At 37.6% G+C, this 72,089-nt stretch overlaps 3 protein-coding genes across 8 annotated transcripts in view; all 3 read right to left on the reverse strand.

Moving 5' to 3' along the window:
- Positions 1-8,037, reverse strand: part of reep2 (receptor accessory protein 2) — a 21,214-nt gene extending 13,177 nt beyond the window's left edge. Inside the window, exons 1-6 of the mRNA XM_048176414.1 lie at positions 7,839-8,037; positions 5,466-5,538; positions 2,212-2,288; positions 1,899-2,019; positions 1,655-1,768; positions 1,166-1,313 (exon numbers count right to left, since the gene is read on the reverse strand). Of these exons, the coding sequence (XP_048032371.1) occupies positions 1,166-1,313; positions 1,655-1,768; positions 1,899-2,019; positions 2,212-2,288; positions 5,466-5,538; positions 7,839-7,870 (565 nt within the window). The 5' untranslated portion in view covers positions 7,871-8,037. The remainder of the gene's footprint in view (positions 1-1,165; positions 1,314-1,654; positions 1,769-1,898; positions 2,020-2,211; positions 2,289-5,465; positions 5,539-7,838) is intronic.
- Positions 8,038-9,393: 1,356 nt separating this feature from the next.
- On the reverse strand, positions 9,394-41,163 carry kdm3b (lysine (K)-specific demethylase 3B). Of its 6 annotated transcripts, none has more exons than XM_048175623.1 (26): positions 40,708-41,162; positions 38,934-39,101; positions 38,217-38,330; positions 37,993-38,098; positions 37,660-37,784; positions 37,466-37,534; positions 35,396-35,569; positions 34,856-35,254; positions 32,562-33,804; positions 30,966-31,173; positions 30,664-30,878; positions 29,736-29,888; positions 29,502-29,606; positions 27,149-27,276; positions 26,777-27,044; positions 25,548-25,795; positions 24,447-24,722; positions 24,193-24,364; positions 23,419-23,509; positions 23,168-23,298; positions 22,961-23,080; positions 21,730-21,753; positions 12,535-12,674; positions 12,181-12,357; positions 10,428-10,562; positions 9,394-10,309 (listed from the first exon to the last, which is right to left on the reverse strand). In XM_048175623.1, the coding sequence occupies exons 1-26, from the start codon at positions 40,867-40,869 to the stop codon at positions 10,229-10,231; spliced, it is 5,232 nt and encodes a 1,743-aa protein (XP_048031580.1). In that variant the 5' UTR covers positions 40,870-41,162; the 3' UTR covers positions 9,394-10,228. The 6 variants fall into 6 exon arrangements, with proteins under 6 accessions (XP_048031580.1, XP_048031579.1, XP_048031577.1 ...); XM_048175622.1 differs by having other exon boundaries at positions 34,856-35,257; XM_048175620.1 differs by having other exon boundaries at positions 29,502-29,603; positions 34,856-35,569; positions 40,708-41,163.
- An 8,432-nt stretch (positions 41,164-49,595) lies between these two features.
- Positions 49,596-72,089, reverse strand: part of spon2a (spondin 2a, extracellular matrix protein) — a 28,794-nt gene continuing 6,300 nt past the window's right edge. Inside the window, exons 2-6 of the mRNA XM_048176842.1 lie at positions 70,627-70,855; positions 63,297-63,517; positions 53,723-53,914; positions 53,268-53,442; positions 49,596-50,501 (exon numbers count right to left, since the gene is read on the reverse strand). Coding sequence (XP_048032799.1) covers positions 50,314-50,501; positions 53,268-53,442; positions 53,723-53,914; positions 63,297-63,517; positions 70,627-70,855 — 1,005 coding nt within the window. The 3' untranslated portion in view covers positions 49,596-50,313. The remainder of the gene's footprint in view (positions 50,502-53,267; positions 53,443-53,722; positions 53,915-63,296; positions 63,518-70,626; positions 70,856-72,089) is intronic.

Here is a 72,089-nt window from a genome sequence, read left to right on the forward strand (position 1 = left end):
TATTTACATATTTATCTAAATGCAGCTCTCAGCAGTGTGGGTGGCGTCGCAATGTTTTTCTACTGTTATGAAAGAAATGCCGAACTTCTTTTTACCCCTAAGTGAAGAATGAAAAAGAACTTCACTGCGAGTACATCAGGGCCTTTCAATTCTGTGCGCATGTATTGTTAGGAGTAGGGATGACGATTTACATAAATTCCCATAATCAATCGTTGTTTAAGTTAACGATCAATTAATGGATAAATCGTTAACCTTAAGCTCTTAAATCTGAAGGGGGGGGGGGGGGGGGTCTACTAAGTTATCATGTTAGTATAGTTAGTATTAGTATAGTTCCTAGCCATATCGGCCTAGAAAATCACAACTTTTCATTTTCCTCTTTGGTCATTTTTGAGCGAGATGCTAACGGTCTAATCAGATTCAATGATTTATGCTAAGTTGCTACTAAAGTTGCACCACGTTTTTGTTTGTAGTAAATCACATATCTTTATTTAGACCAGGTGTCAGGAACGAGCCCAAACACAACATTAGACAATGCGTAGTGTATTAAGTGACATGACACGCTGCTTGACTAAAGCTATAGGACTTCTGGAACGCAGCGTTTTCCAACGTCATTTGAAATTTCAAACAATAGAAACTGCATCTTGGGTGTGGTGGGTGGATATAGTGGGTAGGGACGATGTGTAGAGACCAATCGAACACTGTTTTACAGCTGGAGCGTTGGATTGGTTTGATCACACACTGATTTACCATGCGCCACAGAATAGGAGCACACATCTAAAACAATGCTGGATGATCATCACTCATCCACCAGGATCTTATTACTTGTTGTTTATTCTCTGTACTTTTTATTTACTTTATAAGTAGCTCTTATGTTCAGTAAAATCACTTGTTTGGACCCTTGGTTAATTATGTTTCGTGATAAAGGCTAGCCTACCAAATCCATTGCATGGCTTGAAGACATTTATACATTTAGAGTGCGTAACTACGGCGCTCGCGCTTCATTTTTCCTCGTGTCTGCTGCACGTGTTTTGAGCAACTACACTCTCTAATGATGACCTTGCTTAATCGACCATCGTTTTAACGATTAAATTATGATCAACAATTAATAGATGGCAGATTAATCCTTAGCATCCCTAGTTAGGAGGATGGTAGCCGTGTGTGTTACCTGTGCGTGTGACTGTTTTAGCACGAGGTAGCGTGGATGCGGTGTGCGTGTCGTCTGTGCCGTCCAGGTGCAGTGCGACTTCGTTCTGAATCAGAGTCAGATCCTGCATGCTGAAGCTACGCAGCTTCTCTGATAACACACCCTGACCCTGCAGTTCAATAACACAACAGACAAACATTACAATTGCATATTCTTATTCTAGATGCACAATAATACTGTACTTTTACTGTAACTTTTCACAATATGCAACAAACATCTGCACCTCCATATAGCACCTACAGGTCACAACAATAAGAATTTTTATATGCTGTACCAGTATTTCAGACCAGTATTTTTACTTGCATTGCCTATATTTTCCACCAAAAAAGTATTTTTTACTTTTAGCAATTCTTATTTCAGAAAGAAATATTATTATAAATTACTGATCAAAAGTTTGAGGTCACTAAGATTTCTTTTAAAGAAATTAATACATTTATTCAGTGATTTCACCTTTGTGGCAGCTGTGACGGCTGCAGTAGCTGCAATGTTGAGCCCTCTCTTCCCAAACCGCATCATGGTCTCATAACTGCGGTCTTTAGCCTGGGTTATGTACTCATCAATTTCCTGTAACACACACATATGTCATGCAACACAAATCCATTACTCTGCCTTAACTCTGATTGGTCAGGAAACCTGTTTGAAAACAACCACCTCTAACAATAGTTTGATTTTATTAATGATTATATTAATGTACCTTTTCTTTATTGGAGAGAGTGGGGTGCACAAACTTGCGGTACAGCACACTGGAGCCCTTGGTGTACGGGGACAACAGCCAGACAACAAAGGCGATCTTAAGCTCAAAATAAAATGGAAACCTGGCAAAATGGGGGGGGTCAACATATAAATAATTAATACAACAAATCTTAAGATAAATTAATAATTATTAATAACAATGATAGGGATGAAGATGACCCTAATATAACATTATAAAACAAGTTGTGTAGTTTAAAAATAAACTGTAAATTTCTCTAAAATAATCTAAAATTCAGTATTGACAGTTAACTGACCAAGAGAGAAGCATATCTGTGATCGTCTCTGCTGTCGTAAATATCGCAAACACTATCCAGTACATCATCCATTTCACCTGAGGAAGGAAAAACACACACAGATGTTTTAATCAAGCACGTGTGCACGACATCAGCATGCATCAGGTCACATGCTCTTGCTGAATACAGCCTTGTGCCTTATGCATGACTACTTGCTTATAAAAAAAAACAGTCGCCATTGCCATTGGATTTGCCAGTTATGTCTTCATCTGTACTGCCAATAAGATATTCAGTTAAGCAATTATCAAATGACACATCACTGTGGTTGTCTTAAACAGTTTGTACATGTATAAATCCAGGTCCACAAAAAAAAACAGAAGAATAAAAGGTTATGAAATGTCCAAACTGTTTACTAAACATGTCTAAATGAATGGAAGCAGTCCTGTTTGCAATACAGATGAGACTAAAAATGGTGTCTGGGAGCAAACTGCTGCCCTAGTGGTTTCCATAGCAACCAGTAACCTGAGATAATAAGATGCATATATATATATATATATATATATATATATATATATATATATATATATATATAGTCCAGTCCAAAAGTCTGGAACCACTAAGATTTTTAATGTTTTTAAAAGAAGTTTCGTCTGCTCACCAAGGCTACATTTATTTAATTAAAAATACAGTAAAAAAACAGTAATATTGTGAAATATTATTACAATTTAAAATAACTGTGTACTATTTAAATATATTTGACAAAGTAATTTATTCCTGTGATGCAAAGTTGAATTTTCAGCATCGTTACTCCAGTCTTCAGTGTCACATGATCCTTCAGAAATCATTCTAATATGCTGATTTGCTGCTCAATAAACATTTATGATTATTTTCAATGTTGAAAACAGTTGTGTACTTTTTTTTTTTTTCAGGATTCCTTGATGAATAGAAAGTTCAAAAGAACAGCATTTATCTGAAATACAAAGCTTCTGTAGCATTATACACTACCGTTCAAAAGTTTGGGGTCAGTAAGAATTTTTATTTTTATTTTTTTGAAAAGAAATTAAAGAAATGAATACTTTTAATGCATCCTTGCTGAATAAATCAATCAAAAGTGGCAGTAAAGACATTTATAATGTTACAAAAGATTAGATTTCAGATAAACACTGTTCTTTTGAACTTTCTATTCATCAAATATTCCTGAAAAAAAAAATATCGTACACAAATATTTTGTACAATTGTACACATTAAATGTTTCTTGAGCAGCAGATCAGCATATTAGAATGATTTCTGAAGGATCATGTGACACTGAAGACTGGAGTAATGATGCTGAAAATTCAGCTTTGCCATCACAGGAATAAGTTACTTTGTGAAATATATTCAAATAGAAAACAGTTATTTTAAATTGTAATAATATTTCACAATATTACTGTTTTTTACTGTATAATGATCTCATATCATTATTTATTCCCTTTTAAAAGTTATCTTATGGCACTTTACATGAATAGGGTACAAACTGATGTCAGTATTTTTTGAAGCAATTAATACATTTAGTTTAATAAATGCAAATAGGATCCTCAAGAAAAATACAACCCGAATTCCAGAAATGTTAGGACATTTTTTAAATTTGAATAAAACAAAAACTAAAAGACTTTCAAAATCACATGAGCCAATATTTTATTCACAATAGAACATAGACAACACAAATGTTTAAACTGAGAAATTTTACAATTTTATGCACTAAATGAGCTCATTTCAAATTTGATGCCTGCTACAGGTCTCAAAATAGTTGGGACAGGGACATGTTTACCATGGTGTAGCATCTCCTCTTCTTTTCAAAACAGTTTGAAGACGTCTGGGCATCGAGGTTATGAGTATCTGGAGTTTTGGTATTGGAATTTGGTCCCATTCTTGCCTGATATAGGTTTCCAGCTGTTGAAGAGTTTGTGGTCATCTTTGACATTTTTCATTTAATTATGTGCCAAGTGTTCTCTACAGGTGAAAGATCTGGACTGCAGGCAGGCCAATTCAGCACCCGGATTCTTCTACGACGAAGCCATGCTGTTGTAATAGCTGCAGTATGTGGTTTTGCATTGTCCTGCTGAAATACACAAGGCCTTCCCTGAAATAGACATCATCCATGTTGCTCTAAAACCTTTATATACCTTTTAGCATTCATAGTGCCTTCTAAAACATGCAAGCTGTCCATACCATGTGCACTTATGCACCCCCATACCATCAGAGATGCTGGCTTTTGAACTGAATGCTGATAACACACTGAAGGTCTCCCTCCTCTTTAGCCCGAAGGACACCGCGTCCGTGATTTCCAACAAGAATGTCAAATTTGGACTCGCCTGACCACAGAACACTTTTCCAATTTCAAACAGTCCAATTTAAATGAGCCTTGGCCCACAGGACACAACGGCGCTTCTGGACCATGTTCACATATGGCTTCCTTTTTGCATGATAGAGCTTTAGTTGGCATCTGCAGATGGCACGGCGGACTGTTTACCGACAGTGGTTTCTGTAATTATTCCTGGGCCCATTTAGTAATGTCATTGACACAATCATGCAGATGAGTGATGCAGTGTCTTCTGAGGGCCCGAAGACCACGAGCATCCAATAAAGGTCTTCGGCCTTGTCCCTTACGCACAGAGATTTCTCCAGTTTGTCTGAATCTTTTGATGATGTTATGCACTGTAGATGATGAGATTTCAGATGATCTCATTTAGTGGATAAAAGTGTAAAATTTCTCCTTTAAACATTTGTAATGTTATCTATGTTGTATTGTGAATAAAATATTGGCTCATGTGATTTGAAAGTCTTTTAGTTTTCATTTAAAAAAAAAAAATTTTTAAAAATGTCCCAACATTTCCAGAATTTGGGTTGTAAATATTCAATTTACTCAATATTTTTACACAAATTGTATTGTTTAGTACATTCATCAGGCTCAACCATTCAACCTCATCACCATATTGTATAAATAACTAACAACCAACATTTGGTGCCAAAATAGCTATCAAGACAGTTTACACTAAATCTGCAATAAATATATATAGCATAGTATATAAAATATTATAATATACACAAATAATATACAATATACTAGGATCTTCATCATTTTCTGCTAAAGTTACCCACGTAAAATAAAATCTTGTCCACTTAATGGCAATATAATTGAATATAACTGAACATGACTATAAGATAAGAGTAAAAAAAAAAAAAAAAAAATCCGGTCAGGATAAATATCCTAATTGAAGCAGTACTGAAATACTCACATACTCCTTGACGTTTTTCGTCTTCACAGCCTTATAAGAGGAATAGGCAGGGTAGAGGGTCCCAAAGGCTAGGCTGCAGAGAGAAAAGACCCTTAGTGAACACACTCCCAGCAGACACAGACAAGCTCAACTTACCATTACACTAACTCACTTCAGCAGCTAAAATTTCACTTGCACCATTACCTCAAGTTACAGGACACAATTATGATACTTAAGAAGCTGCCTATGCATTTAAGTGTTAGAGGATGGATATCTCTGGCTCATTCAAATCTAACCAGAAGAGAAATAAACAAGTTTATATTGGTGTGGGGACTGAGCAAAATATTCAGAGGCTCTGTATTTCAGTGAAAAGCAAGCTCATAAAACTTTTCCCAGTCAATACCAACCCTACTGTACACACACCAGCATGTTTCATGACGCTATTGGAAAGCAAACACTGTGAATCTGAGAGCCATTAAAAGTGAATCATTTATGAGCGCATGAAGACGGATCTACACACAAAAAGACCAGATTTCATACAGATGCACTCAGACACATGCCCTCACACACTCGCGCTCCTACACACACAAACATGCCATTTTGTGCTGAGGCGACAAAATCTGAACATTCTGCACTGGCAGATCCAGTAGAGGATGTCAGGATACAGGACAGACCACACCTACCCACTGCATGGACTGCCGACAGCATTCTGATCACTGTGTGTTCTGTGGCTTAAAGTCACCATGAAACCAAAACTGACAATTCTTAATTTTTAATATTGCAGTTTATTATGAATGATTTATCTGTGCACATTATTTTATTTTTTAAGTCACATCCCCTCGAAATCTTTAATAAAAATAATTTCCGACATCTCTTCTCTTTGATGATGTGTTTACTGGGGCTAAGGCGGGACAACCCGTCACTCACATGAGATCGACCAATAGCAAACCACAACCATCCAACTATCCAATCAATTTCCCAAGGACAAAATCAAGTCCTGCCCTACATTTTTTTTCTTGTTCGAGAAGCTGTTCGAGAAGCACGCGGATATAAGTCATAATCAGTGTTGCCAAGTCTGCGGTTTTCCCGTGGAATTGTGCTACTTTAACACTGTTGCCGTGGGTTGTTTTTCATGTCCGCGGGTTGAAGCGACCCCAAATAACATGACATTTAGCCCTTGGAATGCGAATTTTACCAGGGGAACCCCACCAAAAATGTGTATTTTACCCCCTGGAACGTGACTGGGCTAGTTTTGAGTAGCAATTTGGTGGGCTTTGATGTGAAAACCTAGCAACCCTAGTCACAATAGAGAAGAAAATTATCACAACTTGTGTTTCATGCCGACTTCAAAAACATGCTTGAATTTATGGTTGTGCATATGATGCATTATACTCTGTAAATGTGTATGTTCATATAGACTGTGCACCATGTGTAATGCATAATGAAGCATGAGGACAGCCAGGCAGTCTGGCGCATGGCAGACCGCATGCCCTCTGTCCCATTACAACTAGCCCGACTCCCATAATGCATCTGCTTGTCACAGTTAAAGCCACAGAAAAGAGCATTCCATGAGATTCAGCAAAACCACAATAATGATGCCTGATGTTTGTTTCTAATGGCCTAGATCCAGACCATCAAAGTCAAAACAATCAAATCAACCACTGCCATTTGTGCCCAAGCATAATTTGTTCAGCACATGCATGGCCTAAGTGTTTGATGTAATCGATTCATCAGGGAGTTAGTAATCGGAGTATGATCCAATGAAAATCAAAATCACCTAACTGTAAATCCCTCTAAGGAACCCACCTGAGACCCAAACATCACAAATGTGAGTCATATGGAACAGATTGGCCTCCTTCACATTACATAACATTACCAGCCAGGACAAATCAGCTGGGCAGGTAGGCCTTCTTAAAGAAAAACCCTCTGAAACCCATCTTAGAAGTCTTTGATTACAGTTTGTGATTTAAAAATTAGCATTTGAAAGTATGATGACATCAGCATAGAGAGGAGATGATGTGGGTGTAATATAAACAGATGGGATGCCTGAAATCTGGCCATATGTTTTTTAACATTTCTATATTTCACATTCTCTATTGAAGTGTTTGGTACATTAAGTCACAATATCATACATATGGCATATTGCTCCAGGTGAAAATCACACAACAAGCAAACACAAATGGTGAACCCTAGCCGTCTGGATGAAGTCATCGCTTTGTTTTATCAATTTAACCCTTAATGCAATTTAAATGAGTAGATAAATATCTTTAATCCCTCTAAATGTTAATATTAATGCATTTAACTGAAAAAATAAGCTGAAATATTCTCTATTTCTGTCCTGTATCCGCAGCAACACACAACACAAAAACACGCGCGCGCCGCATATACACTCACACCACCATCCGCGAAATGATCCACGACACCATCTTGATCTTTGCGAGGACTTTTCCTTATTTTAGTCGATTATTCTGCATCTCCATTCCGACCACACCAGTGATGCTGAATATCACGAGGAACCTCAGCGGATCTTGTGTGTCTGTGTAGCAGTATAGCCGTTATGATGACGGGGAGCCGCTGCATATGCGCTCACTCAGCCCGTGTCTCTTAAAGGGACAGTGACATCTTTACACCTGCTACGTTTATTAAAAAACAAACATTCATTTATCGGTTTCATTGCTGCCCTGACAAATATTTGACATGGTATCCATAGTTTCGGCGAGAAAGGTACTATAGTACATAGCTATTGTCAGGGCTTCAAACAGAAGAAAAAAACACTGTGAATTTTACTGTCATATAGCCTATGGTAGCCTATGTATATGTGGACTGTATGTGTGTGTAGAATGTCATAGGTCAGTTTCAAAAGTCATAATTTGCAGCTCAACATTTTGTTAGTCCATCTTAATTCATATTCTTTTTTCATTTTTATTTATTTATATAATATGTGTGGCTTTCTGACCTTTAAAATTGTGCATGGGTGTGCCGTGAACTGTTGTTTAAACTCAAATATTCAATGTTTTTAGGACAGAAACTACAACCAGGTAAACACTTTTAAATAAATATATAAAATGCATGTTTTATTAGCTGAAAGCAACTTGCACTGATATAGGCCTATGTTAAAATATGCCAGTGCTATTGTTTTGTCTCAAGACTTACACCAGTAATGTTTCTGTGAAACTAGGCCTGATGTATTGAACATGATAACACACAAAACTACATTCTGGTGTACAAAAACAAGTAGATATTGGTTGGTTCATATTATTATAGCCTGCAAAATCCAAGACCTTTGGTGCTTGGACCCCTATAATTCCAAAGAATCACTTAAAATATTTTATTAGGTACAAATTTACTTTACTGCTGAAGGTTAAACGTATAAATATAACCATTTACCAATGAACTATTATCTGACAATGATGCCTAATGTGTGTCGGTGTTCGTATATAACACAAAGTCCTATTCAGCTATGATTAGGCCTATATGATTTATGTTATATGACTTATATTAATGGTTGCTTTATCCTATATGATGATCTCTAGAATCACACAAACACAATAATAAAGGAATATATAATTTTAATATAAGCTGCAACTATATAATGAATCAAGATTTTGTTTTAATACCCCCCTCATAAAAAAATACTGATGCTGGAATTCATATTTACATGCATTGTGGTTTAAGTCCATGGTAATACCATGTTATTCTCACAGAGCTGTCAGTCAATAGACTAAATGTGAAAAAGTAACTTGCTTTACTTATTTGAAAAAATAACTTAAATATTTTGTTGTAAATTGAAAAAGTAATGCGGTACTCTACTAGTTACTTGAAAAAAGTCATCCGAATACGTAACTCAAGTTACTTGTAATGCGTTACCCCCAGAACTGATAAACACTAAGGCTTTCTTGAAACTTTGGAAGTGGAAACTTTGGCTGTTATTCAAAGTAAACAGACAATATTTCAAAAGCTTTAGTTTATTGCAGTGCCATCCATGAACCACAAAAATGTTTTATAAAATAAAATAGTAAGCATTTAACAAATAGATAGCTAAGAAATTCATTGTGTGATTTCCAAACAACAGGGCCAAATCCTTTCTTGTAAATCTTTATTGTGGAAAAAAAAAAATCATACACACTGCTAAGATCAATATATATATTGGTACATATTAATGAGCAGTAGTTCTGCAGAACTGGAATTGTTGATTTTTGAATGACTGTTCATCAAAGCCATTCTAACCTCATGTTATCAGTGAAATATTACCTAAATGACATCTTACAAAAAAAGCAAAGGACATGTTTTCATCAAAAAGACAAAAAAAAAAAAAAAAAAAACCTTAAAACTAAAAAATAAAAAACTTTGGTCTAGTTCCCTTCCATGTTCTTCTCCACCTCTCCAGGAAAAGGTGGCGGGAAATCTTTTAATCATTTTAATTTCTGTTGACCCCCATCTTAACTAAAAGCTCTACTTCATTGAAGAGCACAAAATGAATGTTCTCTAAGAAGGAAACCCAGTGCTCACTTTTCACAGAAGTCATAGAAAAACCTTATTGAAGGCCTTTTAAAAGATTCATGTCAGCTTATAATCACCAGCTCTCTGAACAGTCCAACAAACTTTAAACGCCAAGCAAAAAACATTTTTTTTTAAATACAGAGAAAAGGATTGTAAAACTAAACAATGCTTTTGTAACACTGATGAAGCAGCACCTTCATCCTACCAAAACGCTGAGAGACTTTCCATTATAAACAGCTTGTTTTGCGAGCACACTGGCCTCATCTGAACCCAAATCTCTCTAACTAAGAGCGGCCTAGCTTGGGCTCATGGGCTTTTAGTGTTCCCACAGCATCCTTCACAGCATGGTAGATTATGTTCTTCACCTGTGAACAACAGAAATACAACATTAAATCAACAAAGTGCTTGGCAGAAAATACTGACAATTTTATATTGTGCTCCACAGGAGAAAGTCATATCAGGTTTGGAACGACATAGAAATACCTGTAGCTTGTCCTCGTGGTTAGTGTGAGTGTTGGAAAGGTGCCGGAACTCTTGCGTCAGTCTAAAACAGTGCTTCACGTGTTCAGGAGAAACAAAGTCCTCTGCAACCTTGATACAGCTGTACAGATTGTGCACCTGGCAAAACCATAATGAGGAAATTAGTATTTGTGTGGCAAGTAGGGGTGTGTGATATGTATCATCTATGATTATATCGTAATAAAGCAATACACCCTTTGAAGCAGAGGTTTACACTGAATTTAGAACAGCTAAGGGGTGTTTTTAGGCGTGACAGAGCAGCCAGGTATGTGGAATAACCATTATAAAATTCAGTAGGATTCAGCTAGAATGACCACACAGTTCCATATGAGTTTGTCTTTTATTTCTATATGATAATGTACAGCAATATCACACAAGCTGAATGTCAGCATGATTGTAACTGTTGTAAAAAAAATCTGTAACTTCATATTGTTGATTAATTTTTAGAAAGAATATTGTCTGTTTTTGCTCTGTTTTGCCCATGAAAATAGTTCCAAACTAATCCCAACACAACCGTCTGAGCAACACAGTGGTGTTTCGTTCCATTTTTGAATGAACCAATAATTCATTCATAATGACAGTCACTGCATCCAAAATCAAATACTTCCCTACTTTATAGTATGCAAAAAACAGTACGCCAAAAGAATGTCCGAATACACAATATTTGAAAAACAGTAGGTGAAACCTACTGTTACCTGGATGACCTTCTACTTCTGCAGAGATTCTGATTTTCTGCATTTGATGGACACTTTTCTATCCCGTGAGGCCACGGGAGTAGATTTATGAATGGAACTGAAGCGATGCAACTGACGCTATGTCACGTTACAGTAACATCACGGCGGAAGTAGTACTTCCGGATTTCATTCACATTACCCATATTCATACTATATAGAAGCGTACTTTTGACGGTCATGAATTCAATTTCAAATTCAAATGTTGTGCCTACTCAGTACACAATTTCGGACACAGCAAGTACCTTTCTTTGTTCCTGAATGAATCCGTTTGAACAAAATCGGTTGAATGAATGACTCGGTTACTAATTCAATAAGGCAGTGGCTTGGCACCATCTACTGGCGGTTTTAGTTTCATATTTAAAGTATCATTTCATTTTTTAAATAATTTTATATTTGAAATTCCCGCTGTAATCAATAATGTTATGCCTTAAAACTAATATTTGATCACCGAAATGACATTTAAATGTTTTTTTCCTTAAAATAGCTTGAATGTAACTCTACACCCTTGCCTTATTTAGTATACGCTGTTCTATGAATATGCAAATTAGCCCCGCCTCCACACAGCAGCTCAGTTGACGATCACACTTTGTTGTGATTGGTTACAAGGTAGTTTGTGATATCAGAAAAGCCAGCGATTTCAAACCGTGTTTTTACGACAGTCTTTAGATTGCTGTAGTTAAACAAAATACTTAGCAATGGTGTTGACATGAATTTGCACATGGTTTGTCTTAAAGCATATTAAAAACACCACATAGACATCATTAAAAACTTGATTTTCACCATAGCGGGACTTTAATATTCAAAATATGTTTAAAACAATATCATAGCATTATATATGCAACTGTAATTGCAGTGTAAATGCTGCACAGATTTTACATAACACAAATTCAGCAAGTTATCTAATTATCGTTATCAACAAATCCCAGAAAATACTTGTGAAAATAATAATGCATGTTTTTGAACTGAACATCTCAGTAACTAACCTGATGTGGCGCTCCAGCTGGGATGAACACAGCATCTCCCAAAAACTGCACAATGGACCAGCCCTGGACTCCATACTCCTCGAACAGCCTGCGGCGTAGGTTCTGGTCCAGGTACCAACTCTGGTCATGGATTGGATCGTGATCTGGTGGGTTCTCTTGACCTTGTTCTTCTCCAACCTACAATAAATAGGTGAAATTAACTTAAGTTATTCATACCGTATTAAAAACATAAAAAGTAGAGAGCGATGCCCAAATGTGACATTAAAAATGTCCTCAAGGCATATGGGTTTGGAACCACGAGGGTCTTCATTTTTTCAAACTAATACTTTAAAAGCAATAACGTCATCCTTTCACCTTTCGCAGGAGCTCACGGATCTTTTCAGCGTCTTTGGCGGCGTAGATGTGCCAGAGAGCTCCAGGTTTCTCCTTGACCTCGTAAACTCTTTTCTTAGTCATGTCATCCACATCACCCTCTTCAATGGTCATCATCACCTCTGCAGTAATAACAGGTCGGTCAGTATACAAACACACAATCATAACTTGTTTAAAAGATTTTATCCTTTCAATAAGACAGCTAACTACAGCTGTACTATTCATACTGAATAGAGCCTCTTTTGTGTCTACACCATGGCTTTAAATGGACAAAACAGTGCAAACATAAAGCGTGCAAGTGAATTACAACAGTGTTAGCACAGTGACAACGCTCGCACACAAAATGTAAACCTGCAGAAATCGCAAATCCCAAACTCGAGCACATAAAAATATGATTGTGCACAGAAATCAACACAGTGCGAGGATAAGTAACAAAACTGCGAGTCCTGAAATGTCTCATGCGCAGAACTGACTACAAACACAGGTTCTGTTCTGCACGCATGCCGGATCCGAACAAACGCAAGCTGAAATCTTCACGCAAATAAGTCAGTTTTGTTAACCAATGCTATTGGTTGCTGGCCTTTTCTGAAACTCTTATTTTGATTGGCTGCTTTTATTACAATGTTTAAGGCTTAAAGATCATTAAATCTTAAAGGTGCCCTAGAATTGAAAATTTAATTTACCTCGGCATAGTTAAATAATTAGAGCTCTGTACATGGAAATGACATACAGTGAGTCTCAAAAACCATTGTTTCCTCCTTCTTATGTAAATTAGATTTTTGCAAAAGACCTCTGAAGAACAGGCAAATCTCAACAAAACACCGACTGTGACTCAACAGTCGGGATCATTAATATGTACGCCCCCAATATTTGCATATGCCAGCCCATGTTCAAGGCATTAGACAAGGGCAGCCAGTATTAACGTCTGGATCTGTGCACAGCTGAATCATCAGACTTTATGCAGGTAAGCAAGCAAGGACAATAGTGAAAGGAAAAATGGCAGATGGAGCAATAATAACTCCAATAATAATCCACGATCCATGATATCATGATATTTTTAGTGATATTTGTAAATTGTCTTTCTAAATGTTCCATTAGCATGTTGCTAATGTACTGTTAAATGTGGTTAAAGTTACCATTGTTTCTTACTGTATTCACAGAGACAAAAGCCATGTCGTTATTTTCATTATTAAACACTTGCAGTCTGTATAATGCATAAACATCTTCATTCTTTATAAATCTCTCCAACAGTGTGTAATGTTAGCTTTAGCCACGGAGCACTATCAAACTCATTCAGAATCAAATGTAAATATCCAAATAAATACTATACTTACATGAGCCGATATGCTGCATGAAGAACACTTTGTAAAGATCCATTTTGAGGGTTATATTAGTTGTATGAACTTTGTTTATGCAATGTATTATAGAGATGCGAGTTTGGGGGTGGGGAGCGCGAGCATTTAAAGGGTACACGCATAGAATCGGCGCATTTCTAATTATGCCCCAAAATAGGCAGCTAAAAAATTGAATAATAACAAAAATCTATGGGGTATTTTGAGCTGAAACTTCACAGACACATTCAGGGGACACCTCAGACTTATATTACATCTTGTGAAAAAGGGTTCTAGGGCACCTTTAAACTTTTATAGACCCCAATAAAACTTTTTTCAAATTGCCAGACATGATTAAATATATTGCTGTCCATTTAAAAAGATACAATTTTATTTGCCTTTTGTAGAAAATACATATTTTAAGATTTCTGTAAAGACACTCTTATATACGGTTGTGGTATGAATAAACCGCCACTATTTTGAGGTTACACACTGTTTAATGTTGAACAAAAGATTGAATGTTTAATGAATGTCCAATATCAACGGTTTTTTATGTCTAGATCTAGATCAACTTATGTCAAGATCATGAGGAAATTAAGTAGAGATCATGAGAATACAACTTACACCGAGATTACAAGAAAAAAATAATAATGCATGGCCTCCTAGGGCTTCCATAGTATGGTGCTGCTCCAATTTTAACTACTAAAACGTATGAACTCAGAAAGAAAACTTTACTTTCTGCCATCTCATTCCCAACATGGCCCATTTTGAGTGTCATTTGGAGAGGGCCAACAACAGCCAATCACAAGAGGAGGACATTGTTAACGTAATACAACCAGCCAATCAAAATAAGTGTTACAGAGAAGGCCAGCAGCCGATGGCATTTGTTAACATAGGTTTGGACTTGCACAAGATTTCAGCTTGTGGTCAGTTCTGTGCGTGCAAGACCTGTCAGAACTCACGGTTTTATTTCTCCTCACTACGTTGATTTCTGTGCACAATCATATTTTTTGCACTCAAGTTTGGGATTTGCAATTTCTGCAGGTTTTTCATTTTAAGTGCGAGCTTTGTCACTGTGCTCACACTGCTGTAATTCACTTGCACGCTGTTTATGCGCTTGTACCGTTTTGTCCATCATTTAACATTATACTACACAAGGTCTCTAAGCATTAGTTGGGCAAGTAGATTTAATATTTTTAAAGTTTAAGAGTGATTACAATTGCCTAACAATAGGGCTGTCAAAATTGTTAACACATAAAAATTCATTCAAAATGTTTAACACTTATGTTATGCTGTTAACACTATCACTTAATCTGACAGCATAACAGTTTCATTCTACTATTTTCAACCACATGCTCTCTTATCCCTGCCCTCCAAAAACATCACCAAAACAAACACGCAACCTGATTGACAGGCAGAAAGAGTTTATGATTTGTTTAACTGATTGGTATCGGCTATCCTAAGCCGGATCCTTTATTTTATGTGTGCTGTAATACAGGTGTTGTGCAGTAGGTGGCGGTATGCACCTTCAAGTGAGTTTGCCAAATCACCATTAAAATGAAAAGGAGATGCTCAAATCAAATGAGCATGTGACGTGCGAGAACCAATGAATGAGGTCTGTTCAAGTGCATCACTTCTGTTTCCGCAGTGACAGATGCCACTTTTTTTCTTTTAACATTTGAGCCCCTGCCCCAGAGAAACTGTCTGCACATCCCTGCATGGATTGTATACTTGAATCGGAGGCCCAAAAAACCTCGATCAGGACTGCCCTACTCTTTTCTTGCTGTTCAAGTCTACTGCATGCAGACAGTGTGACTCAAGGTGATTTCACACTGGCAATTTAGTTCGAAACGGGGCATGGTTCGCATGAAAAATTTTAAATGTGAACGCTGTCATGCGGACCCGGGTGCGCACCAGGATACCGAACCTGAGACTACCTGTAGGAGGTGGTCTGAGTTCGGTTGCACTGGAACTGTGGTGCAATTCACGTGAATGTGAAAGCAACTCAGACTCAGGTGCGCACTCGTTCAGGTAGAGAAGTGACCTGTGCATGCGTTTTAGCTGATGACAACGTCGTTAGTTCAACAAAACACATGTAGGGGATGACAGTGATGATGATTTACCTTGGATACGAGCGAAAGTGAGCGTGCAGTGTAATCACGCATAGTGAGTGCAATCAGAGCAGCAAATAAATGATTTACTATCTGCGGTTTTTTTTTTTTTTTTTTTTTTTTTTTTCCCAAAAGAGTCCACTTGCAAGCAGCAGAAAGTCACCTTCAGGCAATACACAGAAAACCCAAGTATCATTCACTCTGCTGCACATAATAGCATCAAATTAATAAAAACAATATATCGACCAGCGCCTTGTTTTCTGTCATATGCCATGCACGTCAGTGATGACGTACGATCCACGCAAACAAACCAGGGTTTGACAATCAAGTTGAGTGTGAAACCACGGGGGACGGGGAACAGGCCGCAGCAAACGTGCCTAGTGTGAAAGCCTCCTCAGTGATATATGTCAGGTAGTAAGGACATATTACAACAGTGGGATTCCAAGAAATAATCACCGACATCACCTTCAGTTACTCGCTCACATGCAAAACACTTATTCAAACATAATCGAGCAGGGCTTCAGAGCATGTTACACAAAATCAAAGGGTTAGTTCACCCAAAAATGAAATTTCTGTCATTAATTACCCTCATTGTCGTTCCAAACCCATAAGACCTTTGTTCATCTTCGCAACACAAATGAAGATATTTTTGATGAAATCCATGAGCTATCTGGCCTCCGATTGACTGCAGCACAATTAGCACTTTCAAGGCCCAGAAAAGTAGTAAAGACATTGTTAAAATAGTTTGTGACTACAGTGGTTCAACCTTAATGTTATGAAGCAACGAAAATACTTTTTGTGTGCAAAAAATAAAACCAAAATAACTTTATTCAACAATTTCTTCTCTTCCATGTCAGTTTCCTTTGCAGTTGACGTAGTATACACAGTGCAGTATTTCCGGGTTCTACGTCAGAACGCTGACTCGGTATTGGCCGACGGCGTTCATGAGCACCACAATGCATACGTGTGACGCTGACGCAGAAGCTGGCTAACAATGAGCTGGCGTTCTGATGTAGAACCCGGAAGTGCTGCACTGTGTTTACAATGTGATCAGCATAGAAGACTGACATGTACAAAAGTATTCTCGTCACTTCATAACATTAAGGTTAAACCACTATAATCACGTGGACTATTTTAACGATGTCTTTACTAGCTTTTTGGGCCTTGAAAGTGGTAATTGTGTTACAGGCAATTGGAGGCCAGATAGCTCGTGGATTTCCTCAAAAATATCTTTATTTGTGTTACGGAGATGAACAAAGGTCTTACGGTTTTGGAGTGACATGAGGGTGAGTGATGACAGAATTTCATAATTTTCATTTTTTCATTTCAAAAATGAAAATTATGTCATTAATGACTCACCCTCATGTCGTTCCAAACCCGTAAGACCCACGTTCATCTTCGGAACAGTTTAAGATATTTTAGATTTAGTCCGACAGCTTTCTGTCCCTCCATTGAAAATGTATGTACGGTGCACTGTCCATGTCCAGAAAGGTAATAAAAACATCATCAAAGTAGTCCATGTGACATCAGTGGGTTAGTTAGAAGTTTTTGAAGCATCTAAAATACATTTTGGTCCAAAAATAACAAAAACTATGACTTTATTCAGCATTGTCTTCTCTTCCGGGTCTGTGTATATCCACAGTGACGCTGCTGCTTCTTCTTCTATGGCGGTTGGCATCCAGCTTATTGGTGCATTACCGCCCCCTTCTGCTCCGGACTGTGACGCGATTAGGACATCCGCGACATGCACACCTATGCACCATTTTAAAAAATATAGCAATACCAAAATACAAACAATGTAGAATAGCTTGAATACAGAGCGCGTCTCCCTCAGACTGTAAACGAAGCTCGGGCGCACCGGATAACACGTCATCAGCGTCACTGTCCGTAGCAGAAGGGGGCGATAATGCACCACAGACCCAGAAGAGAATACAATGCTGAATAAAGTCGTAGTTTTTGTTATTTTTGGACCAAAATGTATTTTAGATGCTTCAAAAACTAACTAACCCACTGATGTCACATGGACTACTTTGATGATGTTTTTATTACCTTTCTGGACATGGACAGTATACCGTACATTCATTTTAATTGGAGGGACAGAAAGCTCTCGGACTAAATCTAAAATATCTTAAACTGTGTTCCGAAGATGAACGGAGGTCTTACGGGTTTGGAACGACATGATGGTGAGTCATTAATGACATAATTTTCATTTTCGGGTGAACTAACCCTTTAATACCACACAGTGTGGAAAAATTGTTACTATTTCTCAATGTGTGGCAGAACTACCAAACACAGTAACTACATGTTTTGACTTTTCATCTTAAGATGGAACTGAATGTGATAACTTGTGAACTACAAGAAATTTGAGATTAATTTAAATTAAATATTTTAATCTATTGACAGCCCTACTGACCTACTGATAAAGCAAGCTGAAAGGGGGGGGGCAATAAATAATTAAAAAAAAAAAAATCTGACCACAGATTCCTGGAATAAAAAAAAACAAAAATAACAAATTCCAATTCAAATATCTTTTAAAACATTTAAAAAGGAATGACAGGATCAGCAATCACCACTGAAAGGCATGGAAATAAACAGTTTTTTCTATAACAGATAAAAACTATTTAAAAGGGTCATAATAATAGTCACTGCTGAACACTAAAATTTTCAACTAATCAGTCCGATATTGAAAATTGTTCCGTTCATGTTATGAATTAGATTAACCAGTTTACTTAAGACAACTGGCTCAAAAGAGTGATCCATTCAATCCGGTTGCAGCAGTTGACAGCCTTCGTCTTAGGAACAGACCCCTCCAATGAGCTATGATACAACTTCAGAAGACTTGGAATATAGTGCACGAGGCCACGACACACTAAGCAGACAGTCAACCAATGTCGGGCCATCGTTGAGCATCTGTCGGTCTAGATCCTGCGGTTTGTTCTGCACCATTGGCACTAGTCAGATGCCGTCTGCAGCTTTTCCGCTAACTGAGCATGTTGAATCGAGTCGTCAGTGAGAGAGATCACTGATTGGCTGTTCATCTTAGCGAAACAGTGCACGAGATAAACGAAAGTGAAGAGGGCACAAACAGAATGCTCTTCTTATTTTTCTCATCTGAGATTTTCATTGAATCCACCTGCAGCAAGATTGGTGTGAAAGTAATAAGCAACTGCTGCTTTGTTTACAGTTTGTATATCCATAGTCCTCTTATTGGTTCCTCTTTTGAATAATCATGAATAGAGACTTCTGCAACCTGCTGGTATGAAGAGTTATTTCTCATGTAAGTTGGCCATTGGCTGTAGTCTCTGCGGCGTGTTCTGGCCCAGACGCAGGCAGCCTTTGTCGTCGCTTGTTCTTTGATGTTGTTTGGTGTGTCTGGCCCTTTAACTATGTCGATACCAGTGTTTCCCAAACCTGTTCCTGGAGGCATATCAACAATGCACATTTTGTATGTCTCCTTAACATTTTTGCTGTGTTCGAAAACGCCCCCTATACCCTCATTCACTATTCCCTTCCCTACATTAGTCCACTAACATAGTCCACTTGAAGGAGTGAATGAAAACAAGTGAGTGAATTCAGACACCGAGAAGGGCCGTTGGTTTGCATGGTTTGTGCTTGCTGTTTAATAATCATTTGAATCTTGGCTAACTGGTAGCTCCATGATGTTTTTTTAGCTGTCATGAAAACTAGCATGTATAAACTTTAATTAAACAATTTAATAATCAATTAAAAAATAATTTATACCTGATATTACGCTGTTGCCACATTGGGAAGTCAGACGTGGGAATTCATTTGGAGCACGGTGCGAGTTGCGACTCTCACAGTGCATTCTGGGTATTTTCTAGCTGTTGAGTGCACATCGGTTATACACTCGTTATTGCGGTGCATTGTGGGATTTAACAAGTGCACTCAGTAACGTACACTATGGTTTCGGACACCACTACAAATGGTGCCCTATGTAAGGGTATTGGGGGTGATTTCGGACACAGCCTTTGTCTCTACTAATAGGCCGAGGAGATGAATCAGGTGCGTTTGATTAGGAAGAGTTGAAAAATGTGTACTGTTGTGCTGCGTCCCAATTCGCATACTATACTAAATAGTATTTGAAATTAGAATTAGTGTGACCCAAATCGTATTATGTTAAAATAAGTATTTCAAAAGATCCCTGGATGGTCTACTTTCCAGTTAGAATCCAAAGTGTAGATCCATCCACTCTCTAACAGCTAATATTGCCCACAACCCATTGGGCATTGGACGAGGATGAGGATTCGATTAGAACTACAAACACGGCGGACGTGCGAGACAAACAGTTAAATAGAGAGGTTTAGATAAAGGGGTTCGAGTGATTAATAATCAGTATCTAACCTGATGAAAAAATATTTATTCTAGGGCTGTCAAACGATTAATTGCGATTAATCGCATACAAAATAAAAGTTTGAGTTTGCATAATATATGTGTGAGTAATGTGTGTAAATAATATGTATATATAAATACACACAAATTAATGTATATATTTAAGAGAAATATCTTATTTATGTACAAAAATAATATAAATTATATAAAAATATAAATAAATACATATACTTGTAAATATTTCTCAAATATATACATGGATGTGTTTGTATTTATATATACATAATAATTACACAGTACACCCACATATATTAGGCAAACTCAAACTTTTATTTTGTATGCGATTAATCGTGATTAATCGTTTGACAGCCCTAATTTATTCAATGTTATCCACATTATATTTAATCTGCAACAGCACTGCAAACTTTTATAAAGATACGTTTGGTCATTTGGTCAAATGCATCATTATTCAAACTCACGAGGAGCGTTCTCTGCATGAAAGACCCACAACTGGCAGATCAACATGCTACTACATTTCTCTCTGATATGGTAGGAAATCTAATTGAATTGAATGTCAGGGCAGTTTAAACGGTGACAGGATGCACATAACTACGCAACAGAGTCTGTTAAAGATGCAGTTATGACAAAGTAGTCAAGAAGTCATGTCCCAAAGCTTTTCTGTTACACACTCAAATGTTTTAGGGCATACTTTTAGGGAATAGTAGGCAAACTGCCAACAGGCCTCCAGGAACAGGGTTGGGAAACAATAGTCTATACTATTACATACTACTGTGAACTATTGTTGTAGAGTGGCATGAAGATTCTCCAAAAAAAAAAAAAATCTCCTTTTGTGTTTCACAGATGAAGCATATGGGTTTGAAATATAGTGAATTTTCATTTTTGGAACAACTATTCTTTTAATAAATAGTCTTTTTGGACTGAGAAGGATGATGTTTAGATTTCTGAAAGTTACAAACAAGTAACTATACATCAAACACATACTTAAAAAGAAGCAATGAAATTGTGTTTTTTTTATTATATGACCCCTTTAAAAAAATAAAGCTAACTCAATCATCAGGTGGTCTGAAGGGGCATCAACACAGTGAGATGTAACAAAAAAAAAAAACACTATGGTCAACACTATGTTTTGGTGTCCTGGGAAATTCTCAATGGAGTATAAAATTATGCACTGAGAGGTGCACTATCCATATCCATTACCCATATATTGGTGTTTCATAATGAACTATCAACAATAATACATAATTTAATGTAAAGAGTAGTAAGAGATGGGTTAAAGCAATTGAAGTGTAGAACGAGAGAGCGAGAAAAGTGGGAGGGGCATGCCTGAGGTGAGACAAATAAAAAAAAATAAAAAATGCACAGACCTTTGAATCCAGCGAGGTCTGCTTCTGTGAATGAGAAATGGTGCCACAATCAAAAGTAGCAAGACCCCAAGAGCACAGGCCGCCCTAAAGGCCTTGACTGCATCCTGCCCACTGGCCTGTGAGTGGTTTGGATGCTATAAGTGTACTACAATTGCTTATGATCTGCACAAATTTTACCATGAGAGACCTCAGTCAGAGCAGATGCTATATTTAATGACACCCACAAGAAATACAGCTATGCGGGAAAGACATTCAATATGTCATACCAATCGTGCACAGCACTGTATGTCTTTCTGCAAACATAGACGACATCTCGGACCTTACAACATTTTGAACAACCTTTGACTGTACTTCAAATTAAATACAGAATCTTCTCTTAATAAGGTCTGCCATGGTGGCCTCTAGGAATCTACCTATTGAGGGAGGCTTGGGACTATTATTCACTGATTTAAAACATTGTAACACAAAGTTAGGGGTCTGAATACTTTTGCAAGGCACTTTATCTATTTTGTTATCTAGTTTTTTCCTATCCTATGGATTCTCTAATTCTAGATTATGCTTAAAGGGACAGTTCACCTAAAAATGAAATTACTAAAATTAATTTACTAATCCTCATGTCATTCCAAACCTATATGGCTTTCTTTATTCCACAGATTAAAAAAATAATTTGTTAGACAGAATGACCCATTCAACATTCACTTTCACTCTACGAGGAAAAAGATGCTATGAAAGTGACTTCAAATTCTGCCTCTCCTTTCGTATTTCATGAAACAGGTTCAGAACAACATGAGAGTGAGTAAACAAAGGAAAAAAACTTCCATTTTTGGTTGAACTAACCCTTTTAGGGCAGGAAGTGTTTTCGGAGAAATTTGACAGCTTGTGAACACAGTATGGATTTTTCATTTTTTGGATTTTCATTGAAAGTTTGAAACCATTATTGGTGATAACATTTGATAAGATGACAAAATATAGACATAAAAAGTTTTTACCTTGAGTTACTGATTATGAAGGTATTTTTTTTATAAAGAAAAATAGACTACAAAAATACTCAAAATGCCCATCTTTATACAGTACAGAACAAACAACAAATCTGGGAGATACAAACTAAAACATAATATTATAATTTAGCAATATAAGTGAACAGAAACAATAACTGAAATTAGCAATAGAAATGTTTTATTTTGAAATCTAGTAAACCTCCTTAACACATATATAAAAGCTTAATGCTTACCATGTTCTTGGTTACTGTCTCCTTCTGGGACGCCCACATAAACCATTACGTTGACGGCATCAGATACGTCCAGATGCAGGTTAGTGGTGCCAACCTTCCTGTCTTCTGTGGAGATCAGACCTAAGAGACACGCAAAGGAAAGAGGTTAAAGAAATGTCAATGTATTCCTCATCAGTACTGGCAGGATTTTGAATGACGATCCCTTACCATAGGCATTGTACATTTTAGGGCCCAGATCTGGCCGAACGAAGAAGTTTGGAAGACGTGAGGCCAGGTTAAGACGGCCGTCCCTCTTTGTGTACTCTGGCAGAGGAAGGTTGTCCATGAGATCATCAAACCTGCGAATGGGAGAACATAAGTAAGCCATATCATAAAAACTGCTAAACAAACTGGCTGCTCCCAATTAGATATAGCTCAGATGAAGATGCCAAGGCACCAAATGACATCAGAAAACCTACCGAGTGGGCATCATGTCTCTGAAATCTTCTCCAGGAGGCCAGTCTTTAAGTTTTAGTACCATAGGTTGGCCATCTCCACCTTGCAACCGTTCTAGGGAAGAAAGGAGAATATAACAGACCTCCAGGTTAAAGTGGTTTCATGGTTAACTGGTTATAGTGACAGTTAGAGACGTTAACAATTTATCAATAGTATGGTTGTGACGATATCTCGTGCCACGAGATTTTTGCGAGATTAAAATGTGACAAGATTTCTTATAGAGTTGAAAAGCTGTCTCGCAATATTGCAATGACAGAGTGTTAGGGTGAAATTAGAATAGAATAGGTCACAGTTACGTTTACATTACGCCTACACTGTCGTTTTACCATTTATATAAATAAAAACCATTTAATTCAGGTGGATAACGGTCGCTTCATTTCCACCCAGCTCATCCAACACAAGCTGCAGAGTGGTACGTAGTGCAGCAGAAACCAGAGTTCACTGATCGTGTGACGAGAGTAAGTGATAAGATGACTGACAAGACCATGGCGGAGGATTCGTTGCACAACAGAGCTTAAGCATCTGACAATCGTCTTATCTTGTAAAATGCACGCTCAGCACCACCGTTCCCTATTCACAGAGAACACGTGATCGCAAAAGTAAATCGCAAGTGTGCATTCGAACGCAATTTCAATACCCGCATCTTGAGAGCGGCTCCCTGATGAACTATGAAAAGCCAAGCCAAGTTTGAGCATAAGGCCCAAAAAGTCTAGAAATGCTAAAGCATCTGAACTCACTGGAAATGACCTGGAATCCATCCCAGAATTCTCGGACTTTGACATCAGATATTATGGCGCAGTTCCTACAGTTGACCAGGTCTACATCCTGGTCTCCAAACTCCTCACTGAAAGCCTCAGGCTTCCATAAGTGAGCCTTCAGCTTCTTGTGTATGCCCGAGACCAGCACAGGCTAAACAAAAGAAAATGTTACTAGCATCAGCAGAACGCAAATGATAAAACAAAGGTGCATCCATTTGACTGTCATTGCTCACCTGTCCTTGTTTCCAGCACTCTCTGAAGATCTTCCAGTTGTTGCTGTTGCTGGGGTCCTGTAGGCAGAGTAAACGGCCATCACACAGCCAGGAGTGGGAGGTGTGGGGGTCTAGTACACTGAGGCCCATCACCCCCTCTCTGCGGGGAACAGTCCCAGACTCGCCGCCTTCTGCTGACCCCGACACACGCCGACCTTCTGCCTTCTTTGTCTCTACTACTGATGCAATGATATGATCCAGGAAATTAGGAAGACCTCCCTTCATTTTATCAGCCTGCTAAGGAGGAAAAGAACAAAACTATATAAATAAAACATATTTATAACATTTCATGTCTTTTATGTCTCAATAATATTCACATTTTAACACACACATATATTATATACTATTATATAACATATATATATATATATATATATATATATATATATATATATATATATATATATATATATATATATATATATATATATATATATATAGCTAATTCCTCACTCAAGCGCACATAAAAAATTGCCAGTAGATTATGAATGTGTCAGGGGGAAAAAATAGCAAGGAGACATTTTTTAGTATTTATTAATAAACTAGTGTTTTCTGAGTCAGCGTTGGCAGCAAAAATGAAGTTGAAGATGCACCTTTCATATGGATTACTTAAGCAGAGAATATTTCTTTTCGATTTAAATTGGTTCGTTTGAAAGTAAACATTTCAACCTTTCTAAAGATATACTTGTCCTGTCTTTGAGGCAAGTAGCCTATACGCTGAGTTTCGGTTCATTTTTGTGACACACTCCAGATCAGGGAGACTGAGACAGCAGAAAGCGCATCCTGTTTGTTTTCTTTATTTTACAAAGGCACAACGTATTCTTGTCATTATTGAGTTTAAACAGATAAAAGTAGTTTAAAATGATGTATTATCTGTATGACCAAAAATGACTGAGTATTTTAAGTTGTTTCCACTGTTATAAAAAATAAATAAATAAATAAATAAAACAACATCATCTAGTCGACAAACAATTAGTTGACTATTAGGGGGCAGCCCTAATTCATAACAAATGTTTATCATGAGAACAAAAACTGCTTCACATGATTTAACCAGCAACTTACACCAGCAGTGGAGAACACTGAAGGGAAGGGGACTCCTCCCTCCGTGGGACCTTGCGGGAGCTTCCCAGGGCCAGAGTTCAGCAGATCTCGAAGGCTAGTACCCTCTGCTTTGGGTTGGGATGGGCCAGCACCCAGCAGCAGACTATTGAAGAGCTTGGGGCTGGACCCCGAGGGTTTGGAAAGGGTGCTGAAGGAGTCCAGGCCAAACGGAGCACGAGGGTCACGACCCATCATGGAGCGTAGAGACTCTGAAAAATGATAAGACAAGACGGAAAGCCTAAGCACAGTGTATATGCACAGAGCCCTTGCAAAGATTCACCAAGAAGCTGCACATTTTAAAAAGAAAATCAAGAGATTCATTCCTTTTAGTAGATTATAATATTAAAATTTAGTCATTTATTCTTAAAGGGTTAGAGCAATACTAAAGCCAAATAAAATGTAGCTCACCATATAATGCATAGTTTGGGATAGAAAGATACAGGCTTATCAACTTTTAAAATAACATCATATAGTATTTTACTGCAAATTACTGTTACTAAAAAGATCAACAGTTGGCAATTCAGATCACTCCATTTGATTTACCAATACGGATCATTTTTATGTTGAAGTGTCTGATGACCAGTGCAAAACAGGTATTTATTTATTTTTTTTTTTGGCACAATGGTAACTAAATTATTAGACTACAACAATGATATAAGGGAAGCAAAGATAAAAGAAAATGAAAGAAAGCTAAAAACTTATCCTTTTATTTTAGCTTTTAACTAAAATGAATGTAAAAAAATTGCATTCTTTGTATTATATTTTTCTTTTATTATTAAACATTAATATCCATCTTTTGTTATGGATTACATGTATACTAATTTAATCTATTATGATGATGAAGTGGGTTTCATGTTATATTATTTATGGTATTTTTTTGCTTTTGATGAACTTTTTGCTTGATGTAATGCTTTTCTATTGTAAAGCACATTGATCTGCATTTCTTGTATGAAAGATGCAATACAAATAAAGCTTAAAATAATTCAGTTTATTATAACAAAAATATAAAATAATATTTTTGCATAAATATAAGAATGAATATAAATATATATTTCATTTATAAATATAAATGATGTATAAACATGATAAATAAAATGGTCCACAATCATTTTGGTGAAATTAAAGTTCAGGTAACTGACGCAAAAACCAATTGAGATCCACTATTATAAAGTACCTCCACATAGTCTCACCTTTGGGCTCCTTTTGTGTGGCCAGGTCAGCTAGCCAGTGCAGGGCTGAGGAACTGGCCTTGCTATCTTTTGCGGCTGGTGTCGGGGCAGCAGGAGCAGGGCTAGATGCGCTGCTGTTTATCCCACTGGTGTTTGATGTTGTGTCAGCAGTGCCCGCCTCTTCAGCAGGTTCTGTTTTGACTACTGCACCTGCTGCAGTTTCCCCATTCGGGCGGGTTGTGGCTGACGTGGAGGTGGTTCCATTACCCGAAGTCTGAGCTGCACCCGACTGCACCAATTAAAAGACATAAAATGAGATATTGCAAGAAAAGTCTAGAAAGTAAAAAACAATATGTTTCTGCAATAATTAAGAATATCAAAAAGACAACTTGCCTGTGAAAGGCCATTTGGAGCACTGGGCCGCACAAAGGGTTTGTTATGTCGACTAGTGCAGGGACAGTTCGCTTTGATCCCCCATTTACCTCTGGCTGCGTGTACCATGTCACCTATGCTGTACAAGGCTAAAGGAATACAAGGAGACAATATAAATGTGCTTGTGGCTCCAGTTACTGTCATTTAGGGCTGTAACAACTATTCGATAAAATCGATAATAATTGATAATGAAAATCGTTGACAATGATTCTCGTTATCAATTAGTCGGGTCTGCCCACCATGCACGAAAAACTTCTGCCAGTCACGTCAAATTACAGCACTGAATAACGCATTTCTATGGACAAAATTGCATCTAAAAATAGTGGAGGAAACAGTGAGCTGCTGGGGAAAAAAAAAAAAAAAAAAAGGAGTGATCGGCGCTCGCCAATCTTTGTGTGTGAACTACTCAACGACGAATCAAAGAGGCTCACTGACGCTAGACAAATATCTAGCATGCTAAATATCTGGAGATGTCAATGTTGCGACACAACAGCCAATGAAATATACACCGATGTCTATGGAAGCAGCAATAACAATCCATTCAAATAGCCTATAATTTGCAGACGTTTATTCATATCAGATACACATTGTGTAAGTAACTATAACGCTCACTCTATTCTTCTCTCAGTTCACCAGCCACATGCATTTTGGTACAAATGGATGAATTCACGTGCTGTAGCCTATAAATCCAACTGACAGGACTCTCTGAACTAAAGCGCAAACAAACAAGGCGGCGCCCATCTGGCATTATAGATTAAGATCAAGATCATGATGTAGGTTTTTAAATTGTTGTCAGCTTGTGTAGTGTGTAACCCCCTGTTGCGGATCATTTACATAGTGTCACGTAGTGTGAACACCACAACCTCTTCAAGACTCCACAGCAAGTCATGTAGTCTGAACAGCACAACGATCTGCCAACGTTTAAAGTCCCGTAGTGTAAACTTGGCATTAAACTTCAAACTTTACTGAATGAGCGCCGGTGCGCGCACCCGTGTCAGACAGACGGAACAAGGTAGAGTTTGCTGAAATATCTGTTGTTTAAAGCTGCTGTCCACAACTTTTTTTGTGTTCAAAATTTACAAAAATTATATAATGACAATGTACAACATGAATGCATTTTCCAAACCGTGTTTTTGTCTTACCCTGAATTATTATGGTACACTTATAATAAGTGTTTATATTTGGACTATTTCAGGCCGGACTGGTAGGACCCGCCACAGAGTATCACAGTAACTGCGTGACTCGCCATAGACATACACAGAGAAAAAAGTAGCTCCGGCTACAATGTTCTTCCGCAAGACGCGTGCAGTTCTGTTTATTAACCGCTAGAGGGCCAAAAAACGCAGACTGCAGCTTTAAAGTTAAATTTAGATTTAAAAATCAACATGTCATTCAAGTATTTTATGAGAGTAGTAAGTTTAAAGGGATAACATCATTGAATATAATTGAATATAAATCTAAGAAGCCTCTTATAGCCTATATTTACAGGATAAAGAAATGATAGTAAGAGGTGATTGTGTCCAGAGTGAATGTGTGTGTTCCTGCTGAACATCTTATTGATCCTGTTGATTAACACAGAGTTTGTTTTTGTTTTTCTTTATTATCTTTATTACCATCATAATTTTTAATGTGGAGATTTAAACTGTATTCACTATACAGTGCTTAACAAATGTTTTAGACCTCTGCCACCCAAATGTAAGGTTTGTGCCACAGCTGCCTTAAACTATCAGTACTGGTGATTACCAAAATCATTTTTCATGTTTCGGTAATGGTTAATCCACCAGTATGTGTAAACTCTTTAGTCACAACAGTATTTCTAAAGCTACAATATAATTATTGTTGTTATCCATGAATTTTCGAGTAAAGCACTTTATAGTTGTTTTTTCTTTTATCTGATGCCCAATTACAGTCAATAACAACAGAGACTGTTATTAATGACTATTTAGTTTTTTCAGTATGTTATTTGTCTAATAAATGGCAATAACATTTTTAGTTTTAAGCAAGTTTTTGATAGATTCCTAAAATATTTGTGTTCTCTCTTTATGATGACAGGTAGTCTAATAAATAAAGCACTGTATGTTTTCATAGCATTCAAATGGTTTAAAGTACATGGGGCAGGATGTGCAATTGTGTTTTTTGTCCAAAAAAAAACAAAACAAAAAACAAAATATTTGTATCCAATTCATCGAAAAAAAATAATAGGCCAACTAATCAATCATCAAAATAATCATTAGTTGCAGCCCTGTCATTTCATTTATTTATTTATTTTTTTTTTTTAAATATACATACATTTAATAAAAACAAATGCACTAACCTGTGCCAGGTATAATTTGAGTGGGCATGAGGTTCTGTGGTTCGTGTGGCTGGCCTTTAGCACACTTCAGCCATGAGAACACCTCTTCATCAGGACTGTCCTCTACTGAAAGAGTGGAAAGAGGAGTCAGAGACATGCTGTAATGGATGTACAGGATACAAGATAGTGGTCTTGTATCAAACAGGATTAGAGTTTGACTAGTCATTAAGGTGGCAGGATCCTCATCATATCTACCTTCAGGTGGCCTGTTCTTGCGTAGCCGGTAGCAGTCAAGACAAACGCCGAAGCCGCATTTGCGACACACCCAGTGGATGTTGAACAGTGTTGTTTCACACACGTCGCACATTTCTCTCACTCCCCTCACAGCTCGCTTCCATGCCACTTTTTCTGCAAAATCACAGAGAATTATCAGATTTTATTCAAGCCCTCATTAGAGTTTTAAAACAGTCACTTGCTTTTCATTTTTTGTTGTTTTGTATTATTTTAGTTTTATTTACTATTTTATTTTTGCACTGCTAGCCTTCATTTAGGAACAGTTTCAACTATAAAGTCCTCAAGTGCTAAAACTAAAATAAGTGACCTTGAGGTCCTAAAAGGTGCTATAAAAATATAAAATTAGTATTATTATTAGTATTACTATTATATTATATTTTTTTTGCTGATAAAACAACATATTGCAAAGTGTCTAAATGGCCTTATTCATAAAACTTGAGTAGAATGTGTTTTCATTGAAAAAACATTCAATTTAAAATAATTTAAATCTGCTTGTATTTTATTAATGAGGACTAAAATATAACAACAATGATGGAAGATACATAAATTTTTTTATAATTGCTCAGATACCAAGCAATTCATTCACGTGTCCACATTTTTTCCAAAATGTTAAATGTGTAATTTCTAGACCTGGAAAAGTCATGTAAAATCTTAAAATTTCATGGTGTGAAACTTGAATATTCAGCTCTAATTGGAATCTTCTGTAATCCTGAAATGTATTAAATTAAAATTGAGTTACTTTTTTAATTGTTTTTAAATGTCCATAAAACAAGGTTAAGAACCACTGAACTATGTGCAAATTGTGTTTGGTTTTATGTTAGATTTTCTTATTATTAGTTAATGTGAAAAGACCTTTACTCATTTTTAATAAACATTTACAATTACTTACGATGGGGCTCTACCATCATCATGGCCTCTTTCTCTGACATGACCAACTGGCAAAACTGGTCACCCACGTTTGCTAAAATATATTTGGACGTGTCCAGGTCAAGTCCTTCCTGTGCGACGAGGGAGGGGAGCCAGAGCCCCATTGCCATGCTGTCACTCTGCTGCGGGCTCAGAAAGCCTTCCACACGAAGGACTCCCTTCTTAGTGAAAGCCAGCCTGTTACAACACAAGTCAAGATGTCAGTGTCATACCTTAGGCAAGAGTTAAGCTAGCCATACCAGAAGTTGTCTGGATCTTATTCACCTGCGAAAGTGGAAGAATCGGCAGGCCACATTGGGGTCGTCATCATCTGAGTCCTGCTCGCGGGATTTCCTGTAGCGCTCCAGACGGCACTCACGGCATTTATGCAGGTGGGGAGCGACATTAATGCAGGAGCCGTCTTGCAGGAAGGACTCTCCGGACTGCTTCAAGCGCCGAACCTTACTCTGGTCCTTCAACACGGACTGTCCCACTAGATTGAAGTTCACACATGAACTCAAAATTAGATGATCATGAATGCAGACTGATCTATCAATACTGATTAGTGGTCAACCACTGTGGATTATTGATGGCGATGCTGATATCTTAGAGAGCAGGGTGGCCGATGGACAGAACTGTTAAACAAAGACAGTAAACGAATGAATAGAGTGCTGCAGGGATGATATTTTTGTAGGCCGGAAACAAGGTAAGATTTTAGCACTTCTGGTTCAATGATAATGAAGTCAAAGGGTTTTTAGTTAAATGCCTGAAATAAGGTCTGTAAAGAAAATAAGCTCAATATATTTTCATGTTTTATTCTATGTAGTGTTGTCAAAAGTACTGACTGCGATGTCAAGTTGGTACTGAAATTTAAAAATGTGACACTTTATTCATAAACACCTTTCACTGGCGTTTGTGTTCACGCGCTCAACATGCGTCTGTGATTGGGTGTTTACGAATCCACTCAACAGTGCTTAAAGAGTCGCATTTTTAAAATTTCAGTACCGACTACTTTTTACAACACTAATTCTATGGCATAAAATACATCACTGACAGCCCCATGTGATTTTTTTAAAGCTTTACTTGTCTTGAAAAATTCTAACAAGTGGCTAAATGGAACTACAGAGGTTTTCGTGACATTAAACGTCACACCAAACAGGTGAACTCATCTACTCATTAGTCCGCTTTCACAGCCTCACTCTGTTTAGAATCGCACTCTTGCAAACTATTCTGACTCAAACTTTCAGGGAAAAAGTTTTTAAATAAAGACTGAATGAGCTGTCAGAAGCTTAGTTATGGCAATGTTGTAAGTAATATCTAGCACTCATTGAAGTATAAGCGTGAGACATCACTTCCGTTATCAGGGCGCGATCAGACCTTGCTAACCGAGTGCTGAACGCAGTTGGACACAGTGGTGTTTTAGAGGTAAAAAATGACAAATACTGTTCGGTTTCTCGCACAAACCGATCGTTTTGTGTCTTAGGACATCAATGTGCCGTCACGAGCCGCAGAGTTTAATTTGGATTTGTCTATGCAAGTTTTCTCAACTCCTATTGTTTGAGTTCCCATTTACTTGCATTATACGACTGACAGACGGCAACGGTTGCAGTTAAAAATCATCATTTGTGTTCTACTGAAGAAACAAAGTCACCTACATCTTGGATGTGCTGGGGGTAAGCAGATAAACATCAAATTTTCATTTTTGGGTGAACTATCCCTTTAAGACTCAAATATTAAAAAATATCTTCCTTCATGTTCCACAAAAAAGAGAAACTCATACAGGTTTGGACCAACATGAGGGTGAGTCAATGATGACAGAATTTTCATTTTTGGGTCAACTAATTAATGAATTACACAGCACGCAGTAGTCAAGCATGTTACCTTTAAAGGGTTTGCTCCGTGGCCGGCTCTTAGCCACAGGCTGTTTTTTTTTCTTATCCTCATTGGCTGCAGGAACCCCAGGTTTCTGGCTCTGGCCCGAATTGTCCTCCGCCTCACTCAAATCAGACAGGTCACTGTTGCTACTGGACTCTGAATCCCTTTTGGTAGACTGACCACGTTCCTCCAAAGAAAACTTGGTTTGGTCAAAGGGCATAGCGACACCTTGTCCTTCAGTGCCGAGGTGGGTTCCCGTGCTGACATCTGAACCCTCTTTGTTTAGTTTGGACGTTTGTTGTCCATCCTGGGCTACCGATGTGAATGACGGAGTGGTCATGAGAGCAGGAGCAGCAAACTGGGGAGCTAAGATTCCTTTAGGAGGTTCTGCCATGGTGAACAGATTTGGCTTGGCATCATTACCAGGAGGATCTTGACTAAGTACACTGGTGCTGCCCGAAGGTGAAACAGCAGATGCGGAAAGGGCAGATGACGACTTTGGAGCTGACAAGGTACTGAAAGGGCTGTGCGAAACAGCTCCACCATAAGCAAGAAATGGATTTTTCTCCTTTGATGCTTGAAGGAACAGGTTCTCGTGAGTTTCGGAAACCTTGTTGCCGGCAAGCAAACCAAAACTGCTGACTGGGCTCGAGCTGTTAATATTTCTAATCGCACCACTGGCACTTCCAAGTCCACTGGTTCCTAATCCCAAAGAGGGTTTCAGCACCTCCGCAGAGCTTGCAGCTTGAGCTATGGCTGAGGGAAAAGTGGCTGGTAGTTTTCCGTGTGCCTCCACCACTGCTCCGAAAGGCTTGTTCATTAGGATCCCATTGCCTGCAGGCTTGATATCAGGCACTTTTGGCTGCTCTTTCAGTGGTGCCAGGCCACTAGCAGGTGCTGAACCAAACAGTCCAGCAGATGCAGAAGCCACAAATGACTTTTTGAAACCCTCAGCGGGTGCGGTAGGCTTGAACAGGGTAGGTGGCTCCTTGTTCAGGCACTCGGACAAGGACGTGAAGGCCTTTGACTGGCCGTGCGCGATACTCTGGTTCTGAGACATGCATTGGAAGAACAGGTTCTGTGAGGAATCAGCGCTCTGCCTCTGTGGTTCCTTCGCAGCTCCAAAGGGAAAGCCAAAAGGCTTGTCCTCCTGGGAAGAACCATTGGTCTGTGTGGGAACATCCCCAAACACTCCCTCACTTGACTGTTTACCAAATACTGCAGCAGCTAGAGCAGGGGTCTTGGGGGTCTGAAATATAAATATTCCAAATAAGTGATGGTCAAAGACTAATAAGAGTGTCCACAGAAAGATAAGGACAAATCTTGGTAAAAACCAATGTTGTCTAAAACTAAAATTAAGTAAGTGAAATAAAGCTGAAATTAAAGAAAACAATTAATATGAAAAACTTAGAAATGAAATTTTGCCTTGGCAACTAACTGAAATAAGCAGTAAGTAGCAAAGTAGTAGTAAAATGATTGAAACGAAAATAAATAGAAAAACATTAAATAGTTAAACAATTATAAAAAATAAATAAATAAATAAATAATAAAAAAAAAGACAAAACCACATAAAATTACCAAAATAAAAACTAAAAATATAATTTAATATTATATATTGCAAATATGTATTAATTCAATCCAATTCAAAATATTTAAAAATACTATAAAATACTAATATATATATATATATATATATAAAAAAGGCAATATTTTAAAAAAAAAAAACAATATTTAAAAAAAAGTTTTTTGTATTCATGTTTTCATATTTTCTTTTAAAAGTTTATTTAAATAATTCTAAAGATGTTTAAATATATTTTTCAACATAAAAAGTATTTCTTATAAAATGTAAATTAGTTCATAATATTACATTTTTGGGGACCCCTAAAGATCCTCACAATTTTGTGTCAAGGTCTCCATTTTTTGTTTTGTTTTTTACATGACTGATTTGGCGTACAAAGGTTTTTCCAAGTTCTATATATTAATATTTCAACAAAACACCTGCACAGCTCCGCCCCCGAAATAAAAAAATCTTATGCCACTACTTTTTGAAGACTTCCATGCTTGCTTGTAATAGGGCTTCTTCTATAAGGATATATTCTGATATTAGGACAATTGTATCACCCAGGCTTTACTGACCCAAAATATCAAAACAAGTATGTTTTTAAGTTCTGAATTTAAACATCACAGAAGAGGTGTTATTATATTATTTTATATTACTTTTGTATATATTAATTACATTTTTAATGAATTTTTGAATTCATTAATAGATCCAAAGGGAAAAAACAAACATCATGTCCTACCTGGCTTGCTTCTGGGGTTGATCCCCACATACTGGGCTTTTGGTTTCCGTCTACAGGAACAGAAAGAGCCACACTTGAAGCATTGTCTTGGGAAGGTGACGAAATGGTCACAGGACCTGGAGACACCAGGGCAGCTGTTTTAGGATACCCTGAAAGAACACCTCCCTCCTCCCTCTCAGTTGCTGGGAGTGTGGGAGATGATTTGGGGGCAGGGGCCCCGGGCACCAAGCTGGGCATTTGACCCAAAGAAGGAAAAGTGTTAGAAAAAGGCGATGGGGCAGGCTTCAATGGAGGTGGTGTTGGAGTGGATGCAGGAAGCACTGCAGATATCCGTTCTTGGTTTGGGACAAAACTGCCATTCTCCTTGACAAAACCTGTGCTCCTTATGTGGGAGTGATCCTGCTGAGAGGAATTGCTGTTAGAGGAGTCTTGGCTTGGGAAAGCTACTGGACTACAGGTGCTCGACACCCTCCCACCTACGCCACCCCCTCCGTCTTTCCCCTCCACTACTCCCTCTCCCGGCATCTCTACAGGTGTTACCATAGCCTCAGCGTCCTTGTTGGAGCCATTCCCATTCTGGCTGTCAGAGGCACCCTCCCCGGCTCCTTTGAAACGTTTGAGAGTAACGTCTTCATCTCCTCCAGATGCTGTCCGGCGCCGCCGACTGCCCTCACCTTTCCCACCATCACCCTCTTTCTTGCGTCTATCTTGGCTCTAGAAGAGATATGACATGGTAGAATGACCCAGGCACAAGATCAATTATGAAGTGCAAATATATCTAACAGCATCCATAGTGCACAGCATAAATGAGTACACCCCCTCTGAACAAATACAAAAAATTTATTTTCTTAATGATCACTAATACAATTCATGGAAAGATGGCAAAAATGAAATGTATGAAACATGTATTTAATAAAAACAGAGAAACATATGTCATTAATATCTGTAAAATAAGTAAATTAGCCAATTTTGTTTTAAATGAGGGATTGCAGAAATGAGTACACCCTAGATTTAATTTATAACATACATATATATATATATATATATATATATATATATATAAAAAAGTATAATATTCTAGCACTTAGTATGCCCTCCATAATTTTGAATATACTGCTCTGACCCTTCTTGGCACACAGTGTACTGGTCATGACAAATTGTCACATCTGTCCTGTTTAACTCCTGGATGATGAGCTTCTTAAATGCCCTGATCAATGGGGAGTGAGTGTTGCTCAACTCGTCTCTACAGAATCCCCCACATGCACTCAAGAGTGTTAAGATTGAGTGCAATACACATCTACAGAAGGTTTTTCACCTTGGGAGAATGCATATCCTAATTGTCATGTTGAAAAAATGCCCAACAATGCAGGGAATGAGGAAAGGGTAGCATCTTCTGTTTCAAGTTTGTGTATTAAATTACACAGTGGTGTGGGGATTCATGACAGCATTGATAAAGCACAACTCCCTCACACCTTCAGCACTCATACATCCCTATATAAGAGCTTTACTACCACTGAACTTTACTGTGGGAACCAGGCACTTCTCACTGTACTCCTCCTCTAGCAACTCCATTGCTGTAAGATCCAAAATGATTGACCTGATCTCATGAGACCAGAGTATGGATTCCCAGAAGTCTATATTTTGTAAATATGGGCCTTGGAAAAGGCTAATTGACTTCATTGCGCTTTGGCTACAGTAAGTAATCTACTAACTCTGAGATAAACAGTCACTCTTTTCATAGCTTTTGCTGGCTCTGAGACACTCGCTTGGTATTTCTCATGCTCTTTGTCTAGCAAAAAAATAAATAAATAATAATAATAATAATAATAATAATAATAATTCACTCACTAAATGAAAGCTTAAAATGAAGGCCTGATTATTTCAGGGGGCTTGTCACAAGTCCATTGTTTTTTGAATTTCTGTGTTACTTTTGCTATATTTTCACACTTAAAACAATATTTTATTGTTATTTTAATTTTAATGTTTGAAAGAAGCTCATATGCTCAACCAAGGCTACCTTTATTTTTAATATATTTTAAAATGTAATATATTCCTGTGATCAAAGCTGAATTTTCAGAATCATTACTCCAGTCTTCATTAATTCTTCTGTAATATGATGAATTGCTGCTCAAGAAGCAATTATTATTATTATTATCAATGTTGAAAACAGTTGTGCTGCTTAATATTTTTGTGGAAAGTGTGATACTTTTGTTTCAGTATTCTGATGAATAATAGTTCAAAAGAACAGCATTTATTTGAAATAGAAGTCTTTTGTAGCATTATAAATGTCTTATTGTCGCTTCTTAACAATTTTGCTCTTACTGACGCCAAACTTTTGAACATTATTTAATGACCATGACCAAACTGAATGCAATATGTTCTCAAAAAGACTCCTAAACAAAGTCTTAGTTGTATAATTTCCAACTATTACTGCTAATATTTTAAATAATTTTTTGTAAATCAAATTTAACATTTAATAAATTCCTCCTTGGTGCAAATAAAAATACGTTACTAAAAATAACAGTCCAATTTAAATAAAAAATAATTCCTTTGAAAGAGGACACAATCTATGCTCTAATAAACAGTAGCAGAGACAGAAACCTAACATACCTCATCTAATTGTTCCACAGCAAGCATCACATGGATAACTCGAGGATCGACCACTTGTGTCTCCTCACCCTGCAATGATAAACCATGATTGACACATCAAGCCTAAATCAGCTTCCATCTACTGTACCCCATGAATCAGTCAATGGTAACGCCATTAGTTTCTAAACGGACAGAGTACTGACGTCCACACAGACCTGGTCCATGGTAATCTCCATAATGTGAGAAACAGGATCATGCTGAGATACCAGTCCCAGGGCCCAGGGCTCCTCAAACTCCGGCTGGTACACCTGTACTCTCCGACCCTGAATAGTGTAAGATCCTGCACAAAAACAGAAAAGAAGTAAAGCTTATATTATCAGCTTAAAGTGATAGCTTACCCAAAAATTTAAATTTTGTCATCAGAATTTTCATTTTTGGGTGAACTATCCCTTTATATATTGCATGACTTCATTTCAGGCTTTGCACAGGTAAGTTTACTCAAGCACGTTTATAGAGTTAGAGTTTATTTATAGTTTGATGACACTGACCTTTCCGCAGGATCTCCTGAAGCTCAGAGTCTCTGTGCCAGCTGCTGATGGCAGCTTGAAGTGCCGGCTGCTCTTGTAGCAGAGAGTGTCTAAAATCTTTTTCAGTCTGAAGAAAGAAAGATCATCTATTTGATCTATTTCAATTTGAACTTTTACAATGCAAAAGTTCTGCATTAGTAAATACATAAAGTGATCAGAATGCAGATCTTAAGATGGTCACCAACCTCAAAAGTGTGCAGTGAATTCCCATTAGGGAGAAATGCCAAAGTTCTTGGTCCAAAGAACTCGACAGGAACCAGAGATCCCAAACCCACACGATCAACCAGCGGTTTGAACACCTGAAGATTGAGACAAAAGACAATATGTGGGTTCGGGAAACCAGTATCGGATGCACAAACGAGTTAATAAATCTCTTTATTCATTCACTCTTACAAGAGTTCTAATCTAAACACAATTGCCCAAAAAACAAAGATGACTGACAATATGGAGATGGTGTAATATATCTGCCGCTCTAAACTTGTATTTAAGTCTCCATGAAATAAAAATTCTCAATTCTTTTTTTTTTTTTTTTTTTTATGGAATATGCAGTGTTTTTTAGAAATTATTTATCCGTGCATGTCGTTATGTGTTTTAAATTCATCAGTTTTTTTTTTTTTTAATTAATCTTTAATCAAAATAACATCCCTGTCAACCTGTCACTCACATCAGATCCACCAATAGCAAACAACAACCATCCAATCAATTCCCCATAGAAAAAAATCAAGTCCCGTCCTACATTTTTTCTTGTTTGTGAAGCTGTTTAACTCAGATTTACGTCACAATAGGGAAGAAAAGACTAGCGCTGTCTAAGATCTGTCTTGGATGATCAGATCACAAGTGGCCAATTATGGAAAAAATACCAGGATGGAAAGAGCGGAATCCCAGTGTGCATCTGTACTCACCAAGGCTGGCCATTGAGTTGCAGCCGCTCCTAGAGCAGCGGAGAGGGAAGGGTCGCTGCAGCTGGCCCAGACGATGGCACTCTCCATGAGAACCGCACGCACCTCGTCCCCGTACACCTGCACCCATGAGCGCTGCCGCCAACGGCTTTCTTCAAATTCCACAAACACCTACAATGAAGATGGAAGGTTGGCATCTTTGCAGAACACCAAAAGTAAAATGCTGCACTCTATCCAACCTTTTTTGTCTTATTTACCACAACAACTCCATCATAGGGCTCAGGTACCCCTTCATCAGCACCAAACAAGAAAAATTCTCCTTTTAAATTATATTTCAGCACTGTTAAAGGGATAGTTCACCCAAAAAATTAAAAATTCTGTGATTAATTATTCACCCTCATTTCGTTCCAAACCTGTAAGACTTTCGTTCATCTTCGAAACGCAAATTAAGATCTTTTTAATGAAATTTGAGAGCTTTCTGTCCCTCCATAGACAGCTACGCGACTAATACTTTCATTAAAGATATCATAAAAGTAATCCATGTGACTCCAGTGGTTTAACCTCAATTTTATGAAGCGACTCAAGTGCGTTGTTTGAGCAAAAAAATCGTTTACCACTTTATTTACAAAATTTTAATCTCCAACTCGTGTTCACAAGAGCACCATGACGCAGATGTTGTTGCATGAACGCGGCAGAAATTGGTAGTTGTCAATGGAGGAACAGAAAGCTCTCTGATTTCATTTAAAAATCAATTTTTGTTCCGAGGATGAACGAAGGTCTTATGGATGTAGAACGATGCGAGGGTGAGTAATTAATGACAGAATTTTCATTTATGGGTGAACTAACCCTATATTATTAAAATACGGTGAGTGAAACAGACTTATCAAGTAGCTTTCTCTCAAAAATGAATAATTCCATTTTATAATTCAGTTAAAATAATCTGTCATTTAAAATAGCATTTAGTTTGAGACATTTGAAGGGCCAAAAAGAAGCATCAAATAGTCTTCTGGATTGATTCCAGTAAAGAACAGATCACTAACAGATGGTAAAAATGAACAGGATTTAATCAAATCAATGCACAAAAAAATATTAAGTCTGCATATATTGTCTACCATGTATTTCATTGGTTCTGTACTTGTACTCCACACTCTGGCCATTAAACTGAATCTAATGTAATTTAATCCACGACCAAAGACTAACAAAAAAAAAAAATCATATTTTAAATGAAGTTTGCCTTTATGACTATTGAATAGATTATATTTCCCAAGTATTTATCCATTTAATCTAAATAGAATTAAACCATTTATAAAAGCTCTCATTCTCCATCATTAAAAAAATGAATACAACTTCAAAGGCAATATGACATAAACAATGGCCATTCCCTTTGTAGTCATAGTGAGTATGTTTAATCGATTTGATGTATGTATTTATCGTGCTGAATGTATTTTAATCACAACGGGCCTTTACTGAATCTACTGCGGTGTAAAAAACTAGTAAACTGCCTAACAAGACAGCATCAATGACTCCCAATAATACAGACGGCTCACTAGGATTTAAGCCAGCACATATCTGCAGCTAGCTACTTAGCTAACTAGCACTCCAAAACACATTTAATTTCTCTCTGCATATTTCTCCCTCAATTCAGAATAAAATGCAACCTAGAGTCATGTCTTATTGTGTTACACTTTGAAACTGACGAATGCACCAGTGTTTATTCGCACGGGCTGGTTTTGTTTGATGTTTTGACGGTGTGTTGTTGTTGTTGTGTCGGTCTCACCTCCACCCCCGGGCTGGCCAGCCCGATCACACTGACCGCCCGCACGGTGCCGCGGAGCCAGGCCGCCTGCTCCATCCCACCGCCCGCCGCTGCAGCCGCGGAGCTCTCGTCATTGAGCAGCAGCAGCAGCCGCTTCCCGATCAAACCGAGCGAGTCCCCCATATTACAACCACCATGAAGAAAGCGACTTCCTCCGAGCTCCGCTAAAATCCGAGATCAATCGTGCCTCAGCTAAATCAGTCAATTATTATAGCCACATATATGAATGACTGCAGCTTATGCGCGCGGGATTTGCACCGGCAAGCTGAGACGACTGAGAACGCACTTAACTTGGAAGGTAAGGTGTTATTGTTCGAGCTACAGCCCCTTGTCCTCATCCGCCATTTAGCTGTGCAGTAATCAAACGCACCCCTCGTACTGCTGCGGGACTGCGCTTCACTGGCTACCGGAGAAATAGAGCAGCGCCCCCTGCTGGACACTGTACGCGCCATACACAGTGAACGCACATCTCTGGAGGTCTGTATGGGAGGGTCACGCCAAACTCTCGCGAGATTCATCTGCGCTTATTTTTGGAGTCGCGCAGCAACGAGATGAAGCGTCCGCGTTTTAAACCTAACAATAATTAACAGTTACACACTTTCTCCAATTTTATTTTGTGTAAATATGTTTTAATGATTAAGACTATTCCCAGTGGCATATTAAACATAGCCGAACCAAATCCTCTACTAATGATAGCCTACATACAACCTTCAAAATCCCTAACTTTTTAATGGCCTCTCCTTTGTGAACTCCTTTAGTGTTGGATCCGGATCCAATACTCCATATAATCAAAACAGCTTAAACCTCACCAGAGACCTACACTCTTAAAGTAACATTTTCAAAAGGGTGTTTTTGCAACGATCCCATCAATTCTGGTTCCCTGAAGAACCTTTCAGAGCCTTAAAAGAACCATTTTTTCTTGGTGTAAACAACACATTTCTAACATTTTTCCATTATAAACCATAAAGAATCCTTTTGTGGAATGAAAAGGTTCCATGGATGTTAAAGGTTCTTTTTGGAACCAATGAATGCCAAAAAAGAACCTTTATTTTTAAGAGTGTGTCATGGCACAGCATCTGGAAATACCTTGAAGTTAAACATGTTATAATTTCTAACAAATGTCTAATTAATAATATCTAATTAATCAGTGTTATCCTGTAAATGATAAAGATATATTCAAAGTTATATAAACTGAACTAAATACAGTGCCCTCCACTAATATTGGCTCTCTGAGTAAATATGAGCAAAGGCGGCTGTGAAAATAAATCTGCAATGTTTATCCTTTTGATCTTTCATTCAAAAAATTCACAAAATTCTAACCTTTCATTGAAGTAAAACAATTATGAACAATTATTCATAATGTGAAATTTATTCCTAGAAATTCTTATGAGTAAAATATCTCTGAAGTATATTCCAATTCATATATTATTTTTTTTAGCACACCAGGGTGATCATGAACATGAAATTGTCCAGCCATGATTTCCTGTTCCACAGGAGTACAAATATGTGTAAACACAAAGGCCAAATTCCCTTAATAATTCATCACAATGAGTAAAACCAAAGAATATAGTTCTGATGTACAGCAAAATATTGTTGAGCTTCACAAAATAGAAAGTGGCTGTAAGAAAAGAACTAAAGCATTGAAAATCCCCATTTCCACTATCAGGGCAATAATTAAGAAGTTCCAATCAACTAAAGATGTTACAAATCTGCCTGGAAGAGGACATGTGTCTTAATTGTCCTAAAGCACAAAGAGGAAGAGAGTTTGGCCAAAGACTCTCCATGGATCACAGCTGGAGAATTGCAGAGATTAGTTGAGCCTTGAGTCTCAGAAAGCCTAAAAAAATGATCAAACAGCACCTATATCCCCACAAGTTGTTCGGGAGGGTTTCAAGAAAAATTCTCTGCTCTCATCCAGAAACAGCATATTCAGACACGACTGGAACTTCAAACGGGATCGCCTTCTATGGTCTGATGAAACTAAAAAAGAGCTTTTTGTCACTAAGATGGGTTTGGTGCACACATGGATAAAAAGTACCCCATGCCCACGGTTAAATATACTGGATCTTTAATGTTGTGGGCTTATTTTTCTGCTGGAGGTCCTGGACGTCTTGTTCAGATACATGGTATCATGGATTCTCTCAAATACTAACAGATAAAAAAAATCAAAACCTGACCACTTCTGCTAGAAATCTTATAATGGGCCATGGTTGGATCTTCTATCGGGACAATGATCTAAAACAAACATCAAAACCAACACAAAAATGTGTCACTGAGCACGAAATGAAGCTTCTGCCATGGCCATCTCAGTCCCCTGACCTGAACCCTAAAGAAATGAGTGGAGTGAACTAAAGAGAAGAAGCACCAACATGGAGCTGGGAATCTGAAGGATCTGGAGAGATTCTGTATGAAGGAATGGTCTCTTGTCAGGTGTTTTTCAAACTCATCAGGCATTATAGGTGAAGACTCAGAGCTGTTATCTTGGGAAAAGGACGTTGCAATAATTGGATGCCGATAATTGTGGCCAACGTGAACTTGAGAAAAACATTTATTTCATAATGTGAGTTTCCCCCCCATTTTCAATTGTTTTACTTCAATGAAAGGTTAGAATTTTGTGAATGTTTTGAATGAAAGATCAAAAGGATAAACAATGCAGATTTATTTTCACAGCCACCTTTGCTCATATTTACTAAGGGTGCCAATATTAGTGGAGGACACTGTACATTCTAGAGCTAAACACATTCCTGGAGCCTCCCCAGCACTGCACATTTTGCATGTCTCCTTTGTCTGACACCCATTTCAGGTCTTAGAGTCTCGACTAATGAGCTGATGATCTGAATTAGTGTGCTTGATTAAGGAGACATGGAAAACATGCAGTGTTGGGGACGCTCCAGGAATGTGTTTGGGAACCCCTGTTCTAGAGCACTGCTGGAGATATTTTGTCAGGAGAATCTTTGCCTGTAAAAGGTCATGTAAAAATAACATGCCTTTTTTTCACACACACTTTTCATTTGATTGACTTAATGTAAAATATCCTCACATATTAATGTGTCAGAAACAGAAGGGTCCTCTATTGTTGGTGATCTGAGACTCACCACACATAGCATGCCCTCGCCATCTGTCTTCTCTTGAGATGATGATGATGAATCCTGGAATTCATGAACAGGTGGGATGAGAAGATAGACGGGGGAGAATGAGAGAGGGAGTCCCACAGGAAATGATCCCTGGTGTTGGCTGATCAAGCATCCCAGCAGGATTTGATCTTTGAAAATCATGGAACTGTGAGAATTGAGTGTTTCTTTTGCCAGCAGGGGCCGCAAGAGACCACTCTCGATAGGCACTGTTTATGAGGGGCCTCCTTCATGGTTAGGAAGATTTCAGTCTCTTGGTACTATAACCACTAGGATTTTTGAGATATGTTTGGGACACAGATGACTGATGAGACCTGACAGGAGCATCTTATCTATGGCAAGCAAAGCTCTGGGAACCTGAATAAAGTGATAAATAAACAATTTTGACAATCTTTTTCCTGAATGATGAGTTAAGGTAACCCGACAATCTTTTTCATGTTTGGATTAACTACCCCTTTAATATTTTGATAATTGTCTAATTATATTCCAATTATAAAAATTATTTGATATTTCCAGGTTAAACGTGACGGAGCTCCTAAATCTAGTTTAATTCAAGAGTTCGTGTAACTGTGACGCTGTAAAATGTGTTTTCTCCACTAGATGGTGACATTTCAAAACAATCAGTTCAACTTCGCTTGGCTTGAAGTTCAAAAGATGGATGGCTCTCAAAGATATGATCGTTCCCTTGCTGTGAGCTCGGACAAACACTTCACCTTTAATGTCCCGCTGGCTGGCAGTAGTGTTTCAGTCAGCTCCATAAGTTAATAATGCACATAAATAATGCACGGCTCATTTAGTTTGAACTTGTTGGACTCAAATATAAAGAAATGCAGTCAATGCTAAACTCAAGGAGTTCAGTAAAGTTGGCAATATATTCACAGATTCGAGCTTCCCGGATCAATAACTCGTGAGCTAAACGTTGTTAAAACACAAATGCAGCTAGTGTGATCTAGACAACGAGCTACAACAACCCAATTTTCCTCAAATGTTCTTTATAATAAATTGGTCTCTATGAGCAGGCAGCGGAGACAAGTCTGAAGGGACCGTCTGAAAAGTGCAAAACCCTTTTGCTCATTTTATAAAAAAAATATTGAAAAATATTCAATAACTTCACTGTAACACACTGTACTGTCACCAAATTCAGTTCATACATCACTGCTCTCCTGCTGGTTGTACTGGAACACTTAGTTTGATTTAAAAAAAAATGCATAACTTTTATGATTTATTATGAAACAAAATCAATAACTTCACTGTTATTAGTAAAAAATATTAAATAAATTGTAATGCCATCAAATTCAGTAAGCAATTATCATGCAAAAGCTGCTGTATGTAAGCTGTGTACCAAAATCATGTGTAAAGAAGGCCTTTATGTGCTACTTGCTAAACTAAGTGTTGTAGTTCCTATTACCTTCAGGAGAGCATATGAAGCATATGATATATGAACTGAATTTGGTGACTGTACAGTGTGTTACAGTTAAAGGTGCTACAGAGGATGTTTTGTTTTATAAATTTTGCAATATTACTTGAAACTGTCTTTACTAACTGATGAAAGACTATTTATTAGGTGCACTGAAAGGAATAATATTTATATACATCATCTGTGCACGAGGTAGGGCCTTAAAAACATCAGCCAATCATTTACACGATCATCGCGTAAACTATTGGCCCTCTGGCTTGTCAATCACTGCCATTACGTTCCTTGTGAGAGACGTGCGTGGATTGGCCCTCTGGCTTGTCAATCACTGCCATGATGTTCCTTGTGAGAGACGAGCGCGGCTGCGTGCTCCAGTAACTTTCCACACTCCACAGGCGCCACATGCAATGTTTTTGTCAGGAGAAAGGAGAAACAACTGCAGATTATGAGTTACCTGCGGTGAGTCCGACATAATGAATCCATTAACACGACACAGCAAATGCCGGTGGTAAACAAACACTCGTGTTCCAATACTCGTGCACGAGTTTTGGGAGGCGTTCCCTCGAAATGAGTTGTGAAGGAGGGGGGTTGTTCTTACGCATGCGCTCATTTAAAAAACTCACTAACAGTCTTTGGTTTTTCAGTCGACATAAAGATCCTCTGTAGCACCTTTAAGTTATTGAGTATTTTTCAAAATATAAAATGAGCAAAAGGGTTTTGGGTTTTGCACTTTTCAGACGGTCCCTTCAGACTTGTCTCCGCCGCCTGCTCATAGAGACCAATTTATTATAAAGCATATTTGAGGAAAATTGGGTTGTTGTAGCTCGTTGTCTAGGTCACACTAGCTGCATTTGTGTTTTAACAACGTTTAGCTCAGGAGTTATTGATCCGGTAAGCTCGAATCTGTGAATATATTGCCAACTTTACTGAACTGCTTGAGTTTAGCACTGACTGCATTTCTTTATAGTCCAATAAGTTCAAACTCTATGAGCCGCGCATTATTTGTGTGCATTATTAACATATTTTACTAACTGAAACACTACTGCCAGCCAGTGGGACATTAAAGAGGAGGTGCAAAAGGAAATGCAAAATTTACTTTCATCAGAGAACATAACTTTGGACCACTCAGCAGCAGTCCAGTCCTTTTTATCTTTAGCCCAGGCGAGACACTTCTGACGCTGTCTGTTGTTCAAGAGTGTCTTAACACAAGGAGTGCGACAGCTGAAACCCATGTCTTGCATACGTCTGTGCGTAGTGGTTCTTGAAGCACTGACTCCAGCTGCAGTCCACTCTTTGTGAATCTCCCCCACATTTTTGAATGGGTTTTGTTTCACAATCCTCTCCAGGGTGCGGTTATCCCTATTGCTTGTACACTATTTTCTACCACATCTTTTCCTTCCCTTCGCCTCTCTATTAATGTGCTTGGACACAGATCTCTGTTAACAGCCAGCCTCTTTTGCAATGACCTTTTGTGTCTTGCCCTCCTTGTGCAATGTGTCAATGGTCATCTTTTAGACAACTGTCAAGTCAGAAGTCTTCCCCATGATTGTGTAGCCTACAGAACTAGACTGAGAGACCATTTAAAGGCCTTTGCAGGTGTTTTGAGTTAATTAGCTGATTAGAGTGTGGCACCAGGTGTCTTCAATATTGAACCTTTTCACAATATTCAAATTTTCTGAGATATTGAATTTGGGATTTTCCTTAGTTGTCAGTTATAATCATCAAAATTAAAAGAAATAAACATTTGAAATATATCAGTATGTGTGTAATGAATGAATATAATTTACAAGTGTCACTTTTTGAATGGAATTAGTGAAATAAATAAACTTTTTGATGATATTCTAATTATATGACCAGCACCTGTATATGGTGAAAAGTTGGCCTGTCATGTAGCCATGCCATATCTAGGCCAGATGTACCAGTTATCTGCCACATTTGGCCCAAAAGGTCTTGCTATCTAAGCTCCTATTTGGCATTATTCTCTAATTTAATTATTCATTAGGCCTACAAATCCAGCGTTAGCATCAGTTCTGGCAGGTCACGTCAGTCAAGCTTGTAGCAGCTGACTTCAAGGTGGCTCACGTCTACCTAATAGGCATACGACGCCTATCACAGCATCTATATATAAGCTTCTCAGTATTATAAGCAGCTATTGCATTTCTCAGGAGCTAATTACCCTCCTCCATCCCCAGCTCCTCTTTTCTTCAGTCAGGATTGGCCTTATGATTCCCCTGAATCAGACTAATTCTTGAAATATGTGTACATGTTAAATTATTGACATTAATTATATCTGCATATATTCTGTTCTGTTCACCCTAGGGGGTTATTGCTGCTCTCCCTGCTCTTATCCAGGCTGCATGGATGCAGAGGGAGTTCTTGCCCAGAACAGAACCATACCGCCAATACAAACTCTATGCAATTATCAATCATATTTGACGAGTGGTCCTGACAGAAATTATATAATCAGCTGCATAACAGAAAAGTTTCTGTTCCCTTTCTGCTGTAATGACAGCAGCACTATAAACTCCACAAGTTTGTGCAGAAAACAGATTCATGTTATCTAGCATAATGTTTGAGAGGGTCATTCCTATGTTCCCCAGATTTATATGACACATAATGAGCACATGAAAAGGGTCCCATGTTTTCTGTGTAAATAGCACATCCCTGTAAAAAATGTTTGTAATATTAACGGTAAAACACTGTAAAAATGCTATAGTAAAAACCTGTTAATTGGTAACGGCAAGTTCTTTTACCATATGATGAAAACCTGTGATATATCTAACAGACATTTTATGTAATTTTATGGGAAAATACTGTTAAATGAACAGATTTTGGAAGCCATCTTATAATACAGTGACAAAACGTAAACTGACATTCCTGCAATTGTCTGCGTCACTGCGTGACTGTTTACATTTAATGGTATTTTGTTTATAGAATAGTTTCTTGTTCATTTTTGTAATTAATTATGTATATTAAGGGTTTATGTTACATCTTATGTTGTTTAAATAATTTTGATATAATGTTGTTTGATAGCATGGTGGTGTTTTGTATTTGTGTGTATGACACTGTGTACACCTTCTATATATTCAGTATTTTATTAGTATAATATACAGGTACAAAACAGGTTTTATTACATTAGATGGAATATTAACATTATATAAGTTAATGAAGTATAGATGTTTAACAAATTGAAGTTCAGCCCCATTAAATATCAAATGTTGCTACCGTGTTGGTGTGTTTACGGTAATGTGCAGACAACCACGGCTGCTGTTTTTTTTTTTTTAACTGTAAATTTCACAGGTTTATTTTTTAGTGTGAGAAGCTGAGAAAATAGATTCCCCAGGCCTCTATTTGCTTAATATGACATGGGTTATTGTGAGAACTTGTCAAAAGGGTGTTCTGTTCCCCAGCACTGTATGGCTCTCAACATAGTAAGCCTAGATTGAGGGAACTGAACAAATGCTTGGAGTAATGGAATCACAAAAGACTATAGCTTCCTTATGTTAGAGTTAGAAGTTATAGTTGATAGGGCTGTGGGAAAATGAGTTCTGACCTTTTAAAAAGTTTACGTAATGTGTGTTAACAGACCATTAAACTGGGGAATATAGGACCCTTTTTCACATGTTATAATATAAATCTGGGAACATGGGTATGCTCCTGTTTGAGGACATTTATTACTTGTAATTATGTTCATGTTATTAAGGAAAATGATTATAAAATGCTACCACATAAATGCAACAAGGAGGAGATGATTTGAGAGTGAATTTCATAGTTTATTATTAGAAGAAACATAAAATGCCACATATACACTACCGGTCAAAAATTCTGAAAGTTTTTGAAAGAATTTTCATTCTCAACAAGGCTGCATATATTTGATCAAAAATAAAACAGTAATATTGTGTTGTCTGACATGTTTTCTGTCAGTATATCTTAAAATGTAATTTGAAGCTGAAAACAGATGTGCTGCTTCATATTTTTGAGGAAACTGTGATACATTACCATTCAAAAGTTTAAGGATTTAAGCATTAAAATGATCAAAGGTAACACTAAAAACACTTCTAATGATACAAAAGATTTCTATTTCCAATAAATGCTGTTCTTTTGAACTTTCTATTCATCAAAGGATCAAAAATGTTTTTAATTATTCAGAATAATTATTCAGTAATTATTCATCATAATAGAATAATTTCTGAAATAATTTCACGTGACACTGAAGACTGGAGTAATGATGCTGAAAATTCAGCTAAATCTAAATATATTAAACTAGAAAACAGTCATTTTACATTTTGACAATATTTCACAATATTACTGTTTTTACTGTTTTTTTTTTTTTTTTTTTTTTTTTTGACAAAATAAATGCAGCCTTGATAAGCATAAGAGACTTCTTTCAAATAAAAATCTTCATGATTCCAAACATTTGACTGGTAGTGTATACAACATCTAAACGGTCCCTTATTTGATAAATGACACATGACAGTTTGTTTTTGTGTGATTCCTCACAAGATAATATTGTAAACTGTATGCATACTGCATTTGGAACATCATTAGGCCTGTATGAGAAAGTGTCTCCAAGTGTTATTTTACTTCTAATGAACTACCGGTTGACTTCTACAGCCTGCACCATCTGTCAAATCACTCAAAACCAAACTAGGCTACTTTAAAAAGGTTGCTACTGTTGTGAGATCAAGAGGAAGGCTTATGTTAATTCATGTAGTTATGTTAAAAAACAGTGGTTGGGCAACTGCAAGTCATCTATTCCACAAATCTATATTGGCAAAATAATGTGCGATTATGCAAAGATACACTGAGATTACTGCGAGTACAGCACCTGTAATCAAAGTCTCTATTAACAGAATACGAGCCGTTCTTTTCCAGTGAGGAGAGGAGCCAATGCAGCTCACTGGACGTCCAGCCAGGCGGCTCTCCCGCATTCTGCGGCAGTGATTCAGCATTGGCATGAGGTTAAACTCGGCTCTCCGTTTGGACAGCGTCGAAGTGTCTATGCCAGCAGTGTGACCGGCATCACTGATATGCGAGGCAGTTGTGCGGCGTGCACTCCTCTTGTTCCTCCAGCTCGGGGCACGGCGTGCCACTGTTGGAGGGTTTCAGCAGGATATAACGGGTGCGATGGCGCAGTCCACCCCGAGAGCACGGCCCCAGACACAGGCCCCAGGACGACCACATCGACACCTCGCAGTCCAGCGGCGTTTCTGAAACACATGCATGGGTTTGCATGAAACGCATCATGAGGACCGCTAGTCTGGAAGCAATTCGTCAAGAGATTATGTTTATGCATAGGCAGATACAGAAAAACAGGCCACTGCCGTACTCTAGGGCAGACTGGCTCAGATATCCCAAATAATTAAAGAAATGTGTATTTTACCATAGGCCTATGGAGTCAGTTATGAAGTCCCATAGCAACTTGATATGGAAATTGTAATACTAAATCTTTTAAGTGCTTTTTCAGATATTACCTTTCATGTAGTGTGTAATATAGCTGTTTGTGAATGTAAATGTTCTGCAAAGTTTCAAAGATCAAAGTGCAGATAAATGGAATTATGTTTCCATCCAAAGTTGCGAATTTAAATTGTGCGCAAATTTGGAATATCGCATCAAACATTTGCAAACTTGAGTTACGTAATCAGATGACTTTTTCAAGTAACTAGTAAAGTTAAAGCATTACTTTTTCAATTTACAACAAAATATCTAAGTTACTTTTTCACATTTATTGACTGACAGCTCTCCTGTCGCCATGTTGAGGGAAATAAAGTGCAGAGGTGTTGTGTGCTCTGTGTGAACATGATGGTTATTGTAGTTCTAGACTAAACGTGAACATGCATTTACTCAACTCACTTTCATTATTCCTCAAAATGAATAAAAACAGTGAAATGCAATCTTAGAATTTTACGCAAACCTGTTATTAAATTACACAAATATACTTTATGTATTTAATCTCACTTTATTTACCAGTGTCTTTACTACTGACCTTCAATGACCTAATTCAACTATACTAACAAGCAGAAATGACTTTAGATTAGATTTAGAAGTAATCCAGAATAGCAGCATAGCTGAAAGGTTTGTTTGCGCCCTCTACCGTGCAGGTGTAAATATGTATTTCCTTTAGCCTGAGGCATATTCATTTCACTTTTAGTGTTAAAGGGCCTTAACATTTGCCAAAAATAGACATTTCTTTGTTGTTATTAAAAACAGCCCAGGTGAGAAAAAGCAACTCAAAAGTAATGTAACACATTACTTTTCATAAAAAGTAACTAAGAGAATTAGTTACTTTTTTTAGGGAGTAAAAAATGTAAATTTCCCCAACACTGTTTCTATCCAGTGAGTCGAAAAGAACAAAATCATCACTTCCTGATAAAATGGCACTAAATATCTGAAAGAAAAATGGAAGCTGCTGCATAGAAGCCACTGTATATAATCACTTTCGGATATAACTAGGGCTGCACAACGATTAATCTCGATTAATCGTGTCCAAAATAAAAGTCTGTGTTTACGTAATATATGTGTGTTCTATGTATAATTATCATGTATACATAAATACACACACATACATGTATATATTTAAGAAAAATGTTATATTTATATATTAAATATTTATATATATATATATATATATATATATATATATATATATATATATATATATATATATTTATACATGCATATATTTCTTAAATAAATGCATGTATGTGTGTGTATTTATATATACATAATTATACACAGAACACACACATATATTACGTAAACACAGACTTTTATTTTGGATACGATTAATCGCGATTAATCGTTGTGCAGCCCTATAACAAATTACCTGTGCCTCAAAGCACGCAGATGAAACACAATAAACGCTGTCATGTTATCTTGCATTCAGATGCCTGATGTTTGTGAACTCTTTATTAAACCGATCCACTTTAACGACAGACTTTACTCAGGCATTATAGAATGACCAAAACAGCATTTCAGATGCTGTGCAACAAGATCGGTTCGCTGGTTGGTTCAGTTATGCTATACCATCGTAAAGTCACATGCACATCAAAAAAGTGTTTCCATCATAGTTTATGCACATGTTTTCGTATCGCATAAAAAATGATCCGACTCATTTGAGCGCATAAGTTTTTAGAATTTATACGCACCTTGGTGTTTCCATCCAGCGTTTTTTTTTTGCGATATCCCAAAATGCGCATAAAAATAGATAGATGGAAACATAGGTCTCCTAAAAGAAAGAACCGATTCTGAACTGCCAGAAACAAACCGTCAGCATTTCCAGTCTCATTTCCTGCACGAACCTACATAGGTTTGTAACACATTTGCATAATGCCATCCTATGGTCTTTATTCGCTGCCTGCAAATGATGTCTGCTTTGATCCTCAAACACTGTAGTTGTATCTAAGGCATGGAAGAGTTTATTTTGTGTTGTCGACATGTCAAGAAGACACTGTTTTCTGTGCTGCCAAAGCAAATCTACTTTGCATACATTTCCAAAAGATGAGGACTCGGGCTTGAATTGATACGGTAAAACCGACGCCATCGTTACTGTTCGTATCACTGTGTATCGAGCGCTGAGGAAGATCCAGATCTGAAATTCAGATATACATATGCATGTAAACCTGTTTTTGTTTTTTTGGAGACAAAATTAGGAACCTTTAAAATAGCATAATAGGGGTGCTTTAAAAAGAAATTGAAACCAGCACATTAGTTAGTGGAACAACACACATGCTAAAATGTTTGTGGAATCAAATAAAAAGTGTTTACCACATGTGGCGTGCATTAGGGTTCATCAAATCCGAACTGTTTACTTTCCCCAAAAACACTGCAACACTTTAAATGGTGCAGAATGCTGTGGTAAACCATAACATCTTGACGAAGCACATAGCACTTCTTTTTTGGATTTACCAGCCAAATCACAATTAAGAGACACAATACTCTACCCTGGCATGTGTCAAATGTGTTTGTAGATCTACCTGAGAATCTGTGAGGTTTGGTTGCTTCAGGCAGGATGTGATTGGACACCCGGTTCTGTTGACGGACAGATGAGCGGCCCTGACGCTTCACCCAGATGGTGGCCAGAGGCGGGAGTTCTGTTAGCCGAGGGTAATAGAAGGAATTTGCTGGGTGGTTTGGCTTCTGAGAGGTGATCTGCACCAAAATAAAACAACGGATACATGTTAAAGTTTTTATTTGAATTAGTCAAAAATAGTGCAAATACATTAGTGGCCAAAAGTGACGTCCGGCCTATGAAACTTGACATCCTTACCTTATGTTCAAATATTATTAAAATTGTGATATGTTGCATGTGATAACACAATGAAACATGCCAAAATGTGCAGACGTAAGTTTTGGCCAGACTGTCATGCAAAGAAATTATTATTATTATTATTATTATTTTTATATATATATATGAAATACAATATCTCACCATGGTGATATTTTCAGGGGGTGTTGTTGGAAAGTTTGGTGAGGAGAAAGTGAAGCCGCTATCTGTGCCAGCATCAAATGGGTGCAAGTCAAAGGTCACTTCCTGTTTCCACTGCCCACCCTCACAGAGGTTCAGACTGTCAACCCCCACAAACCAGTCTGGACTGGGGATCACTTTCACTATCAGAGACAGCTGTGAGAGAAAGCATGACATGATCAGTCACTCTCATGTTGAAAACATACACACACACAGACATTATCAACGCTGATTTACCTTGGCAATGTACTTCCTTTTTTCAGCATGCTCTGCTAACATAATTGGCTTCATAAGTCACATCTGAAACTTTTCTTTGTAGCCATTTCCAGTATTTTCCACTCCTTCCTGTGTATGTTAGGTTAAACCATCTGGGATTTTTTTAAATGGTGATGAATGTTTCCTTTTTGACTATGACCTCATCCAGGAAGATCCCTTCGGTCAGAGCAGAAAGAGGGAATAGCTACACGACATAGTCGCACAGAGAGAAACGAGCCATACTGTGACAATGGCTATTTCAGGATGAGCAAGCCTAATATTGAGCCAAAGATGATTCATCAGACATACAATAAAACCTGACCGACCCGGTCTGCTTGAGTTCATTTAAGGTGTATCAGTCACACCTCTCAAAGTAGATTCATATTTTCTGAACAAAATGTGCGTGCAAAACTCACCACCAGGGTTGCCAGGACATTGCTGTGCAGTTGCTAAAATGTTCAGAGTGAATTTTAGTGTGTTGCTAATGTGGTTGCTACGGTGTTGCTAGTGTGTTCTGTGTAGTTACTTACTGGTGCTAGCCAAAAGTCTTAAAAACAAAGGTTCTTTATTGGCAGCGATGATCAATTTGGGGGGTAACGCAATACAAGTAACCCAGGTGAAAAAAAGTACACTTCTATAATGTACTTAAACTAATTTTGTACTTAAGTAGTACTAAAGAAGAATTTTTAGTATATTAAGATAATCTTAAGAACATCTAAGTGTACTCAACTGTGCTATTTTGAGACACCATGAAATATGAACTAAAATGTGCTTTTAATATACTATCTCTGTTTTTAAAGGTGCCCTAGAATCAAATATTGAATTTACCTTGGCATAGTTGAATAACAAGAGTTCAGTACATGGAACAGACATACATTGAGTTTCAAACTTCTTATGTAAATCTCATTTGTCTAAAAGACCCACGAAAAACAGGCGAAATCTCAACATAACACCGACAATTACGTAACAGTCGGTGTGTTACGTAACAGTCGGGATCATTAATATGTATGCCCCCAATAGTTACGCCCCCATATGCCAGCCCATGTTCAAGGCATTAGACAAGGGCAGGCAGTATTAACGTCTGGATCTGTGCACAGCTAAATCATCAGACTAGGTAAGCAAGCAAGAACAACAGCGAAAAATGGCAGATGGAGCGATAATAACTGACATGATCCATGATATCATGATATTTTTAGTGATATTTGTGAATTGTCTTTCTAAATGTTTCGTTAGCATGGTGCTAATGTACTGTTAAATGTGGTTAAAGTTACCATCGTTTTTTACTGTATTCAAGGAGACAAGAGAGCCATCGCTATTTTCATTTTTAAACACTTGCAGTCTGTATAATTCATAAACACAACTTCAGCGCGTGATTTAAAGGGGCCACACGCTGAATCGGTGCATAGTTAATGATGCCCCAAAATAGGCAGTTAAAAAAATTAATTAAAAAAAATCTATGGAGTATTTTGAGCTGAAACTTCACAGACACATTCAGGGGACACCTTAGACTTATATTACATCTTGTAAAAACTGGTTCTAGGGCACCTTTAAAAAATGTATTTAGTTACCACTTGTTGTACACTAATAGGTTCAAATGTACTATAAGTGGTAACTAAACACATTTTTTAGATACAGAGATAGTATATTAAAAGCACATTTTAGTTCATATTCATGGTGTCTCAAAATAGCACAGTTGAGTACACTTAGATGTTTTTAAGATTATCTTAAGTACTAAAGAAGAATTTTTAAGTATAAAATTAGTGTGCGAAAATAGAGCACTTTAAGTACATTATAGAAGTGTACTTTTTTTTCACCTGGGAATGCAAGATTACATAATCGGATTACTTTTGCCAAGTAACTAGTAAAGTGATGCATTACTTTTAAATTTACAACAAAATAGTTACTTTTTCAAATAAGTATTGCAAGTTACATTGTTGTCCCATTTAATGACTGACAACTCCCCCTGTCCCCGTGTTGAGAGAATTAGGGAGTAAGTGCAGAGGTGTTGTGTGCGCTGTGTGAACATGAAGGTTATTGTAGTTCAAGACTAAATGTGAGCAGGCTTTGATTCATCTCACTTCCTCAAAATGAATAAAAACAGGAAATGCAAACCTGCAATAATTAAATATGTTAAACAATACAAATATACTTTATGTATTTAATCTCACTTTATTAACCAATGTATGCTGACCTTCGATGATCCAATTCAACTATATAAGCAAAAATGACTTTAGATAAAAATTACATTTGTTTCATTTTTTTTTTTTTTTTTTATTGCTGAAGTAAGAGTTTTGAACTTTCTTCTCCCATATCTTATTTTTCTATGATCCAGCTGAAAGGTTTGTTTGAGCTGCGTGCTCTACTGTACAGGTGTAAATATGCATTTTATTCAGACTGAGGCTTGTTCATTTCACTTTTGGTGTAAAAGGGCCTTTACATTTGCCAAAAATATAACCTTTTTTTTTTAATTAAAAAACAAACAAATAAGCCCAGCCCAGGTGAGAAAAACTAATGTAACATATTACATTCCAAAAAAGAAACTAAGTAACGCAATTAGTTACTTTTTAGGGAGTAACGCAATATTATAATGCATTACTTTTAACAGTAACTTTCCCCAACACTGTCAATGGTTCCATGAAGAATCTTTAACATCCATGGAATCTTTCCATTCCACAAAAAAGTTCTTTAGAGTGGAAAAAGGTCCTTTAGATTATTAAAATGTTCTTCACACTAAGAAAAAATAACTGTTCACTGAAAGGTTCTTTGAGAAACCTAAAATGGTATTTCTGTAGCATTGCTGCAAAAAATTATTTAAGTGTACCTAAAATTAAATTATATAGGGAGGAAAAGGTGATTTTATGGAATGTCCTGCTTCTTAGATTTGTCTCTTGAGAAAAAGACCCTAGTAATCTCACGTGTCTCACTTTGAGTTTCAGAAGAGATCTCAAAATGTCCCACACTGCTCATAAATGCAATCTAATGAAATCTGAAATCTAAAAAAAAAAAAAAAAAAAAAAAAAAAAAAAAAAAAGATCCAAAGGGGGTATTATTTTGATAAAAACTATTTTATGTAATAAATTAATTTAAATGCTTAACTCACCAAAACCCCTAAACATCAAGTTGTTCAGCTAGGAAACTGGCATACTTATTTAATTTTGTCCCTTCTGCTTTTTTTTTTTTTTTAACTGAGTAACAGTTCTTGAAACTTCTGGAACCATATAATTAATCACAGTCTTGCACTTAAGAGCAACCTTTTCCTCTGGACACAAACTTAAGCAACACTACATTTGAACTGGATCTCACGTCATAGTATGCATTTTAGTGTGAATTACTCACAATACATCATTCCCAAAGCAAACAATAAAAGCAGGACCGATATATTTAGTCAGCACTTCGCATCCATATTTGGGCCACGATTTTGGTACCTTGTGTCAACATCCAGTCTACGGCTGACTTTTCTACAGGCTGGATTTACTCTCGTCTCTCCCTCTCATCTCTTCTCATTCTGTGGCTTTTCCAGGAATACCTCCTGCTATATCAATTTCTCTGGCGTGAGAGGCGAGCGGTGCCTCATCCCTCTGCTGTCTGTTCCGGCCCTGCGCTAATAGAGCTCAATCTCTCTTGAGGGCACAAAGTCACACTAACACATAATTGCCAAACCAATGCCCTGATTTGCCAGAACACTGTGTCGGGAAAAATAATACACAACTCATCTATTCCTCTGTCTGTCTGCATGTGCTGCTGGAACGTGCTGTGGTTTCTTGCATGGCTTGGGCTTTGCAGAAATACACAGTGCTGCCACTGTCTGGATTCTATTAAATGCAAAAGAACCTCAAGTAATTTTGGACAGCATTTTGCTGTTTTTGATTACCTTATTTTCCTGTTGATTTGAAGCTGATGGTCATGCATGTGCAGGAATCTGAAATTTGACACCATGTCTCTTTTTTGGAGGTCTTAAATAATTAAACACTGTTCAGTGTCGGCTGTGGCCCAACAGTGTATTTAGGTAGTTTCTCAGAAAATGACAGAAAGATGAAGGCAGCATACAGAGGTAAGAAGGCATCAAAGCCTGCCTGAATCCAGTGTTCAGAGTAGAGTTTACTATTAAGAGTACTAATAAGAGTAGATGTTACTATTTTGTTAATGGAAATAAATTTACATCCGCATCCAAACCCAAGCCAATACTATCAACTCATGTTACTGTCAAATGTGCATTTTAATTCTTGATACTTGAAAAATGAAAATCACCCAAAAATGAAAATTTTGTCATCATTTACTTATGTTATTCCAAACCTGTATGAGTTTCTTTATTCTGTTGAACACAAAAGAAGATATTGAAGAAAGTCGGTAACCAGTTGACGGCACCCATTGATTCCCATAGTATTTTTTCGCCCCACTATTGTCAACTGTTTGGTTACCAACATTCTTTAAAATATCTTCTTTTGTGTTCAACAGAATAAAGAAACTCATACAGGTTTGAAATAACATAAGGGTGAGTATATATATATATATATATATATATATATATATATATATATATATATATATATATATATATATATACACACACACACACACACACATATACACACACACATATATATATATATATATATATATATATATATATGAGGAAAATATTTTATATTTATTTAAAATATTTAAAATATAACGGAAGAACAAATCACTAAACTTAGTTAAGGAATTTATCTGACAAAAATATTGGGCAAAAACTGCAAATTACAGCTACAGAGTTTATTTCACAGCAAGAAGCATACACTGACTGCAACATCATGGGTTATTCATATTTCGTTGGTTCTCTCTTGTTTTTGCATGTGTTCATAATTTCTTTGTATGACAGATTACTAATAAATCAATTGACTCCAAGCAATATTTTTATAACAATTAACAATTTTTTTAATATTCGAATAAAGGATGAAGATTTACCAATTTACCTAGGCTGGACATCACTTTTCGACACTATACTTGAATAAATATTTTTTAATGCCGATTTTAAATTGCATGTCAAAAAAACATTTGCTATTTGCTTTCGATGTCTTAGGTCCCTTCTTTTAGGTGAACGTGATTTTACCAAGTACAACATCTTTGTTGATCCTGGAACAACATTCTAATCAACCAATCAGATTTGAGGGAAAAGTTTACAGTTTATGTCAAGTTTAGGCTTACAACCAGGGTTAGGCGCTTCTACATTAGTGTTATTCACCTATCATTTCCCTCTGATTTTAGGGATAAATTATGGGTAGGGGTAGGAATAGGAATAGGTTTAAGACTAAATTTTTAGACAAGAATGTCTTACTTGGCAAAATCACGGTGACCCTTCTTTTATGTGATTAAGCACTCTGATCACTAAGAAAAGTAACACATCATTGAGGCATCATTCATTTCTGTAGCACAAACATTCAGGAGTAATTACTTACTAAAGTTTAATACTATTAAATATGCTTAATATTAGGGTGTAAGCAATCAGTTCATCAGTAATAAGTGAACAGACACTCACAGCTCACACACACACACACACACACACCTCACAGTCTCATCCCAAGGCCACATTCATACTCTCAGTCGTACTTTACTGCCCTGCGGATCTATAAACAGCAGCGCCACAGCAGACATCCCGCCTGCTGTGGTTAGTGCCAGAGGGACTGAATGCCAAGCGCATCTGAGGGTAGTTGCAGTTTTAATAAGTCTTCTTTTATTCCAGACTTTGGCAATAAAGATATGTAGGTCACCAGCAGCACCAGAACTGCCTTTAGACCCTATAACCAACTGACTCATGGCTAACAGGAAAATAAATATTCCAGAAACTGAGAAGGAAAGGATCCAGCCTCTCCCTATCTGCAGATCTGGTGGGTGCAGGAAACGCAGCACAGGAGCCGGAAGGGAGGGAGTGAGGCTTGTGGTCTGGAGGTCCCGGGACTCTGGATGTGGTTTTGGAGACCTGCGCTCTGGTGAAGTCTGTCTTTGTGCAATATAGAACTAAATTGTAAAAGTCAGTATGAACTGAATGACGTATGCAGGACTTCTCCAATCACTTTGACACCTTGAACCCGCTTCTGCAAGCTCACGTTTATCTGCCTCCATTGCCTCCAACAACCACATCTCAAAATCCAATAAACAAAAATTGAACTAAATTGTCATATACAATATGCTAGTGCAAGTATATAACAATTAGTTCAAACTTTGACCTGAGGAGGGCAGTAATACACCTAGCAGCGTCTACACTGCCGGAATTCAAATAGAAAAGAAGAGAGCTAGTTCAAGATGAGCATTTATGGTTAAAACGTATATAATTTTTTATTTATTTTTTTGAAAATGAGCAATGGTTTCTCTAGATAAGACCCTTATTCCTTGTCTGGAAGCGTGTAGAACGTTTTGAAGCTGCACTGAAACTGTAATTTTGACCTTCAACTGTTTGGGCTCCACTGAAGTCCACTATATGGAGAAAAATCCTGGAATGTTTTCATCAAAAACCTTAATTCCTTTTCGACCGAAGAAAGACAGACATGGACATCTTGGATGACATGGAGGTGAGTAAATTATCAGGAAATTTTAATTTGAAAGTGAACTAATCCTTTAAATAAAAAAAAAAAAAAAAAAAAATATATATATATATATATATATATATATATATATATATATATATATATATCTATCTAAGCAGTGTTTCATGTACCACTTTACAGTAGAAGTGCTTCAATGTGATGACACAAAAAACATGTACTGCTAAAAAATGGTAAGAAAACACCTCTTCGTTGTCTTTGCGGGCTGCACACACTCTGTAGTGAACTTCATTAACAGATAACTTTTATGAACCGGTTCTTTTTGGTGAGTCGAAAACACACAGCACAACCAATGTAGTCCAATTCACAAACAAATGGACTGTTTTTTTTTTTTCATTTGTTTATGAACCTGAAAATTACTCTTGGCTAACATGAGGCCCTCTGAGAAATCTAATCCCATCTCATCCACAACACTTTTCATTGTTCATTTTGACCTGTGTCATGTACTGTTTTCGCACTGTGAGCAGATTCACCAAACTGCGCACAACAATCTTCACTTTTATCATAGAAATAGACATTTGAAATCAGACAAAAAAAAATATAATGAAACCAATAAGATCCTGATCTGGGAAACTAATACAAAGTTAGGTAAGAATCTAATCTTAATAATTAACTACATTGACATTTTTCACAAGGTCTTGAATAGATAGATAGATAGATAGATAGATAGATAGATAGATAGATAGATAGATAGATAGATAGATAGATAGATAGATAGATAGATAGATAGATAGATAGATTTTTAATGTTTTTAAAAGAAGTTTCGTCTGCTCACCAAGGCTACATTTATTTAATTAAAAATACAGTAAAAAACAGTAATATTGTGAAATATTATTACAATTTAAAATAAATGTTTTCTATTTGAATATATTTCACAAAGTAATTTATTCCTGTGATGGCAAAGCTGAATTTTCAGCATCATTACTCCAGTCTTCAGTGTCACATGATCCTTCAGAAATCATTCTAATATGCTGATCTGCTGCTCAAGAAACATTTAATGTGTACAATTGTACAAAATATTTGTGTACAATATTTTTTTTCAGGATTATTTGATGAATAGAAAGTTCAAAAGAACAGTGTTTATCTGAAATCTAATCTTTTGTAACATTATAAATGTCTTTACTGCCACTTTTGATTGATTTAATGCATCCTTGCTGAATAAAAGTATTCATTTCTTTAATTTCTTTTCAAAAAAATAAAAATAAAAATTTTTACTGACCCCAAACTTTTGAACGGTAGTGTATAATGCTACAGAAGCTTTGTATTTCAGATAAATGCTGTTCTTTTGAACTTTCTATTCATCAAGGAATCCTGAAAAAAAAAAAAAAGTACACAACTGTTTTCAACATTGAAAATAATCATAAATGTTTATTGAGCAGCAAATCAGCATATTAGAATGATTTCTGAAGGATCATGTGACACTGAAGACTGGAGTAACGATGCTGAAAATTCAGCTTTGCATCACAGGAATAAATTACTTTGTCAAATATATTTAAATAGTACACAGTTATTTTAAATTGTAATAATATTTCACAATATTACTGTTTTTTACTGTATTTTTAATTAAATAAATGTAGCCTTGGTGAGCAGACGAAACTTCTTTTAAAAACATTAAAAATCTTAGTGGTTCCAAACTTTTGGACTGTACTGTAAATAGATAGATGCTTCGTTTGAAACATAAATTAAGATATTTTTGATGAAATCCAAGAGGTTTCTGATCTCCAAGAGAAAGCAACGTAATTACCACATTCAAGGTCCAGAAAAGTAATAAAGACATTGTTAAAATAGTCAACTTGACTACAGTGGTTGATTACAGAGAATTTCTTCTCTTCCATGTCAGTCTCCTACGCAGGCTCCCAGGTTCTACGTCACAATGCCAGTTCATTATTGGCCGGCTCCTGCGTCAGCATCACACGCATGCATCATGCTGCTCACGTGAACAGCATCGGCCAATACTGAGCTGGCTGTCTTTACTACCTTTCTAGGCCTTGAAAGTGGTAATTGTGTTGCAGTCTATTGGAGGACAGAGAGCCCTTGGATTTCATCAAAAATATCATAACTTGTGTTCAGAAGATGAATGAAGGTCTTATGGGTTTGGAGTGACCTGAGGGTGAGTAATTAATGACAGAATTTTCATTTTTGATTGAACTAACCGTTTAAGTCTCAGTGCTTTAAAAAAAATTTCGGCCATGCTTTAATGTTAAATTCAAACGTTTTTGCTGTTCTGATGCACTAAAAACTTGTGATTTATTTATTATTAAAGTAGCCTATAGTATATTAATAAAAGAAATCTTCTCAGTGTAGTAATGATAGACCTACTCTAATAGACACATTTAGAATCTGTTGATGTGTTTAATAGACAGTGGATATTGATATATTATTATTTGTTATTACTATTAATATTATTTTTAAACAGTAGATGATTACTTTGTGGTAATGTAAGAGTATTGCATATTTATAGGCAAAATGTTTATGTCAAGCCATAAATTTGATGAAAAAATGATGCATGGATGCTTGCTTTGGTGTTGTCACAGTCCTCATGCCACCCTATAAAACATTTTCTAGATCCGCCGCTGACTGAGAGGAATGTGCCGTACTAGTAGCCATCCTGGTGATCACTATTTACTTTCTAATCTAAAGTCAGCATAACACTAAAAGAGGCAGATTTACCTACTTCTCAATTGGGGAAATGGTGCTCTTACCAGAGGACTCCTGGGCGTCAGGAGTAGTTCTGTGGAGCTGTGGCCGATGCCAGAGGGAATCCCAGCTGTGCGGTACATGGACCCCACCGCTCGCATCTTCCTCGCCTCCTTCGCATCCTTCACCAGATCCACTGTGAGCCCCTGCTCAGCAAAGCTCCTCATGCCATCGCTCGCCGGTGCCCCCTCCTGCCACAGCCGGTACTGCTCATTATGGGTCACGGCTGCACAGATTCAGAAGTAAAAGAATAAAGGTAAACTCAAAGGAAACATATTGATAATTGATAATTTTCTCAGGCCTCGTGATTCGTCGGGCAGGTTCTGTCATGGCCTGTTGAACATTACTACCACTCCATGAATTTTTATTGCTCATCAGATTTCACAAAACACAAATACAGCTCTGCCACCTTCTGTGTGTGCTCAACACACCTCGAGCTGTTTAAAATAAAGCCAAGCAGAAGCCCCAATGCCAAGAGAATAAACACCTAAAAACAAAACCTTCAGTGAGAAAAACCAGACCTGCTATGAGTCTAGTGTGCACCTAAAGTGCAGGGGTGACAGAGACTGTTATGTAATATATTAAAGTACATTTTCATTCCCTGAAGTTAATGTGGGAGTGCTTCAAGGTGGCAAAAGGTTAAGGTTTTAAACGTATGTTTTTGGTTTTGGTTCTGTGTCTGCGCTCAAAAATCACAATGCACTATATAGTGGTTAAAGAAGAAAGACCAATCAGTATGAAAACACCAATCACAAACTGATATGCAAATATTACAACACAGTCTTCAATCACTGTCACATGGCACTTTAATATACATGTAATTCAAAGGGATCTTTTCAAACTTTAATCTTAATATAGCACACCTGAGTAGTAAGACGATAAAAATCGTGAAGCAGCACTTTTTTGGTTCCTTTTACTTTGCATGTAGATTTCTGTGATTCATAGCAAAAACTCTATTCTCTGTCCATAACTGACTACATATTCAAGAACATTATATGTGCGGTCACATTTTTTGCAGGCAAAATCCAGTCAGTTCAACAGGAATCTGTGCAATCTGCGCAATGCAAATTTGCCGCATTGACGAACAGAACCCTGCTTGGTTTGAAAGTGACTTGAGCTGTGCTTTGTGCATCACTACACTATTGACAATGGGCAATGGACCTTTTTGCCAACCACAACTAATGACTAAACTACTATTCCAAAAGTCACTTCCCACTCTTTAGTAGGAATCTGATCAATAGTTCTCGAAAACCAGAATGACATGTGGAATCAAACTAGAGTTTTACCTTTTCTGATTTATACATTTTCTTGTCCGTGTAAATCATGCCACCTGGATTTAAGGGGTTGTTGGTGGTTGTCAGGGTGTTGCTATGCAGTTGATTTTCTGGGTATTATGATGGTTGCTAGAAAGTTGCTATGTTGTTGGTTACTGGCCCAAGTTAAATGATTCCAACACCAACGCTGCATCCGAAATCGAATACTTCCTGTAACAAAGTTTAAAGATCTGGGAAGAAGGAGGTGGGAACCAGCAAACGTTTAAAGGGGTCCTTGATTATGATTTCACTTTTTTAACTTTAGTTAGTGTGTAATGTTGCTGTTTGATCATAAACAACATCTGCAAAGTTACGACGCTCAAAGTTGAATGCAAAGGGAGATATTTCCTTTACAGAAATCACTTTTTAAGGACTACAACAAACAGCTGGTACGGACTACAACGAAGTTTTTTCTGGGTTGGTGACATCACAAACCCCAAGATTTACATTAACCAGCCCCCGAGAACACACAACAAAGGGGGGCGAGGCCATGTTGGGCTGCTTTAGAGAAGAGGAAGAGTTGTTGTAGTAGAGTGTTGTTGCCTCGTTACAAAGGAGGGTCAATTCAATGCTGGATTTGCACAAAAGATTGACATCAGGGACGTGCACAGGGGGGTTGCTCAGGTTGCCCGGGCAACTGCCCATATGCCCTTCTCGACTCACGTTGCCCTTCCGAGGTGGAAAAAAATAAATAAAAAAATCGTACAATGGATGCAAAATTTCACGTAGGCCTAGATAAAAAAAAAAAAATCGCAAAGCCTCATTCACTTCCATATTCGGGCACCCGTCCGAAAGTGAAAGTCAGCAGGGGAGGGCAAACTCTGTTTACGTGGCTGCAGCGCTGCACGCGACCGGCACCTGAGCTGAGCCTGCATGAGCGGCACTAGAAGGAGATTGTCGCGGTTGTCGGGTGAGACGACTTAACGTTGTCGGAAAGGTGAGTAAGGTTATAATCGTTAACGAAAACGAACGAAAAAACGAAAACTAGGTGGGGAAAAAAATCGTCGTTAACTGAAATAAAAATAAAAACGAGGCATTACAAAAAAAACGATAACTAACCAAAACTGTAATGTGTGTTTGGCAAAACTAACTAAAATAAAATAAAATTATAGATTAAATGTCCTTAGTTTTCGTCTTTGTCAATGTCTTTCATAGAGCAAACGTTCAGCTGCATTTCATTTCCCTGCGTCTCTCACTCACGCGTCTCTCTCACATACTCGCGCACAGCCCCTCCCCTCCGTGCACACCGCGCCTCCATGAGAACGAGTGTTGGAAGCAAGTTCGCGAAAGGTTGGTATCTCGTGAAAACCTTTACACAATCACACATTAAAAAGTGGTATAAAAATATTTTTAATTCTGAATATAATTGTGTCAGTGTGTTAATGTCGACCTGAGAAGCGATTGCTACTTTAGAAAGTTAACTAGACGCAAGTTTGAGGTAAAATGCACTTGGGTTGTCGATGTCAAAACACTATTTAAGCTGCGATTCAAGTAAGGAATAATTGACGACGGGCCGTTCGAATTATTAGAGGGGGGGTTAGGGGAGTGGTTGGTAGGGGAGTGCCCTTTTTTTAGGTCAGAGCAACTGCCCCTCAAAATTCCTGTGCACGTCCCTGATCTGTGGGGTATTTTGAGCTGAAACTTCACAGACACTGGGGACACCAGAAACTTATATTACGTAAAAGTGGCATTGTAGGTCCCCTTTAACATAAACCTGTGGCAATCCCTCACGGACGACTGTCGCATATAAATATAATAAAACACCAACATAAATGTCCCAGGCCTGGTCTTCTTTGTCACTCCTCCATGAGACTCAAGACCTGTGTGGCACGCAGGTGACGCTCATTAGCACTTGCGCCACCGGCCTTGCTCCATTCCCACGGCTCTCGGCCCCGCCCTGCTTTCCACACTTCCCTACTATATAGTATATGAAATGGTAACAGTACATCAAAAAAGTTTATGTCCGAATTAGGCATGGGTCGGTGTGAGATTTTGACGGTGTGTTAACCTTAAGCAAAAATATCACGGTTTCACAACTTTTTTCCACTGAACACAACATATTTTATTTTTATGCTTATAGTATATAAATAAAATAAATGATTTTGAAATTTTTAATAAGAACAAATAAAATTGCAAACAATAATACAATTTAATACAATAAAATAAAGATAAATGAAATAAACATGGCTTTACGTTTTTCAGGTATTCAGGTAAGAAATAATACATAAATGAAAGTAATCAAATGTAAAATAACTGGATCATTTCATTGTAAAAATTAAATACAGATTGATGCTTACAATTAAAGTTACAAAAACACAAGTGATTTTCTTTTTTTGTTTTTTGTTCTTTGAATAATATGACAGACTGCAGCAGGTTTATTAGGCTGCGGTCACATTAAGAGTTTATGCATGGCAGCATGGATCAACTATTTACATTCTGAAATGGATTGTTTTTACCTGAATACTCAGCAAGAAGTGAATTTTGACATCATTTTGTATGTTTTGACCGTTTACGCGCAGAAAGCAACGGAAAAAAGTCAATTTGATACTTGCGAGTTGTTGAGACGTGGCTTTATGAGAGCGCTACTAGATAAGTGGTGCACGCGCTTTTGGTGTGAGTGCGAAACCTGCGGTTATGATTGAAATTACGGGCGATACAAGCTCTATTCAACCAGATCGAATGAGATGAGAGTAAGAGTGGAGGTGGGTGTGTGTCACTTCGCAGTTGGAGAGAAGAGAAAGTGAATGTTCTTAAACATGTCTTACAAGTTAAGGCTGATTTATACTTCTGTGTTGAGTGTACGCCGTAGCTATGGTGTAGGCTGTTTGTACCACGCGTCAATTCTACGCGGGCCGCAAGCGCTGTGATTGGTCTGCTATAACCCCTCCCTCAGGTCAAAAAAACTGGCGCGGAGCAATCGGAGAAGAGCGAGCGTTTTCAACTTCCATAGGAATGAAAAAATGCTCTGTTTCAGGGGACACATGCAGTCATACTGCAACAAAAGCCGTTACCTATTTGCCGCTTCTATTTGTATTTGCCGCTTCTCTGACAACATACATGACAACCTGCTGCTTCTTCAGCTTTTGCCTTGATACTCAACATGACCGCGGACACTGCCTCCTAGTGGTCTGCATGCACGTCGACGCGGACAACGACGCAGAAGTATAAATGAAAACAGACGCATAGCCTACGGCGCAGAGACTCCGGCGTAGGTCCGACAGATGTATCAGCCTTTAGAAGTACTTTCTACTCCAAGCCGTGGCCGTCTGAATGTTTTTCGGTACCCGAAAAATTCCATACGGAATACTTCACCTTTTTCTATGGGGGAAAAAAAATTCCAGGGGTTCACCTCCTTCGGCCATCCACACAGGTGACCGTCCGTCTGACTGACTACTTGCTGACTGCTCGCACCAAGGGGAGGGGGAGGGGGAGGGGGAGTGTTAAGCCGTTTTTCCACTGCACATGACATTTACATCCGATTTTCACATTTCGCCTCCTAACGGCAGTCATACTGAACTTTGAAATTGATCATGAAGCTACCATCGGCTTATTCGCCATGGTAAACTGAACGATTTTAAAGAATGTAACGTTACTGCATGTATGAATATATCCACATAAAGCAAATGACCCTCAATACATCTAAAATAAAAACATAGTAGATTTGATAGAGCTAATGAACATAAAAATGTATTTAATAATTATAAAATATTTTTTCTGACATAATTATTAATAACCACCATTTTACAGAAATAGTGTTTACAGAATAATGTTAAAATGTTAAATATTGGTAATTCTAACTTCACGCTCATAGTTTTGATTAAAATACATCATATCTCAAAATCGGATCCGAAATTCGCAATCCGCATTCGCATATGATCGGAACTCCACACTGCCCCCGAACTACTCTCCATTGGAAATAAATGACTTTCGGTCCAACAGCTGTCGTTTGCACACAACCTGAGGGATTCCAGCAGTTTCCATCCTTGATGAGACATAAAAAACATGACCTTATTTAAGAGTGGGCACGGCCATTTGTACAGCATAAGCTGCTTGATATTAGCAATATTTCTTACCTTATTATTTTATTGTATTTTCCTAATTATAAAAACGCTGGATTGTAGCACAAACAGTTTTGCAGTGTACTGCAATTTAAAATTCTTCTCGTTATTTCCCTATAGCGGTTAATAAATCAGAAGTCTCGCACATTTAGAGAAAACACCTTACTTCTGAGTTGAAAAATAAGGTGGATAACAGAATTTTTGTGGTTTTGAAGCCGTGACTTTTTCAAACCACAGTAAACCTGGAAACCGGTAACTGGCCCATGCCTAGTCCAAATACATAGTAGAAAAACAGTAGCGAAAAATCCCTGGATTACCTAATACTTCCGCCGAGATTCTGAAGTGTGCATATGATGTACACTTTACTATCCCATGGCCTCATGGGATTTATGAAGGGCAGTAAAGCGACGCAACTGACACTGGTAGGTCACATGACAGTGATAACATGGCTGATGTATAGTAGCCTACGTCCAGATTACGTTCATACTATACACAATCAACATTTTTAACAGTTGCGAATTAAATTCAAATTGCTAATATAGTACCTACTCAGTATGCGATTTCAGAAGTCTCACCGTATGAGCAGTAGCAATACTGATGCCTGCCTCAGCATTTTAGAACTTCCTTTTTAGAGCTTAACAGACATGGTCTTTAACAAATCTTTGATTAATTGCTTTTGTTCCCTTTTTGTAAGTCACTTTGGATAAAAGCATCTGCTAAATGCATAAATGTAAATGTGGTCACTGTAAACTGCATCAGTATGGAAAGAGCTGCATCTACTGTCATGGAAGGACAGGTTTGGAACGACATAATCGTGAGTAAATACAGACAGAATTATCGTTTTTTGGGCGAACTACTCCTCTGAAGATAAAACGTGCCTAGTTTGATAATTCACCTATTAGCTCTTGATATCACAATAGAGGTTTTGAAAGAGGAAGGAGTTAAGATAATGTTTCTGAAATTATTTCAGCCTCTCTATAACGTCCCAGTGTGTTCTTCATAGCTACAAACCATTTTGGTCTGGCAGACCCTGAGCTGGGAGCGAGAGTGCAGGAGAATGAGAGAAAAAGATACAAGTGAGAATGACAGGAAGGCACGGAGCACATTTGGCATGCTGACACGTCTAGTCCTTCCATGCTACACGTCTGGCCCAAATGTGGATAGAAAAACTGAAGAGACCTGACCTCAATCAGCTAAACCACAAACCTCTCATGCTTTCATCTCTCAATCTCCATTTTTCCTCCAAATTGTCTTATCCTTCATCCGGGGAGTTCATATCTATGGCACAACCTTTTGATTAGATACAAAAATGTGCGGTTTCTGAACATAATTGTAATACAACAGTGATAAATGGATAAAGAGAGAGTCATAAAGCCATCCAGGAGGCAGCAGAAACCACACAGACATCATCTCAGCGCTCCAAAGCCACAGCCTGAACTTTCAGGATCTCTGGGTTTCAAATGTTTTGGCTGAGGCATCCACGTCTGCTGCTGGTCTTGGCTCATGTGCGGTGGCATGTGATGGCTGGTATACCGGTGACACCCAGAGAGCGCGTTCTCAGAAAACGTGAGCACACTGCCATCGCATTAAAGTCAATGACCATTGCAGGCCGCATGCGTTGTGTATTTATGGAAGGAGCATAAAAGAAGAGGGTGAACCTGCAGGGCAGCCCGTGTCATCTGGCAACGGTTATAACTCTCGTTCTGCTTTCCTCATTAGACTGCCCCGCTCCCGTGGTGTGGCAGGTAATGCGTGCATGTCTGGGGGGGTCGTCGGGGCAAATCACAGGGTTAACAGACCAGCTGTGAGTATTTAGTGTCATGACATATGGTGAGGTGGAGAAGTTCTAACAGAACGTGGAGCCAACACTGGTGGTCAACCTCAGAAAACGAGATTGTCAACCAAACACCTCATCTCTCACAAAGCTCACACTCTCACTTTCTGACACCTCGCAAGAGTCTTACCCATGAGCTTGGACCACTGAGCAGGTGGCCGGAACAAGGGATACTGTTTGGGGAAGGTCTGTGGACTCCAGTGGCCGGTGAACACCAGGATGTAAGAGGCGGGTCCTCGAGCGCTACACTCTGTCCCATTGTTCAGGTTCACTGGGGCCGCGCAGGACAGCGTAAACCTGAGCAGCACGACAAGCAGCTGCTGCAGCCAACCAGGAACAAAGATCTCTGATGACATCATCTGTGTCAGGAAAAAAAGAGCAGGAAAAGTCATTAGCCAAGTACAGTGCACTTCTTTTAAAGAAAACACACATTTTATGGTTAATATTAATGTAAAGGCCATGTAGAAATCAAACAAATTTAAGTTTTTCATCCTACAATAACTGATCCACTCATGCAGCAAATATGTATTGCAATAGGAAATTACATAACTTTGGTTCCTGACACCTTAATCCTCTGTCGAGGGAAGCATCTGAGATTTGCAGCTTGCTTCAGATGAGAGCACATTCAAAGACACTAACCTGATATTACAAAGTTACTTTAGAGAAACCTTTATGAGAGACAGGTCTTCTGAAATTTATGAAAATTAAAAGTCTGTCATCATTTACTCATGTCATTTGTTCCAAACCTTTCTTTTTTCTGGGGAACTGAGCACTAATTTGCATACAGTTAAAGTGAATTGAGACTGAGACTGTCAATCTCCAAAAAGAGAGTCATACACTGCCCTCCAAAAGTTTGGAAACACCCTAGAAAAGTGGGGTTTTGGACAATATTGGCATGAATCCTTTTTAATTTGTGATAATTTTGCACTAATAAGGGACAACACAAACCACGAAAACATATTTTATTATATAAATGGTTTATACATAGAAAAAAACTTAAATTTTCGATTCATCAAAATATCCACCATTAGCAGCTATCTGACCTAAACTGGGTTCTAAAGTCCCTTTAATTAAGACAAGTCATTTCACTCGGCGGCCATCTTTGAAACGCCTCTCGGGCATCCTGGGCATCATGCAGCTCCTATCTCTTTGAATGGGGAAACCAACCTTACAATTAAATTTCATATTTGAAATCACCAATGAAATCTAACAACAACCGGCTCATAAATTTAGGTTTCTAAACGCTCAAAAAAAAAAAAAAAAAAAAACTGTATTTTTCAGGCTGGATCAAGTTAATGCACATGCGCAGACCTAAATGCGCGTCTCTTCGGAGGCGCGCGTCTGACTGTTTCTATAGAAACCGGTGATTCTAACGGCCGCTGAAGTGACGCGATGACTTTACCAGTCGGCGATTGGCTCTTATTTAGAACTTATTCCGCCATATTGCGCGTTACACTTTCTCCCATTCAAAACAATACGAGTGACACGTCTTGTGTTATTCTATAGTCTTTGGTTCTAATTGGTTCATTGTATTCTAAACTTAATTGTTGAAGCTATTAAGGTGTGCTGACCCAAAAATCTTTTACAAATCTG

This window comes from Megalobrama amblycephala, linkage group LG23 (genome assembly GCF_018812025.1).
Source record: "Megalobrama amblycephala isolate DHTTF-2021 linkage group LG23, ASM1881202v1, whole genome shotgun sequence".
Classification (NCBI taxonomy): Eukaryota; Metazoa; Chordata; class Actinopteri; order Cypriniformes; family Xenocyprididae; genus Megalobrama; species Megalobrama amblycephala.

Excerpts from the sequence above, each read along its gene's own strand:
- kdm3b (XM_048175617.1), bottom strand. The coding sequence starts at position 40,869 with ATGGGGGACTCGCTCGGTTTGATCGGGAAGCGGCTGCTGCTGCTGCTC. Across the intron at positions 29,889-30,663 it reads GATGATGGTAGAGCCCCATC|AAAAAGTGGCATGGAAGCGA; the intron begins GTAAGTAATTGT and ends GTGATTTTGCAG. Across the intron at positions 10,310-10,427 it reads ACCACGAGGACAAGCTACAG|GTGAAGAACATAATCTACCA; the intron begins GTATTTCTATGT and ends TGTTGTTCACAG.